A 66,275-nucleotide genomic window follows, 5' to 3' on the forward strand; every position below is an offset into this window, starting at 1 on the left:
AGGGTTAGGTTGAGGGTTAGGGTTAGGGTTTGGGTGAAGGTTAGGTTTAGTGTGAGGGTAGAGTTAGGGTTAGGGTTGGGGTTAGGGTGACGGTAAGGGTTAGGGTGAGAGTGAGGGTTAGAGTTAGAGTCAGTGTTAGGGTGAGGGTTAGTGTGAGGGTTAGGTTTAGGGTTAGGGTGAGGGTTAGCATGAAGTTGAGGGTTAGGATTAGGGTTAGTGTTAGGGTGAGGGTTAGGGTTAATGTTAGGGTTAGGGTTAGTGTGAGGGTTAATGTTAGGGTTAGGGTTAGGGTTAGGCTGAGGGTGAGGGTTAGGTCTAGGTTTGGGTGAGGCTTATTGTTAGGATGATGTTTAGGGTGAGGGTGAGTGTTAGGGTGAGGGTGAGGGTTGGAGTGAGGGTGAGAGTTAGGGTGTGGGTGAGAGTTAAGATTAGGGTGAGGGTTAGGGTGACAGTGAGGTTTAGGCTGAGGGTGAGTTTTAGGGTTAAGGTTAGTGTTAGTGTTAAGGTGAGGGTTAGGGTGAGGGTTAGGATTAGGGTTATGGTGAGGTTTAGGATTAGTGTGAGGGTTGGGGTTAGGTTTAGGGTTCGGGTTAGGGTTCTGGTAAGGGTTTTGATGAGGTTTAGGGTGAGGGTGAGGGTTAGGGTTAGCGTTAGCGTTAGGTTGACTGTTAGGGTTATGGTTAGGTTTAGTGTTAGTGTTAGGGTGAGGGTGATGTTTAGGTTTAGGATTAATGTTAGATTTAGGTTTAGGCTGAGGGTTAGGTTGAGTGTGAGGGTTACTGTTATGGTGAGGGTGATGGTTAGGGTGAGAGTTAGGGTTAGTGTTAGTGTAGGGGTGAGGGCGAGTGTGGGGTTGAGGGTAAGGGTTAGGGTTATGCATAGGGTGAGGTTTAGGGTCTGGGTTAGGTTGAGGGTGAGGGTTTGGCTGAGGGGTAGGGTTATGGTTAGTGTGAGGGATAGGTTTAGTGTGAGGGATAGGGTTAGGGTTAGGGTTAGGGTGAGGGTGAGGTTTAGTGTTAGGATTAGGGTTAGGGTTTGGTTTAGGGTGAGGGTTGAGGTGAGGGTTGGGGTTAGAGTTAGGGTTAGGGTGAGGGTTAGTGTGAGGGTAAGGTTTAGGGTGAGTTTTCGGATTAGGTTGAGGGTTAGGTTTAGGGTTAGGCTCAGAGTTAGGGTTAGGTTTATATTTATATTGAGGGTGAGGCTTAGGGTTTGGGTTAGGGTTACGGTTAGGTTTAGCGTTAGGGTGAGGTTTAGGGATAGGGTTAGGATAAGGCTTAGGTTTAGGGGTAGATTTAGGGTTAGGGTGAGTGTTAGGGTTAGTGTGAGGGTTAGGGTTAGAGTTAGTGTTAGGGTGAGGTTAAGGGTTATGGTAAGGGTTAGTGTTAGGATGAGGGTTAGGTTTAGTGTGAGGGTTATGGTGAGGTGTATGGTTAGTTTGAGGGTTAGCGTGAGGGTTAGGGTTAGGGTTAGGGTTAGGGTGAGGGATAGGGTCAGGGTATGGTTTAGGGTGAGGGTTAGGGTAACGTTGAGGGGTAGGGTGAGTTTTAGGGTTAGGATTACGGTTAGGGTGAGGGTTAGGTTGAGGGTTAGGGTTAGGGTGAGGGTTAGGGTCAGGATGAGGGTTAGGGTTAGGGTGCGGGTTAGGGTTATGATGAGGGTTAGGTTTAGTGTTAGGTATAGGGTGAGGTCTAGATTGAGGTTGAGGGTTACGGTTAGGGTTAGGGATAGGGAGAGGATTAGGGTTAGGGTTAGGGTGAGGGTGAGGGTTAGGCTGAGGTTTAGGTTTAGGTTCAGTTTGAGGGTTAGGGTTAGGGTTAGTGTTAGGGTGAGGGTTAGGGTTAGAGTTAGGATTATTGTTAGGGTTAGGGTGAAGGTGAGGGTGAGGGTGAGTTTTAGGGTTAGGGTTAGGTTTAGGGTGAGGGTGAGAGTGAGGGTTAGGGTTAGGATTTGTATTAGGGTTAGGGTTAGGGTTAGGGTGAGGGTTAGGGTTAAGGTGAGGGTTAGGGTTAAGGTGAGGGTTAGAGTTAGAATGAGGGTGAGGGTTAGGGTTAGGTTTCGGTTTAGAGGTAAGGTTAGGGTGAGGGTTAAGGTGAGGGCTAGATTGAGGGTGAGGGTTAAGTTGAGGGTAAGGGAGAGGGTGAGGTTTTGGTTTAAGGAATGGTTAGAGTTATGTTTAGTCTGAGTATTAGGGTGACAGTGATGGTTAGGGTGAGGGTTTGGTTTAGGGTGAGTGTTTGGTTTAGGGTGAGGGTTAGGATTAGCGTTAGGCTCAGAGATAGGGTTACAGTGATGTTTAGGTTGAAGGTGAGGGTTAGGTTAGGGTGAGAGTTCGGGTGAAGTTGAGGATTAGGGTGTGGGTGAGGTTTAGGGTTAGGGTGATGGGGAGGGTTAGCGACAGGGTGAGGGTTAGGGTGAGGGTTAGGTTGAGGGTCAGGGTTAGGGTTAGGATGAGGCTTAGGGTGAGGGGTAGGGTTATGGTTAGGGTGAGGGTTAGGGTTAGTTTGAGGTTTGGGTTTGGGTTAGGGTTAGGGTGAGTCTAAGGGTTTGGGTGAGGGTGAGGTTGAGGATTAGGGTTAGGGTGAGGTTTAGGGTTAATGTTAGGGTTAGGGTTAGTGTTATTGATGGGGTTAGGGTGAGGGTGAGTGTGAGGGTTAGGTTTAGGATTAGGATTAGGGTTAGGGTTAGGCTGAGGGTGAGCGTGAGGTTTAATGTTAGAGTTAGGGTGAGTTTTAGGGTGAGGGTCAGGGTTAGGGATAGGTTGAGGTTTAGGGTTAGGATTAGGTTGATTGTGAGGGTGAGGTTTAGGCTTAGGATTAGGGTTAGGATTAGGTTTAGGGTGAGCTTGAGTGTGAGGCTGATTTTGAGGGTTAGGTTTAGGGTTAGGGTTAAGGTTGGGGTTAGGGTTATTGTGAGGGCTAGGTTGACGGTGAGGGTTAGGGTTAGGACGAGGCTTAGGGTGAGGGGTAGTTTTAGGGTTAGGGTGAGGTTTAGTGTTAGTGTGAGTGTTAGGGTTAGGGTTAGGTTTAGGGTTATGGTTAGGCTTAGGGTTAGTGTGAGGGTGAGGGTTAGGGTTAGGGTGAGGGTTATGTTGAGGGAGAGGGTGAGGGTTTGCGATAGGGAAGGGTTAGTGTTATGTTTAGGGTGAGGATTAGGGTGACAGTGAAGGTTAGGATGAGGGTTTGGGTTAGTGTGAGGGTTAGGGTTAGAATTACTCTCAGAGTTAGGGTTAGGGTCATGTTTAAGTTGAGGATGAGTGTTCGGTTAGGGTGAGAGTTTGGGTGAATGTGAGGGTTAGGGTGTGGGTTAGGGTTAGGGTTAAGGTTAGGGTTAGGGTGAGGGTTAGGGTTAGGGTTAGGATGAGGCTTAGGGTGAGGGGTAGTTTTAGGGTTAGGGTGAGGTTTAGGGTTAGTGTGAGTGTTAGGGTTAGGTTAGGGTTAGGGTTAGGGTTAGTGTGAGGGTGAGGCTTAGGGTTAGGGTGAGTATAATGGTGAGGTTTAGGGTTAGGGTGAGGGTTAGCGTGAGGGTTAGGTTTAGGGTTAGGTTTAGGGTGGGGGATATGGTCAGGGAAAGGTTTAGGGTGAGGGTTAGGGTGAGGGTGAGTGTTAAGGTTAGTGTTAGGGTAATGTTGAGGCGTAGGCTGAGGGTTAGGTTTATGGTTGCAGTTAGGTTGAGGGTTAAGGTGAGGGTTAGTGTTAGGGTTAGGGTGAGAGTTAGGGTTAGGGTGACCGTTAAGGTCAGGGTGAGAGTTAGGGTGAGGTCTAGATTGAGGTTGAGGTTTAAGGTTAGCCTTAGGCATAGGGTTAAGGTGAAGGTAAGGGTTAAGGTTAGGGATAATGTGAGGATTAGGTTTTGGTTTTAGGTTAGGGTAAGGGTTAGGTTGAGGTGTAGGTTTAGGGTAATGGTGAGGGTTAGGTTTAGTGGGAGGTTTCGGGTTAGGGTGCGGGTTAGTGTCAGGGAAAGGGTTAGGTTTAGGGTAAGGGTTAAATTGAGGTCTAGGGTGAGTGTGAGGGTTAGGGTTAGAGATACGGTGAGTATTAGGGTTAGGGTTAGTGTTAGGGTGAGGGTTAGGCTGAGGGAGAGGGTGAGAGTGAGTGTGATCGTTAAGGTTAGGTTTAGGGTGAGGGTTTGGCTCAGGTTTAGGGTTAGGTTTAAGTTTGGGGTAATGGTAAGTGTCAGGGTTAGGGTATGAGTTAATATTAATGTTAGGTTTATGGTTAGGGTGAGGGTTAGGGTGAGCGTGAGTGGGAGGTTCAGGGTTAGGTTTAGGGTGAAGGTTAGGGTTAGGGTGAAATTTAGGATTAGGATTAGGTTTAGGGTGAGGTCTAGGGTGAGGGTGAGGGTTAGACTTAGGGTTAGGATTAGGGTGAGGTTTAGGGTTAGGGTTAAGTTGAGGCTTAGGTTGAGGGTTAGGATTAAGGTTAGGGTGAAATTTAGGTTTAGTGTGAAGGTTAGATTTGGGTTAGGGTGAGGGTTAGCGAGAGGTTGAGGGTTAGGATTGGGATGAGTGTTAGAGTGATTGTTAGGCTGAGGGTTAGGATTAGGGTTAGAGTTAGGTTGAGGGTTAGGTTTAGGCTGCGGGTGAGTGTGAGGGTGAGGGTTTGGGTTAGGGTGAGTGGTAGGGCTAGGGTTAGGGTTAGGGTTAGGGTGAGTGTTAGGGTTAGGGTTAGGATGAAGGTTAGTGTGAGGGATAGGTTTATGGTTAGGGTGAGGTTTAGGGTTAGAGTTAGGCTTAGGGTGGAGTTAAGGGTTAGAGTGACACTTAGTGAGAGGGTGAGGGTTAGGTTTATGGTTAGGGTGAGGGATATTGTGAGGGTAAGGATTAGGGTGAGGGTAAGCGTGAGGGTTAGGGTTAGGGTTAGGGTTAGGGTTAGTCTAAGGGTGAGGCAAAGGGTGAGGTTTATGGTTAGGGTTACGGTTAGGGTGAGGGTTAGGTTTAGGGTTAGGGTGAGGGTTAGGTTCATGGTGAGGGTTAGGTTTCAGGTGATAGTTAGGGTTAGAGTGAGTGTTAGGTTTAGGGTTTGCATTAAGGTGAGGGCTAATTTGATTTTGAGGGTTAGGTTTAGGGTTATGGATAGGGAGAGGATTAGGGATAGCTTAGGGTTAAGGTCACGTTTAGGCTAAGGGGTAGGATTGGGTTCAGTGTGAGGGTTAGCGAGAGGTTGAGGGTTAGGATTGGGATGAGTGTTAGAGTGATTGTTAGGCTGAGGGTTAGGATTAGGGTTAGGGTTAGGTTGAGGGTTAGGTTTAGGCTGCGGGTGAGTGTGAGGGTGAGGGTTTGGGTTAGGGTGAGGGGTAGGGGTAGGGTTAGGGTTAGGGTTAGGGTGAGTGTTAGGGTTAGGGTTAGGATGAAGGTTAGTGTGAGGGGTAGGTTTATGGTTAGGGTGAGGGTTAGGGTTAGAGTTAGGCTTAGGGTGGAGTTAAGGGTTAGAGTGACGCTTAGTGTGAGGGTGAGGGTTAGGTTTATGGTTAGGGTGAGGGATATTGTGAGGGTAAGGATTAGGGTGAGGGTAAGCGTGAGGGTTAGGGTTAGGGTTAGGGTTAGGGTTAGTCTAAGGGTGAGGCAAAGGGTGTGGTTTATGGTTAGGGTTACGGTTAGGGTGAGGGTTAGGTTTAGGGTTAGGGTGAGGGTTAGGTTCATGGTGAGGGTTAGGTTTCAGGTGATAGTTAGGGTTAGAGTGAGTGTTAGGTTTAGGGTTTGCATTAAGGTGAGGGCTAATTTGATTTTGAGGGTTAGGTTTAGGATTATGGATAGGGAGAGGATTAGGGATAGCTTAGGGTTAAGGTCACGTTTAGGCTAAGGGGTAGGGTTGGGTTCAGTGTAAGGGTTAGTGTTAGGGTTAAGGTTAGTGTTGGAGTGAGGGTTAGGGTTTGGGTTAGGGTTATTGTTGGGTTTGGGTGAGGTTGAGAGTGAGAGTGAGGTTTCGGGTTAGGGTTAGATTTAGGTTGAGGGTCAGAGTGAGGTTTAGGGTTAGGATTAGGGTTAGGGTTATGGTTAGGGTTAAGGTGAGCGTAAGGGTTAGGGTGATGGTTAGGGTGAGAGTGAGGGTTAGGTTTAGCTTGAGTGTTAGGGTGAGTGTTAGGGTGAGGGTTAGTTTTAGGGTTAGTGTTAGTGTTAGGTTGAGGGCTAGGGTGAGGGTGAGGGTAAGGGTTAGGGTTAGGGATAGGGTAAGGTTTAGGTTTAGTGTTAGGGTTAGGCTGAGTGGTAGGGTTAGGGTTAGCGTGAGGGTTAGGTTTAGTATGAGGGTTAGGGTTAGGGTTAGGTTGAGGATTGAGGTTAGGGTTAGGGTTAGGGTGAGGGTGACAGTTAGGGTAAGGAATAGGGTTAGGGTTAGGCTGAGGATTAGGTACAGGGTGAGGGTTATGGTTAGGTTGAGGGTTAGGATTAGTGTGAGGGTTAGGGTTAGGGTTAGTGTTAGAGTGAAGTCTAGGGTGTGGATGAAGTTTAGGATGGGGGTTAGGGTTAGGTTGATATGTAGGTTTAGGATTGTGAGGGTTAGGCTGAGGGGTAGGGTTAGGTTTAGTGTGAGAGTTAGGTTATTTTGAGTGTTAGGGTTAGAGTTAGGGTGAGGTTTAGGGTGAGGGTGAATGTTAGGGTTAGCGTTAGGGACAGGGTGAGGGTTAGCGTTAGGGTTAGGGTTAAGGTGAGGGTGAGTTTGAGGGTTTGGTTTAAGGTTCGGGTGAGCATTAGGGTTAGGGTGAGGCTTAGGGTTTCCGTTAGCGTTAGTGTGAAGATGAGGGTGAGGGTGAGTGTTAGGGTGATGGTGAGGGTTAAGGTTAGTGTTAGGTTGAGGATTAGGGTTAGTTTGAGGGTAAGGGTGAGGGTGAGGGTAAGGTTTATTGTGAGGATTACGGTGAGGGTGAGGGTTAGGCTTAGGGTTAGGGATAGTGTGAGGATTAGGGTAAGGGTGAGAGTTAGGTTTAGTGTGACGGTTAGGGTTAGGGTGAGGGTGAGGCTCAGGGTTAGGGTTAGGGTTATGGTGAGGCTTAGGGAGAGGGTTAGGGTTAGGATTAGGGTGAGGGTTAGGGTGAGGATGAGGTTTAGGGTTAGGGTGAGGGTTAGGGTTAGGATTAGGGTGAGGGTTAGGGTTAAGTTGAGGGTAAGGGTTAGGTTTAGGGATAGGTTGAGGATTAGGATATCGGTTTGGGTTAGGGTGAGGGTTAGGCTGAGGGGTAGATTTAGGGTAAGGATGAGGGTTAAGTTTAGTGGGAGGGTTAGGGTTAGGTTGAGGGTTAGGGTTCAGGTGAGGGTAAGGGTTAGGGTTAGGTTTAGGGTGAAGTTTAGGGTGACTGTTAGGGATAGGTTTAGTGTGAGAGTGAAGGTTAGGGTGAGGGTGAAGTCTAGGGTGAGTGTGAGGGTTAGGGTTAGGGTGAGTGTTAGGTTTAGGGTTAGGGTGTGGTCTAGGGTGAGGGTGAGGGTTAGGATTAGGGATAAGGATAGGGTGAGGATTAAGGTTAGGGTTAGGGTTAGGGTGAGGGTTAGGCTGAGCGGTAGTTTTAGGGATTGAGTGAGGGGTATGTTTAGTATGAGGATTAGGGTTAGTGTTAGCATGAGCATAAGGGATCGGGTGAGGGTTATGGTGGGGTGAGTGTTAGGGTTTGCATTAGGGTTAGGTTGAGGGTTAGGGTGATGGTTAGGGTTTGCGTTAGGGTTAGGGTGAGGGTGAGGGTAAAGGTAAGGTTTGGGTTGGGGGTGATGGTAAGGGTTAGGTTTAGGGTTAGTGTGACGGTTTGGGTCAGGGTTAGGGTTAGGTTTAGGTTTAGCGTAATGTTAAGGGTGAGGGTTAAGATGAGGGTTAGGGTTAATGTTAGGGTTAGGGTTAGGCTGAGGGTTAGGCTGACGGTGAGGGTGAGCGTGAGGGTTAGGGTGAAGCTTAGGGTTAGGGTGAGTGTTAGGGTTAGGTTTTGTTTTATGCTGAGGGCTAGGGTGAGGGTGAGGTTTAGGGTTAGTTTTAGGGTTAGGGTGAGGGTTAGGGTAAGGGTTGGGGTGAGTGTTAGTGTGAGGCGTAGGGTTAGGGTTAGTGTGAGGGTAAGGGTTATGATGAGGTTTAGGGTTAGAGTGAGGGTTAGGGTTAGCGTGAGTGTTAGGGTGAGAGTTAGGGTGAGGGATAATATTAGGATTATGGTGAGGATTAGGGTTGCACTTAGGGTTATTGTTAGGGTGAGGTTAAGTGGTAGGGTTAGGGTTAGTGCGTGGGTCAGGGTTGAGTTGCGTGTTAGGATTAGGGTTATGGTTAGGGTGAGGGTTTGGCTTAGGGTGAGGGTGAGGGTGAGTGTGAGTGTAATGGTTAGGGTAAGGGATAGGGTTAGGTTTAGGGGGAGAGTTCAGTTTAGGGTGATGTTTAGGGTGAGTGTGAGGGTGAGGGTTCAGGTGAGGGTGCGGGTTTGGGTTAGGGTTAGGGTTAGGGTTAGAGTGAGGTTTTGGGTTAGGGTTACGGTTAGTGTGAGTATTAGGGTTAGGTTTAGTGTGAGGGTTTTTTGTTAGGGTTAGCTTCATGGTTAGAGTGAGGATAAGGGTTAGGGTGATGTTTAGGGTGACGGTAAGTGTTAGGGTTAGCATTAGGGTTAGGGTGAAAGTTAGGGTTAGGATTAGGGTTAGGGTTAGGGTGATGGTTAGGGCAAGGTTTCAGATGAGGGTAAGGGTTAAAGGTGAGGGTGAGGATTAAGGTTGGTTTAGGGTTCGAGTTAGGGTGAGGGTTAGGGTTAGTGTTACAGTTAGGGTGCAGGTGAGGGGTATTGTTAGGGTGGGGGTTAGGGTTAGGGTTAGGGTGACGGTGAGTGTTAGGGTTAGGGTTAGGGTTAGGATAAGTGGTAGGGTGAAGGGTAGGGTTAGGGTTACGGTGAGGGTTAGGGTTATGGTGAAGCGTAGGGAGTGGGTTAGGGTTAGGGTTACTGTTAGGGTGATGGTTAGGGTGAGGGTTAGGGTTAGGTTTAGGGTTAGGGTTAGGGTGAGGAATAGGGTCAGGGTAAGGTTTAGGGTGCGGGTTAGGTTTAGGTTTAGGTTTAGTGTTAGGTTTTGGGTTAGGGTGAGGGTTAGCGTGAGGGTGAGGGTGAGGGTTAGGGTGCGGGTGAGGGTGAGGGTTAAGGTTAGGGTTAGGGTGAGAATTAGAGTCAGGGTTAGGGTTAGGGTTAGGGTTACGGTAAGGGTGAGGGTTAGTGTTAATGTTAGGGTTAGTTTTAGGGTGAGGGATAGGGTTAGGGTTAGGGTTAGGTTTAGGGTGAGGTCTATGGTGAGGGTGAGGGTTAGGGATAGGTTGAGGATTAGGGTCAGGTTTAGGGTTAGGTTGAGGGTTAGGCTGAGTTTTAGAGTTAGGTTTAGGGTGAGCTTTCGCTTTAGTGTGAGGGTTAGGGTTTGGGTTATGGTAAGGGTAAGGTTTCGGGTGAGGGTTAGTGTGAGGGTGAGTGTTTGGGTTAGCATTAGGGTTATGGTGAGGGTTAGGGTGATGTTTAGGGTAAGCGTTAGGGTTAGCGTGGGAGTGAGGGTCAGGGTTAGGGTGAGGGTGAGGGTGAGGGTTGAGATTAGGGTTAGGGTGAGAATTAGGGTCAGGGTTAGGGTTAGGTTTAGGTTTAGGGATAGGGTAAGGGTGAGGATTAGGTTTAATGTTAGGGTTAGGTTTAGGGTGAGGATTAGGGTTGGGGTGAGGTTTAGGGTTAGCGTGAGGTTTAGGTTTAGTGTTAGTGTTAGGGTGAGGATTAGGTTTAGGGTTAGGGTGAGGGATAGAGTGAGTGGTAGGATTAGGGTGAAGGTTAGGGTGAGGGGTAGGATTGGGTTACGGGTGAAGGTTAGGTTTAGTGTGAGGGTTAGAGTTAGGATTAGGGTTAGGGTTATTGTGAGGGTTAGGTTTAGGTTTAGCGTTAGGTGAGGTTTAGGTTGAGGGTTAGGGTTAGTGTTAAGCTTAGGGTTTGATTGAGTGTTAGGATTAGGGTGAGGGTTAGGGTTAGGTTTAGGTTTAGAGTAGGGTGAGGATAAGGGTTAGGTTGAAGTTTAGGGTGAGGGTGAGGGTTAGGTTTAGGGTTAGGGTTAGGGTGAGTGGTAGGGTGAGGGTTAGGGTTAAGGTTAGGGTTAGGGTTATGGTTAGGGTGAGGCTTAGGGTGAGGTTTAGGTTTAATGGTAGGTTTAGGGTTAGGGGGAGAGTTAGGGTTAGTGTGAGATTTAGGGTTAGGATTAGGTTTAGGGTGAGGATATGGGTTAAGGTGAGGGTTAGTGTGAGGGTGAGGGTTATGCTAAGGGTTTTGGTAAGGATTTGGGTCAGGTTGAGTGTGAGGGTTAGGGTTAGGTTGAGGGTTAGGCTGAGAAGTAGGGTTATGGATAAAGTTAGTGTGAGGCTGATGGTGAGGGTTTCGGTTAAGTAAGAGTTAGGTTTAGGGTTAGCCAGAGGATTAGGGTGAGGGTGAGGATTAGGTTGAGAGTTAGGTTTAGGTTGAGGGTTAGGGTTAGTGTGAGGGTTAGGGTTAGGGTTAGGGATAGGTTGAGCTTTAGCATGAGGGTTAGCGTTAGGGTGAAGGTGAGGGTTAGGTTTAGGGTTAGGTTTAGGTTTAGGTTGAGGGATAGGGTCAGGGTAAGGGTTAGGGTGAGGAGGAGTGGGAGGGGGTGGTTAAGGTTAGGGTTAAGGTTAGAGTGAGGGTTAGGGTGAGGGTTAGGTTTAGGGTGAGGTTAGGGTGAGGGTTTGGGTTAGGGTTAGGGATAGTTTCAGCATAAGCATGAGGGTAATATTAGGGTTAGGGTGTGGGTTAGGGTTAGGGTTAGGATTAGGATGAGGGATAGGGTCAGGGTAAGGGTCAGGGTGAGGGTGAGGGTAAGGTTGAGGGTTAAGGTTAGGTTTAGGGTTAGAGTGAGGTTTAGGATGAGGGTTAGGGTTAGGGTGAGGGTGAGGGTGAGGTTTAGGTTTTGGTAAGGTTGAGGGTGGCGGTGAGGGTTAAGGTTAGGCTTAGTGTTAGGGTTAGGGTGATGGGTAGTTTTAGTGTGAGGGTTTGGCTTAGGGTTAGGGTTCCGGTTAGGGTGTGGGTAAGGGTTAGGTTGTAGGTTAGGGTGAGGGTCAGAGTTAGGGTTAGGGTGAGGGTTAGGGTTAGTGTGAGGGTTAGAGTTAGGGTTAGCATTAAGGTTAGGGTGAGGATAAGGATTAGGGTTAGGGATGGTGTGAGGTTTAGGGTTAGGGTTAGGGTTAGGATTAGGGTGAGGGTGAGGGTGAGGGTTAGGTTGAGGTTTAGGGTTAGGGTGAGGGTGAGGGTCCTGGTGAGGTTTAGGGTTAGGGTTAGTGTTAGTCTGAGAGTGAGGGTGAGGGAAAGGGTTAGGATTTAGAGTAGGGTGAGGGTGAGGGTTAGGTTTAGGGTTAGGGTTAGGCATAGGGTGAGGGTTAATTTGAGGTTTAGGGTTAGGATTAGGTTTAGGGTGAGGGTGAGGTTAAGGAATAGGGTTAGGGTGAGGGTGAGGGATAGGGAGAGGGTTAGGGTTAGGGTTAGGGTGAGGAAGAGGGTGAGGGTTATTATTAGGGTTGTGGTTAAACTTCGGGTGAGGGTGAGGATGAGAGTTAGGTTTAGGGTTAGTCATAGGTTTAGGTTTAAGCTAAGGGCGAGGGTGAGGGTGACGGTGAGGGTTAGGGTTAGGGTGAGGGTTAGGGTTAGGGTGAGGGTGAGGGTTACATTTAGGATTATGTTTAGGGTGATGCTGTTGGTTAGTGTGAGGGTGAGTGTTCGGGTGAGGTTAAGGATTAGGTTGTGGGTGAGGTTTAGCATTAGGGTGAGGGTTAGGGTGAAGGTGACGGTTAGGGTGAGGTTGAGGGTTAGGGTTAGGGTTAGGGTGATGGTGAGAGTGAAGGTTAGGTTTAGTGTTAGGCTGAGGGTGAGGATGAGGGAGAGGGTTATGATTACGCTTATGGTGAGGGTGAGTGTTAAGTTTAGGGTTGGGGTTAGGCTTATGTTGAAGGTTATGGTTATGGTTAGGCTTAGGGTTAGGTTTAGGGTTAGGGTGAGGGTTAGGGTGAGAGATAGGTTTAGGGTGAAGGTGAAGATTAGGGTGATGGTAAGGGTTAGAGTTAGGTTTAGGGTGATTGTGAGGGAGAGGGTTCGGGTTAGCGTGAGGGTGAGGGTGAGAGTTAGGTTTAGGGTTAGTGTTAGGTTTAGGGTAAGGCTTAGGTTGAGGGTCAGTGTGAGGGTGAGGGTTAGGTTTAGGGTGAAGTTTAGGATTAGGGATAGGGTGACGGTTAGGTTTAGCGTGACTGAGAGTTAGGGTGAGGATGAGCGTTAGGGTTAGGTTGATTGTGAGGATTAGGGATAGGGTAAATTTGAGGATTACAGTTAGGGTTAGGGTTAGGGTGAGGGTTAGGCTTAGGATGAGGGTGAGGGTGAGGGTGAGTATTAGTTTTAGAGTGAGGGTTAGTCTTAGGGTTAGTTTGAGGGTTCTGTTTAGGGGGATGTTTAGGGTTAGGTTCGGGTGAGGGTTCTGGTGAGGGTGAGGTTTAGGGGGTGGTTGAGGGTGAGGGTGAGGGTGAGGGTTTATGGTTAGTGTTAGGCTCAAGGTGAGGGTGATGGAGAGGGTTAGGTTTAGGATTAGGGTGAGGGTGAGGGTTAGGCTTAGGGTGAAGTTTGGGTTAGGGTTAGGGTTACTGTGAGGGTGAGGGTGAGGGATCGTGTTAGGGTTAGGGTTAAGGTTCGGGTGAGGGTGAGGGTGAGAGTTAGGTTTAGGTTTAGACTTAGGTTCAGGTTTATGCTTAGGGGGAGGGGGAGGATTAGGGATAGTTTTAGGGTTAGGTTTAGGGTGTTGGTTAGAGTTAGTATGATGTATAGGGTGAGGGTGTGGGTTAGTGTGAGGGTGAGTGTTCGGGTGAGGGTAAGGGTTATGGTGTGGGTGAGGGTTAGCTTTAGGGTAAGGGTTAGGGTGACAGTGAGGGTTAGGGTGAAGTTGAGCGTTAGGCTTAGGATCAGGGTGAGGGTTAGGGTTAGGTTCAGTGTTAGGGTTAAGGTGAGGGTGAAGGTTAGTTTTAGGCTGAGGGTGAGGGTGAGGGAGAGGGTTAGGCTTAGGCTTAGGCTGAGGGTGAGTGTTAGGATTAGGGTTAGTGTTAGGCTTAGGGTGAGGGTGAAGGATAGGGTTAGGGTTAGTGTTTGGGTGAGGGTGAGTGTGAGCGAAAGTGTTAGGGTGAGGGTGAGGGTGAGGTTGAAGGTGAGGGTTAGGGTTGGGGTTAGGTTTAGGGTGATTGTGAGGGTGAGGGTGAGGGTTAGGGTTAGGGTTAGAGTTAGGGTGAGGTTTAGGCTTAGGGTGTGGGTGAGGGTGAGTGTGAGGGTTAGGGTTAGGGTTAGAGTTAGGGTGAGGTTTAGGCTTAGGGTGTGGGTGAGGGTGAGTGTGAGGGTTAGGGTTAGGGTTAGAGTTAGGGTGAGGTTTAGGCTTAGGGTGAGGGTCAGGGTGAGGGTGAGGGTTAGGGTTAGGGTGAGGTTTAGGTTTAGGTTTAGGGTTAGGGTGATGTTTAGGGTGAGGGAGTGCGTTTGTGTGAGGGCGAGTGTTCGGGTGAGGGTGAGGGTTAGCGTGTGATTGAGGGTTAGATTTAGGGTGAGTGTTAGGTTTAGGGTGAGGGTTAGAGTGACGGTGAGGGGTAAGGTGATTGTTAGGGTTAGGATTAGGTTTAGGGTGAGCATGAGGGTTTAGGTTAGGGTTAGGTTTAGGGTGAGGCTTAGGATTAGTTTGACGGTTAGTGTTAGGGTTAGGGTCAGGGTTATTGTAAGGATAAGTATTAAGATGAGGTTTAGGGTGAGGGTGAGGGTTAGGGTTAGCGTTATGCTTAGGGTGAGGGTTAGGGTGAGGGTTAGTGTTAGGGTTAGGTTTCTGGTGAGGATGAGGGTTAGGGTATGGTTCAGGGTTAGGGATAGGGTTAAGGGAGTGTTAGATTTGGGTTGGGGTTAGAGTTAGGTTGTAGGATAGATTTGGCTTTGTGTTAGTGAGGGTGAGTGTGAGGCTTAGGTTTAGGATAAGGATTAAGGTGAGGGTGAGGGTGAGGTTTAGGATTAGGGTTAATGTTAAGCTGAGGGTGAGGGTGAGGGCGAGGTTTAGGGTTAGGATTAGGGTGAGGGTGAGGGTTAGTGTTTGGGTTAGTGTTAGGGTGAGGTTGAGGGATAGGGTTAGGGTAAGGGTGAGGATTAAGGTGAAAGTTAGGGTTAGTTTTAGGGTGAGGGTTACGGTGAGGGATAGGGTGATGTTTAGGGTGAGGGTGTGGTTTAGTGTGAGGGTTAGGGTTAGGGTTAAGGTTCGGGTTACGGTGAGGGTGAGGATTAAGGTTAGGTTGAGGGTTAGGGTGATGGTGAGGGTTAGGGTGAGTTTGTGGTTTAGGGTTAGGGTAAGTGTGAGGGTTAGGGATAGGTTAGGTGTTAGGGTTAAGGTTCCATTCAGGGTTAGGGTTAGGGTTAGTGTTAGGGTGAGGGTTAGGCTTAGGTTGAGGGTGAGGGTGAGGGTGAGGGGTTAGTTTTAGAGTGAGGGTTAGGATTAGAGTTAGGGAGAGGGTTCGGTTAGGGTGATGTTTATGATTAGGGTTCTGGTGAGGGTGAGGTTTAGGTTGTGGATGAGGGTTAGGTTTAGTGTGAGGGTTAGGGTGACGGTGAGGGTGAGGGTTAGGTTTAGGGTTAGTGTAAACTGAGGGCTAGGGTGAGGTTGAGGTTTAGGTTTAGTGTTAGTTATAGGGTGAGGTGTAGGATTAGGTTTAGGGTTAGTTTGAGTGTTAGGCTCAGAGGTAGGGTTAGGGTTAGCGTGAGGGTTAGGTTTAGGGTGAGGGTGAGGGTGAGGGTCAGGGTTTTTAGACTGACCATTAGGTTTAGGGTGAGGGTTAGGGTTAGCATTAGTGTTAGGGTGAGGGTGAGGTTGAGGGTTAGGGTGAGGGTGAGGGTTAGGGTTAGGATTAGAGTGAGGGTTAGGGTTAGGCTTAGGGTGAGGTTGATTGTGAGGGTTAGGCTTAGGGTAAGGTTGAGGGTGGGGGTTAGGTTTAAGGTTAGGCTTAGGGTTAGGATTAGGGTGATGGTTAGGTTTAGTGTGAGGGTTAGGGTTAGGGTTAGGTTAGGGTGTGGGTAAGGGTTGGGGTGTGGGTTATTGTGAGGGTGAGGGTTTGGTTTAGGGTGAGGGTTAGGGTTAGTGTGAGGGTTATGGTTAGGGTTAGCATTAGGATTAGGGTGAGGATAAGGATTAAGTTAAGGGATGGTGTGAGGTTTAGGGTTAGGGATAGGTTGAGGGTGAGGGTTAGGGTGAGGTTTAGGGTTAGGGTGAAAGTGAGGGTGTGGGTGAGGCTTAGGGTTAGGGTTGGGGTTAATCTTCGGGTGAGGTTGAGGGTGAGTGTTAGGTTTAGGGTTAGTCGTAGGTTTCGGTTTAGGCTTAGGTTTAGGCTTAGGGTGAGGGTGAGGGTTAGGGTTAGGGTGAGGGTTCAGGTTAGAGTTAGGGTTATGTTTAGGGTGAGGGTGTGGGTTAGTGTGAAGGTGAGGGTTCGGATGAAGTTATGGGTTAGGGTGTGGTTGAGGGTTATCGTTAGTGTGAGGGTTAGGGTGACGGTGAGGGTTAGGGTGAGGTTGAGGGTTAGAGTTAGGGTGAGGTTGAGGGTTAGGGTTTGGGTTAGTGTTAGGCTGAGGGTGAGGGTGAGTGAGAGGGTTAGGATTAGGGTTAGGTGAGAGTGATTGTTAAGGTTAGGGTTAGGTTTAGGCTTAGGGTGAGGGTTATGGTTATGGTTAGGGTTAGGGTTAGGTTTAAGGTTAGGGTGAGGGTGAGGGTGAGGGTGAGGGTTTGGGAGAGGGTGAAAGTTAGGGTTAGGGTTAGGTTTAGGGTGATTATGATTGTGAGGGTTAGGGTTAGGGTTAGGGTTATCATAAGGGTGAGGATGAGTGTGAGTTTTAGGTTTAGGGTTAGTGTTAGGTTTAGGGTTAGGCTTAGGGGGAGTGTGAGGGTGAGGGTGAGGGTTAGGGTTAGGGTGAGGTTTAGGATTATGGTTAGGGTGAGCGTTAGGGTTAGTGTGAGGCTTAGAGTGACAGTGAGGTGTAGGGTGATTGTCAGGGTTTAGGTTTAGGGTGAGGATGAGCTTTTGGGTTAGGGTTAGGGTTAGGGTGAGGGTTAGGATTAGTGTGAGGGTTAGTGTTAGGTTTAGGGTCAGGGTTATTGTAAGGATAAGGGTTAGGATGAGGTTTAGGGTGAGGGTGAGGTTTAGAGTTAGCGTCATGGTTAGGGTGAGGGTTAGGGTGACGGTTATTGTTAGGGTCAGGTTTCTAGTGAGCGTGAGGGTTAGGGTATGTTTTAGGGTTAGGGTTAGGGTAAAGGGAGGATTAGATTTGGGTTAGGGTTAGAGTAAGTTTTAGGGTTAGAGTTGGGTTTGGTTTAGATTTAGGGTGAGTGTGAGGGTGAGGCTTGGGTTTAGGATTAAGACTAGGGTGAGGGTGAGGGTTAGGATTAGGATTATTGTTAGGCTGAGGGTGATGGTGAGGGAGAGGATGAGGGTGAGGGTTAGGGATAGGGTTAGGGTGAGGTTGAGGGATAGGTTTAGGGTAAGGGTGAGGATTAAGGTGAAAGTTAGTGTTAGGTTTAGGGTGAGGGTGAGGATGAGGGTTAGGGTTTTTAGGGTGAGCGTTATGATTAGGGTGAGGGTTAGGGTTAATGTTAGGGTGAGGGTTAGAGTGAGGCATAGGCTTAGGCTTAGAGTGAGGGTTAGGGTTAGGGTTAGGGTGAGGGTGAGGGTCAGGGATAGTGTTAGCGTGAGGGTGAGGGTTAGGGTGAGGTTTAGTGTTAGGGTGAGGGTGAGGAAGATGATGAGGGTTATGTTTAGGGTGAGGGTTAGGGTTAGAGTTAGGGTGAGGGTTCGGTTTAGGGTGATGTTTATGATTGGGGTGAGGGTGAGTGTTCTGGTGAGGTTGATGTTTAGGTTGTGGTTGAGGGTTAGGGTTAGGGTGAGGGTTAGAGTGACAGTGAAGGTGAGGGTTAGGGTTAGGATTAGTGTTAGCTGAGGGCTAGGGTGAGGTTGAGGTTTAGGGATAAGGTTAGGGTGAGGGTGAGGGTTAGGGTGAGGGTTAGGTTAAGGTTTTGGTTAAGGTTTAGGGTGAGTTTGAGGATGAGGAGTAGAGTTAGGGTGAGGGTTAGGCTGAGCATTAGAGTTAGGGTGAGGGTTAGGGTTAGGGTTAGGGTAAGGGTTAGGTTGAAGTTGAGGCCTAGGGTTAGGGTTAGCGTGAGGGTAAGGGTTAGGGTGAGTGTTAAGATGAGGGTAAGTGATAGTGTTAGGTTGAAGGTAAGGGTGATGTTTAAGGTTAGGCTTAGGGTTAGGGTTAGTGTGAGGATTAGGGTGAGGGTAAGGGTTAGGGTGAGGATGGGGGTTAGCTTCTGGGTTCGGGTGAGGGTTAGGGTTAGCGTTAGGGTTTGGGTGAGGGATAGGGTGAAGGGTAGAGTTAGTGTTAGGGTAAGGGTTAGGGTTAGATTGAGGATTAGGGTGAGGGTAAGGGTTAGGGTGAGGTTTAAGTTGAGGGTGACGTTTAGGGTTAGTGTTAGGGTTAGGGTTAGGGTTAGGGTGAGGTTTAGTGTGAGTGCTCGGTTTACGGTGCTTGTTAGCGTTAGGGTAGGGTTAGGGTGAGGGTTAGGGTGAGGGTGAAGTTGAGGGTTAGGGTTAGGGTTAGGGTTAGGGTTTGTCTAGCGTTACGGGGAAGGTGAGGGTGAGGGTGAGGGTGAAGGTTAGGTTTAGTGTTAGGGTTAAGGTTAGGGTTAGAGTTAGGGTGAGGGCTAGGGTTAGGGTGAGGGTGAGGTTTTGGGTGAGGGTTAGGGTGTGGGTGAGTCTTAGGGATAGGGTGAGGGTTAGGGTGATAGTGAGGGGTTGAGTGAGGGTGTGCGTTAGGGTTCGTGTTAGGGTGAGGGTTGAGGTGAAGGGTATGTTTAGGGTTATGGTTAGGGTAAGGGTGGGGTTTAGAATGAGGGTTATTGTGAGGATTTTGGTTAGATAAATATTATGGTTAGGTTTAGGGTGAGGATTAGGGTGACGGTGAGGGTTAGGGTGAGGGTTTGTGTCATGGTGAGGGTTAGGGTTAGGTTATGGTTAGGGTTAGTTTTAGGTTGAGCATTAGGGTGAGCGTGAATGTTAGGATGAGGGTTTGGTTTACGGTGAGGTTTAGGTTTAGGGTTAGGGTGAGTGTTAGGTTTAGGGTGTGGGTTTGGGTAAGTGTTAGGGTGTGGGTGATGGTTAGGGTTAAAGTGTCGGTTAGGGTGATGGTGAGGGTTAGGGTGAGGGTGTGGGTTAGGGTTACTTTTAGGGTGAGGGTTAGGGTTAGTGTTCATGTTAAGTTGAGGGTTAGAGTGAGGGGTATGTTTAGAGTTAGGGTGACTGTTAGGATTAGTGGGACTGTTAGGGTTAGGGTTAGGGTGAGGGTAAGGTTTAGTGTGAGGTATAAGGTGAGGGTGAGGGTTTGGGTTAGCATTATGGGTAGTTTGAGGGTTAGGGTTAGGGTTATGTTTAGGGTAAGGGTGAGGGTTAGGGTTAGGGTTAGGCTGAGGGTTAGGTTCAGGTTGGGGTTTAGGGTTAGGGTGAGTGTTAGGGTTAGGTTGAATGTGAGGGTTAGGATTAGGGTTAGTGTTAGCTGAGGGCTAGGGTGAGGTTGAGGGTTAGGGTTAGGGTTAGGGATTGGGTGAGGTGTAGCATTAGGGTTAGGGTTAGTGTGAGGGTTAGGCTCAGGGGTAGGGTTAGGGTTAGCGTGAGTGTTAGCTTTAGTGTGCTGGTTAGGGTTAGGGTTAGGGTTAGTGTTAGGGTGAGTGTTAGGTTTAGTGTGAGGGTTAGGGTTAGGGTTAGGTTTCGGGTGAGTGTTAGGGTGAGGGTGAGTATTAGCGTTAGTATTAGGGTTAGGGTGAGGGTTAGGTTTAGGGTTAGGTTTAGGGTGAGGGTGAGGGTGAGGGTTAGAGTTAAGTTTAGGGTGAGTGTTAGGGTTAGGGTGAGGGTTAGGTTTAGAGTTAGTGTTAGGGTGAGGGTGAGGTTGAGGTTGAGGGTTAGGGTGAGGGTGAGGGTTACGGTTAGTGTTAGGATTAGGGTTAGGGTTAGGGTTAGGCTGATGTTGAGGGTTAGGTTTAGGTTTTGGTTGAGGGTTAGGCTTAGTGTGAGGGTAAGGGTGAGGGTGAGGGTAAGGTTTAGGATGAGGCTTAGGGTAAGGGTGAGGGATAGGTTTACTGTGAGTGTTAGGGTTAGGGTTCGAGTTAGCTTGAGGGTGAGGATTAGGGTTAGGATTAGGATGAGGGATAGGGTTAGGTTGAGGTTTAGGGTGAGTGTTAGTTTTAGGGTTAGGGTGAGGTTTAGTGTTAGTGTTAGGGTTAGGGTTATTGTTAGCTTTAGAATTATGTGAGCGTTAGGGTTAGGGTTAAGGTTCAGATGAGGGTGAGAGTGACAGTTAGGTTTACGGTTAGTCTTAGGATTAGGTTTAGGCTTAGGGTGAGGGTGAGGGTTAGGGTTAGGGTGAGGGTTAGAATTAGGCTTAGGGTGAGGGTTAGAGTTAGGATGATGTTTAGGGTGAGGGTGGGGGTTAATGTGAAGGTGAGTGTTAGGGTGATGGTAAGGGTTAGGATGTGGATGTGGGAAAGCGTTAGGGTTAGGGTTAGGTTGAGGGTTAGGGTTAGGGTGAGGGTGAGGGTGAGGGAGAGGGTTAGGGTTAGTGTTAGGCTGATGGTGAGGGTGAGGGAGAGGGTTAGGGTTAGGGTTAGGCTTACGGTGAGTGTTAGGGTTAAGGTTGGGATTAGGGAGAGTTTGAGGGTGCGGGATAGGTTTAGGGTGAGGTTGAGGGTTGAGGTGAGGGTAGAGTGAGGTTAGTTTTAGGGTGATTGTGAGGGTGAGGTTAGGGTTAGGGTAAGGGTTAGTGTAATGGTGAGGGTGAGGGTGAGAGTTAGGTTTAGGATTAGTGTGAGGGTAAGGGTGAGGGTAAGGGTTAGGGTGAGGGTTACGGTGTGGTTTAGGTTGAGAATGAGTGTTAGGGTGAGGTTTTGGGTTAGAGTGAGTGTTAGGGTTCGTGTTAGGCTGAGAGTTAGGGTTAGGGTGATGTTTAGGGTGAGGGTGAGCGTTAGGGTGAGAGTGAGATTTCGGGTGAAGATGAGGGTTAAGGTGTGGGTGAGGGTTAGGGTTAGTGTGAGGGTTAGGTTGAGAATGAGGGTTAGTGTGAGGGTGAGGGTTAGCGTTAGGGTTAGGGTTAGGGTGAGGGGTAGGGTTAGGGTTATGGTGAGGGTTAGGTTTAGGGTGAAGGTTAGGGTTAGTGTGAGGGTTAGGGTTAGGATGAGGGTGAGGGTAATTGTTACACTGAGGGTTAGATTGAGGGTGAGGTTTAGGATTAGGGTTAACGTTAGGGTGAGATCTAGGGTGAGGGTTAGGTTTAGGTTTCAGGTTAGGGTTAGGATGAGTGTTAGGGTGAGGGTTAGGATTTGGGTTAGTTTGAGGGTTAGGGTTTGGGTTAGGGTAAGGGTTAGGGTGAGGGTGAATGTGAGGGTTAGGGTAACTGTTAGGGTTAGGGTTAGGGTGAGGGTGAGGGTTAGGGTAAGAATTTGGGTTAGGTTTAGGTTTAGGCTTAGGGTGAGTGTGAGGATGAGAGTTAGGATTAGAGTTAGTGTTAGGGTGAGGATTAGGGTGAGGGTGAAGTTTAGGGTGAGGGTTAGGGTTAGTGTAAGGTTTAGGTTTAGGATTAGGGTGAGGGTTAGAGTTAGGGTGATGTGTAGGGTGAGGGTGAGGGTTAGGGATAGGGTTAGGGTGAGTTTGAGGGTTAGGGTTAGAGTTAGGGTTAGGTTGAGGTTTAGGGTGAGGTTTAGAGTTAGGGTGAGGTTGAGGGTTGGCGTTATGTTTAGGGTGAGGTTTAGGTTGAGGGTTAGGGTTAGAGTTAGTGTTAGAGTGAGGGTGAGGGTGAGGTTGAGAGTTAGGGTGAGCGTGAGTTTGAGAGATAAGGTTAGGATTAGTGTTAGGTATAGGGTTAGGCTGAGGGTGTGGGTGATGGTAAGGGTTAGGTTTAGGATTAGGTTGAGGGTTAGGGTTCGTGTGAGGGTTAAGGTTAGGGTTAGAGTTATGTTTAAGATGTTGCTAAGGGTCAGGGTGTGGGTTAGGGGGAGTGTGAGGGTTAGGGTTTGTGTGAGTGTTAGGGTTAGTGTGTGGGTTAGGGTTAGAATTGTGGTTTGGGTGTGGGTAAGGGTTAGGGTGTGGGTTAGGGTGAGGGTTAGAATTAGGGTTAGGGTGAGGGTTAGGGTCCGTGTGAGGGTTAGGCTTTGGGTTAGCGTTAGGGTAAGGGAGAGGATAAGGATTAGGGTTATGGATAGTGTGAAAGTTAGGGTTAGGGTTAGGGTGAGGATGAGGATTAGGGTGACGTTTAGGGTTAGGTTGAAGGTGCGGCTGAGGGTGAGGTTTAGCGTTACAATTAGTGTAAGGGTGAGGGTAAGGGTGAGGGAGAGGGTTAGGCTTAGGATAGGGTGACAGTGAGGGTTAGGCTTAGTGTAACGGTTAGGGTTAGGGTTAGGGTAAGGTTTAGGGTGAGTTTGAGGGTGAGGAATAGGGTTAGGGTGAAGGTTAGGCTGAGCAGAAGGGGTAGGATGTGGGTTAGGGTGAGGATTAGAGTTAGGGTGAGGGTTAGGGTGATAGCTAGGGTGAAGGTGAGGTTAGGGTGAGGGTGAGGGTTAGGGTTAGGGTGAGGGTTAGGGTTAGCGTGACGGTGAGTTTGAGCGTTATGGTTATGGTTAGGGTTAGGGTGAGTATTAGTGTTAAGGTTAGGGTTAGGCTGAGGGTTAGGGTGAGTTGTAGGGTTAGTTTAGGGTAAGGGTTAGGGTTAGTGTGAGGGTTAGGTTTAGGGTTACTGTTAGGGTGAGGGTAAGGTTTGGGTTGAGAGTAAGGTTTAGGGGGAAGATTAGGGTTAGGGTTAGGGTGAGGGGTAGGGTGAGTGTTAATTTTAGGGTTAAGGTTAGGGTTAGGCTTAGTGTGAGTGTTACGGTTAGGGTTAGGATTAGGGTGAGAGTGAGTGTGAGGGATAGTGTTAGGGTGAGGGTGAGGGTGAGGGTGAGGGTTAGAGTTGGGGTTAGGTTTAGGGTGATTGTGAGGGTGAGGGTTAGGGTTAGGGTTAGGATAAGGGTGAGAGTGAGGGTGAGAGTCAGGTTTAGGGTTAGTGTGAGGGTTAGGGTGAGGGTAAGGGTTAAGGTGAGGGTTCGGGTGAGGGTTAGGGTGAGAATGACGGTTAGGGTGAGGTTTTGGGTTAGACTGAGTGTTAGGGTTTGGGTGAGGCTGAGAGTTACGGTTAGGGTGATGTTTAGGGTGAGGGTGAGTGTTAGGGTGAGAGTGAGAGTTCAGGTGAAGATGAGGGTTAGGGTCTGGGTGAGGGTTATCGTTAGGGTGAGGGTTAGGTTGAAAATGAGGGTTAGCGTAAGGGTGATGGTTAGGGTGACGGTTAGCGTTAGGGTTAGGTTAGGGTTAGGGTGAGGGGTAGAGGTAGGGTTATGGTGAGGATTGGGGTTAGGGTGAGGGTAAGGGTTAGTCTGAGGGTTAGGGTTAGGGTGAGGTTTAGGTTTAGGATTAGGGTGAGGGTTAGAGTTAGGGTGATGTGTAGGGTGAGGGTGAAGGTGAGGGTTAAGGTGTGGGTGAGGTTTAGCTTTAGGGTTATGGTGAGGGTTAGGGACAGGGTTAGGGTGAGGTTGAGGGTTAGGGTTAGAGTTAGGGTTAGGTTGAGGGTTAGGGTGAGGTTTAGAGTTAGGGTGAGTGTGAGGGTTAGGTTTAGGTTTAGGGTGAAGGTTAGGTTTAGGGTGAGAGTTAGAGTTAAGGTTAGGGTGAATATGAGGGTTAGGGTTAGCTTCTGGGTTCGAATTAATGTGAGGGTGAGGTTGAGGAATAGTGTTAGGATTATAGTTAGGGTTCGGGTGAGGGTTAGAGATATGTTTAATGTTAGGGTTAGGATTAGGGTGATGGTGAGGTTTAGGGTGAGTGTTAGGGTTAGGGTTAGTGTTAGGGTGAGGGTTAGGTTAATGGTAAGGGTGGGGGTGAAGTTGAGGGTGGGAGTTAGTGTTAGGGTTAGGGTTTGATTGAGGTGTAGTGTGAAGTTTAGGTTTAGGGTTAGTGTGAGTGTAAAGGTTAGGGTGAGGATAAGTTTTAGGGTAAGGGTTAGAGTAAGGTTTAGGGTGAGTTTGAGGGTGAGCAATAGGGTTAGGGTGAGGGTTAGGCTGAGCAGTAAGTGTAGGATGAGAGTTAGGGTGAGGGTTAGGGTTAGGGTTAGGGTGAGGATAAAGGTTAGGGTGAGGGTGAGGGTTAGGGTTAGGGTTAGGGTTAGCGTGAGGTTAAGGGTTAGGGTCAGGTTTTGGACGAGGGTAAGGGTTAGGGTTAGGGTGAGGGTTAGGGTGATGTTTAAGATTAGGTTTAGGGTTAGGATTAGGTTTAGGTTGAGGTTTAGGGTGAGGGTAAGTGTTAGTTTAAGGGTGAGGGTTAGGGTGAGTTTTAGAGTTAGGGTTAGGGTTAGGTTTAGGGTGAGGGCTAGTGTGAGGGTGAGGGTTAGGGTGAGTGTGAGGGTTAGGGTTAGGGTGAGGTTTACCCTGAGGGCGAGGGTTAAGGTGAGGGTGAGGGTTATGGTTAGCGTTAGGGTTAGGGTGAGTATTAGGGTTAATGTTAGGTTCAGGATGAGCGTCAGGGTGAGGGTTAGGGTTAGGGTTAGTTTGAGGGTTAAGGTTAGGGCTAGGGTAAGTGTTAGGGTGAGGGTGAGGGTGAGGGTTAGGGTAACAGTTAGGGTTAGGGTTAGGGTGAGGGTGAGGGTTAGGGTTAGGTTTAGGGTTAGAGTTAGGGTTAGGCTGAGGGTGAGGGTTAGGATGAGAGTTAGGGTTAGGGTCAGGGTGAGGATTAGGGTGAGGCTGAAGTTTAGTGTGAGGTTTAGGGTTAGGGTGAGGTTTAGGTTTAGGATTAGGGTGAGGGTTAGAGTTAGGGTGATCTGTAGGGTTATGGTGAGGGTGAGGGTTAGGTTGTGGGTGAGGGTTAGCTTTAGGTTTATGTTGAGGGTTAAGGTTAGGGTTCGGTGAGGTTGAAGGTTAGGGTTAGATTTAGGGTTAGGTTGAGGTTTAGGGTGAGGTTTAGAGTTACGGTGAGGGTGAGGGTCAAGGTTATGTTTAGGGTGAGGGTTAGGATTAGGTTGAGAGTTACAGTTAGGGTGAGGGTGAGCATCAGGGTTAGTGTTAGATTCTGGGTTCGAATTAAGATGAGGGTGAGGTTGAGGGTAAGGGTGTGGGTGAAGGTTAGGGTGCAGGTTAGGTTTAGGGTTAGGGTTTGAGTGAGGTGTAGGGTGAGGTTTAGGTTTAGGATTAGTGTGAGGGTAAGGGTTAAGGTGAGGATAAGTTTTAGGGTGAGGGTTAGGGTAAGGTTTAGGGTAAGGTTTAGGGTTAGTTTGAGGGTAAAGAATAGGGTTAGGGTGAGTGTTAGGCTGAGCAGTAGGGATAGGATGAGTGTTAAGGTGAAGGGTAGGGTTAGGGTTAGGGTGACGGTAAGGGTTAGGGTGAGGGTGAGGGTTAGGGTTAGGGTTAGGGTTAGCTAGAGGGTAAGGGTTAGGTGGAGGGTTAGGATGAAGTTAAGGGTTAGGGTTAGGGTGATTGTTAGGGTGATGTTAAAAGTTAGGGTTAGGGTTAGGGTTAGGGTGAGGGTAAGGTTTAGGTTGAGAGTAGGGTGAGGGTGAGATTTAGGGTTAGAGTAATGGTTAGGATAAGGGTGAGGGCTAGGGTGAGGGTGATGGTTAGGCTGAGGGTGAGGGTTAAGGTTAGGGTGAGGGTTACCATGAGGGTGAGGGTTACGTTGAGGATGAGGGTTATGGTTAGGTTGAGGGTTAGGGTGAGTATTAGGGTTAAGGTTAGGTTTAATATGAGGGGTAGGGTTAGTGGTAAGGTTAGGTTTAGGGTGAGGCTTAGGGTTAGTGTGAGGCTTAGGTTTAGGGTGGATGAGGGTAAGGGTCGGGGTGAGGTTAATTTTAGGGTGAAGATTAGGGTTAGGCTTAAGGTTAGGTTGAGGGTTAGGGTGAGGGTTAGGTTTAGGGTTAGGGTTAGGATTAGGTTTAGGGTGCTGGTTAGGGTTAGGGTGAGGGTTAGGGTTATGGTTAGGGTTAGGGTGAAGGTGAGGGTGAGGGTGAAGTTTAGGTTTAGGTTTAAGTTTAGGGTTAGGTGTAGGCTGAGAGTGAGGTTGAGTATGAGGGTCAGGGTTAGGGTTAGGGTTAGGGTGAGGGTGAGGGCTATGTTGAGTGGGAGGGTTAGGGTGAGGGTGAGGGTTTGGGATAGATAAGGGTTAGGGTTATGGTTATGGGGAGGATTAGGTTGAGTTTGAGGGTTAGAGGGAGGGTTAGTGTTATTGTGAGGGTTAGGGTTAGGGTTAGGGTGAGGGTTAGCTTTAGCGAGATGTTTTGGGTGAGAGTGAGGATTAGCGTAAGGGTGAGGGTAAGGGTTAGAGTGAGGATGAGGGTTAGGGTTAGGGTTAGGTGAGGGTTAGGGTTAGTGTTAGGCTTTGGGTGAGGGGTAGGTTTAGTTTTAGGGTAAGGTTTAGTGTTAGGGTAAGGGTTAGGGTGAGGGTAAGGTTTAGGGTGAGGTTTAGGGTAAGGATGAGTTTTAGGCTAAGGTTTAGGGTCAGGTTGAGGTTGAGGGTTATGGTGAGGGTGAGGGTAAGGCTGAGGGGTAGGGTTCGGGTCAGGGTTAGGGTCAGGGTGAGGGTGAGTGTGAGGGTTTCGGTTAAGTAAGGGTTAGGTTTAGGGTTAGCCAGAGGATTAGCTTGAGGGTGAGGATTAGGGTGAGGGTGAGGGTTAAGTTTAGGGTTAGGGTTAGGGTTAGGGCCAGGGTTAGGGTTAGGTTTAGGGTTAGGGTGAGGGTTAGGGTTAGGGTTAGGTTTTGGTTTAGGAATAGGTTGAGGGTTAGCGTGAGGGGTAGCGTTAGGTGGAGGGTGTGAGTTAGGGTTAGGGTGAGGGTTAGGGTGAGGGATAGGGTCAGGTAAGAGTTAGGGTCAGGGTTAGAGTCAGGGTTAGAGTTAGGGATAGGGTGAGGATTAGAGTTAGGGTTAGTGTGAGGGTGTGGGTTAGGCTGACTGGTAGAATTATGGTGAGGGTGAGGGTTAGGTTCAGTGTGAGGTTTAGGGTTAGGGTTAGGGTAAGGGTAAGTGTTCGGTTGAGGTTAGGGTGAGGGTGAGTTTTTGGGTTAGCATTAGGGATAGGGTGAGGTGTAGGATTAGGGTTAGGGTTAGTGTGAGTGTTAGGCTCAGGGGTAGGGTTAGGGTTAGCCTGAGGTTTAGGTTTAGTGTGAGGGTTAGGGGTAGGGTTCGATTTTGTGTTAGGGTGAGGGGTAGGTTTAGTGTAAGGGTTAGGGTTAGGCTTAGGGTTAGGGTGAGGTTAAGGGTTCGGGTGAGGGTTAGGGTGAGGGTGAGTGTTAGCGTTATTATTAGGGTTATGGTGAGGGTTAGGGTGAGGGTTATGGTTAAGATTAGTTTTAGGTTGAGTGTGAGGGTGAGGGTTAGGGTTTTTAGGGTGAGCATTAGGGTTAGGGTGAGGGGTAAGGGGTAGGGTTAGTGTTATGGTGAGGGTAAGGGTTTGGTTGAGGGTTAGGGTGAGGGTGAGGGTGAGGGTTAGGGTTAGGATTAAAGTGAGGGTTAGGCTTAGGCTGAGGGTGAGATTGATGTTGAGGGTTGGGTTTAGGGTTAGGTTGAGGGTTAGGGTTAGTGTGAAGGTAAGGGTAAGGGTGAGGATAAGTTTTAGGGTGAGGATTAGGGTTAGGGTGAGGGATAGGTTTATTGTGAGGGTTAGGGTTAGGGTTAGGGTGAGGGTGAGGATTAGGGTTGGATTAGGGAGAGGGTTAGTGTTAGGGTTAAGGTTCGTGTGAGGGTTATGGTTAGGGTTAGAGTGAGGTTTAAGATTAGGGTTAGGGGTAGGGTTACTGTTATCTTTAGAGTTATGTGAGGGATAGTGTTAGGGTTAGGTTTAGGGTGAGCATGAGGGTGAGGTTTAGGGTTAGGATTAGGATTAGGGTTAGGGTTAGGCTGAGGGTAAGGTTGAGGGTGGGGGTTAGTGTTAAGCTTAGGCTTAGGGTTAAGGTTAGGGTGATGATTAGCTTCAGTGTGAGGGTTAGGGTTAGGGTTAGAGTAACGGTTAGGGTGTGGGTGAGTGTTAGGGTTAGGGATGGTGTGAGTTTTAGGTTTAGGTTTAGGGATAGGGATAGGGAGAGGGTGAGGGTTAGGGTTAGGGTGAGGTTTAGGGTTAGTGTGATGGTTAGGTTTCGGGTTAACTTTAGGGTTAGGGTGAGGACTAGGTTTAGGGTTAGGCATGGTGTGAGTTTTAGGTCTAGGGTTAGGGTTAGGGTGAGTGTGAGGGTGAGGGTTAGGGTGATTTTTTAGGATTACAGTGAGGGTGATGGTGGGGGTGAGGTCTAGGGTTGTTGTTGGTGTTAGGCTGAGATTGAGGGTGAGGGAGAGCGTTAGGTTAAGTATTGGGGTGAGGGTGAGTGTTAGGTTTAGGGTTAGGGTGAGGGTTAGGGTGACGGTGAGGGTTAGGGATAGGGTTAGAGTTAGGGTGAGGGTTTGGGTTAGGTTTAGGGTTAGGGTAAGGGTTAGGGTGAAATTTAGGGTTAGGGTTAGGGTTAGGGTTAGCATTAGTGTAAAGGTTAGGGTTAGGGTTACGGTCAGGGTTAGGGGAGGATAAGGTCTAGGGTGAGGTTTAGGGTGAGGGTGAGCTATAGGGTTAGCGTTAGTGGTAGGGTGAGGGTTAGGGTGAGGGTTAGGTTTAGGGTTAGGTTTCAGGTGAGAATGAGGATTAGGGTAAAATGTAGGGTTAGGGATAGGAATAAGGTGAGGGTTAGGTTTGGGTTAGGTTTAGAGTTACGGTGAAGTTGAGGGTGAGGGTTAGGGTTAGGATTATGGTTAGGGTTAGGGTTAGACTGAGGGTGAGGGTGAGGGTTAGACTAAGCATTAGTGTTAGGGTTAGGGTGAGGATTATGGTGAGGGTGAAGTTTAGGGTGAAGGTTAGGGTTAGGGTGAGGTTTAGGTTTAGGATTAAGGTTAGAATTTGGGTGAGGGTGAGGTTTAGGTTTAGGATTAGGGTTAGGGTTTGGGTTAGGTTGAGGGTGAGTTTGAGGGTGAGGTTTAGGGTTTGGGTTAGTGTTAGGGTGAGTGTTAGGGTTAGGGTTAGGGTTAGGATTAGGTTTAGGGTGAGGGGTATGTTTAGGGTTAGTGTGAGGATGAGGGTGAGATTGAGGGTTAGTGCTAGGTTTCTGGTGGGGGTGGGGGTTAGGGTTAGGTTTAGGTTGAGGGTTAGGTTGAGGGATAGGGTGGGGTTTAGGGTTAGGGTGAGGGTGAGGGTTAGGATTAGTGTGAGGGTTAGGGTTAGGGTTAAGTTTAGGGTTTCGGTGAGGTTAAGTTTTAGGCTGAGGGTTAGGATGAGGGTGAGGTTTAGGGTGATGTTTACATTGAGGGTGAGTGTTAGGGTGAGTGTGAGGTTTAGTGTAATTGTTAGGGTGAGGGTTACGGTTAGGGTTAGGGTGAGGTTGAGGGTTAGGGTTAGGCTAAGTGTTAGGGTGAGTGTTAGGGTGAGGGTGAGGTTTAGAGTTATGGTTAGGATTGGTGAATGTAGGGTGAGGGTTAGGGTTAGGTTTAGGGTTAGTGTAAGGGTGAGAGTTAAGGTTAGGGTGAGGGTTATGGTAGGGTGATAGTAAGGGTTAGGGTGAGGGTAAGGGTTAGGCTGAGGGGTGAGGGTGAGCGTGAGTGTCAGGGTCAGGGATAGTGTTAGAATTAGTGTTAGTCTTAGGGTTAGGGTTAGGATGATACTTAGGGTTAGTGGTAGGGTTAATATTAGTGTGAAGGTGAGGGTTAGTGTTAGGGTGAGGCTGAGATTTAGAGTTAGGGTTAGAGAGAGGGTTAGGGTGAGGGTGAGGGTTAGTTTTAGGGTTAGCGTTATGATGAGATTTCAGGTGAGGGTTAGGTTTAGGGTTAGGTTTTGGGTGAGGCTGAGGGTGAGGTTTAGTGTTAGGGTTTGTGTTAAGCTGAGGGTAAGGGTGAGAGAGATTCAGGGTTATGCTTAGGGTGAGGGTGAGGTTTAGGGTTAGACAGGGTTAGGCTTAGGGTGAGGTTAAAGGTTAAGTTTTTGGTTAGGGTGAGGGTGAGGGTGAGGGATAGGGTTAGGTTGAGGATGAGAGTTAAGGTGAGTGTTAGGTTCAGGGTGATTCTGATGGTGAGGTTGAGGGTTAGGGTTAGGGTTAGGGTGAAGTTTAGGTTTAGGGTGAGGGTTAGGGTTATGTTCAGGGTTAGGGTGATGGTGAGTGTTAGGGTGAGGGTGAGAGTTAGGGTTAGTGTTAGGGTGAGGGTGAGGGTGAGGTTGAGTGTTAGGTTTAGGGTTAGGTTGAGGGTTAGTGTGAGGTTGAGTATTAGGGTTATGGTTAGGATGAGGGTGAGGGTTAGGTTTAGGGTTAGGGTTACGGTGAGCGTTAGGCTTAGGAAGAGGGTGAGGGTGAGGTGAGGGTTAGTTGTACGGTGAGGGTTAGGGTTAGGGTTACGGTGAGGGTTTTGTTTAGGTTGATGTTTCGGGTCAGGGTGAGGGTTTGGTTGAGGGTGAGTTTTATGGTGAGGTTGAGGGTTATGTTTAGGGTGATGTTTAGGGTGATGGTGAGGGTTAGGGTGAGCGTGAGGTTTAGGATTATGGTTAGAATTCGGGTGAGTGTTTGGGTTAGGTTTAGGGATAGGGTGAGTGTTAGGTGGAACATTTTGGGTTAGTGTTATTGTTAGGGTTAGGATTAGTGTGAAGGTTAGGATTAGGGTTAGCGTCAGGGTTATTGTGAGGATAAGGGTTAGGGTGAGGTTTAGGGTGAGGGTGAGGGTTAGGGTTAGCGTTAGTGTTCGGGTGAGGATTAAGGTGAGCGTTAGGGTTAGGGTTAGGTTTCAGGTGAGAATGAGGGTTAGGGTAAAGTTTAGGGTTAGGGATAGGATTAGGGTGAGGGTTAGGGTTGGTTAAGGTTAGAGTTAGGGTGAAGGTGAGGGTGAGGGTTAGGGTTAGGATTAGGGTTAGGTTTAGGGTGAGGGTTAGGTGAGGGTAAGTGTTAGAGGGAGGGTTAGCGTGAGTGGGAGTGTGAGGTTAGGGTTAGAGTGAGGGTTAGGCTGAGGGTAAGGTTTAGGGTGAGGATTAGTGTGAGAGCGAGGGTTAGGTTTTCAATTAGGGTGAAGGGTTGGATGAGGGTTAGTGTTAGGGTTATGGTGAGGGTGAGGATTCTGGTGAGGGTGAGGGTTAGTGTGTGGGTGAGGGTTAGGGTGAGGGTGGGGGTTAGGGTTAGGGTGAGGGTTAGGGTTAGGGTGAGGTTTAGGGTTTGTGTCAGGGTTAGTGTTAGGGTTAATGTTAGTGTTAGGGTGCGGGTAAGGTTTAGGGTTCGGGTTCGTTTGAGGTTGAGGTTAAGGGTAAGGGGTAGGGTTAGAGTTAGTTATTGGGTGAGGTTGAGGTTTAGGGTTAGGTTGAGAGTTAGGCTGAGTGTTAGGGTTAGGATTAGGGTTAATGTGAAGGTGAGGATGAGGGTTTTGGTAAGCTAAGTTTTAGGGTTAGGGTTAGGGTTACGATTATGGTGAGGGTGAGATTTAGGGTTAGGGTTAGGGTGAGGGTTAGATTTAGGTTGATATATACAGTGAGGGTGAGGGTTTGGGTGAGAGTTAGGGTTAGGGTGAGTGTTATGGTGATGGTGAGGTTTAGGGTGAGTGTGCGTGTTAGGGTTACAGTTAGGTTAGTGTGAGGGTTAGGGTTAGGGTTAGGGAAAGGGTGAGGTTTAGGGTGAGGGTTTGGGTTTAGGTTAAGGTGAGGATTAGGGTTAGTGTGAGGGTTAGGGTTAGAGTAAGTATTAGGGTGAGGTTTAGGGTGAGGGTTAGGTTTAGGGCTAGTTTAAGGGTTAGGGAGAGGTTGAGGGTTAGGGTTAGGGTTATGTTGAGGTTTAGGGTGAGGGTTAGGGTTAGGGTTAGGTTTAGGGTGTGGGTTAGGTTGAGGTTTAGGGTTAATGTCAGTGTTAGGGTTAGGGTGTGGGTTAGGGTGACGGTGAGGGTTAGGGTTAGGGTTAGGGTTAGGTTTAGGCTTAGGTTTAGGTTGAGGGTTAGGTGAGGGTAAGGGTTAGAGTGAGGGTTAGTGTGAGTGTGAGTGTGAGGGTTAGGGTTAGGGTGAAATTAGGGTTAGGGTTAAGGTTAGGGTGAGGGTGAGGGTAATGGTTATGGTGAGGGTTATGGTGAGGGTGTGGGTGAGTGTTAGGGCAAGTGTGAGGGTGAGGTTGAGGTGAGGGTAATGGTTATGGTGAGGGTTAGGGTGAGGTTGTGGGTGAGTGTTAGGGTTAGGGTGAGGGTTATGTTAAGCGTTAGGGTTAGGCTTAGGTTTAGGGTGAGGGTTAGGGTTAGGGTTAGTTTCACGGTCAGGGTGAGTTTAAGTTTTAGTGTGAGGGTTAGGGTGAGTGTGAGGGTTAGGGTTAGAGTTCGGTTGAGGGGTTTGGTGAGGGTTTAGGATTAGGGTTAAGGTTAGGGTGAGGGTTAGGGTTTGTGTGAGGGTTAGGGTTTGGGTTAATGTTAGGGTTATGGTGCGGGTAAGGGTTAGGGTTCGGGTTCGTGTGAAGTTGAGGTTTAGGGAAAGAGGTAGGTTTTTTGTTGGTTATTGGGTTAGGTTGAGGTTGAGGGTTAGGTTGAGGGTTAGGCTGAGGGATGGGGTAAGGTTTAGGGTTAATGTGAAGATGAGTATGAGGGTTAGGTTTAGGGTGAGTGTTAGGCTTAGGTTGATGTATAGCGTGAGGGTGAGGGTTTGTGTGAGAGTTAGGGTTAGGGTGAGTGTTAGGGTGATGGTGAGGGTTAGGGTGAGTGTGCGTGTTACGGTTACGGTTAGGGTAAGGGTGAGGTTTAGGGTTAGTTTTAGGGAGAGTGTGATGGTTAGGGTGAGGTTTTGGGTTTAGGTTAAGTTGAGGGTTAGGGTTAGTGTGAGGGTTAGGGTTAGGGTTAGGTTGAGGTCAAGGTTTAGGATGAGGGTTAGTGTAAGGGTGAGGGTTAGGGTTAGAGTAAGTATTAGGGTGAGGTTTAGGGTGAGGGTTATGTTTAGGGTTATGTTAAGGGGGTTAGGGTGAGTGTGAGGGTTAGGGTTAGGGTTATGGTGAGGATTAGGGTGAGGCTTAGGGTTAGGGTTAGTTTTAGGGTGAGGGTTAGGTTGAGGTTTAGGGTTAATGTCAGTTTTGGGGTTAGGGTGAGGTTTAGGGTGACGGTGACGGTTAGGGTTAGGGTTAGGCTTACTTTAGGGTGAGGGTTAGGTGAGTGTAAGGGTTAGAGTGAGGGTTAGGGTGAGTGTGAGTGTGAGGATTAGGGTTAGGGTTAGGGTGAGAGTTAGGGTTAGGGTTAGGGTTAGGGTTAGGGTGAGGGTGAGGCTGATGTTTATGGTGAGGGTTAGGGTGAGGGTGTGTGTGAGTGTTAGGGTTTGGCTGAGGGTTAGGGTAAGGGTTAGGGTTAGGCTTAGGTTTAGGGTGAGTGTTAAGTGAGGATAAATGTTAGACTGATGATTAGGGTTAGGGTTGGGTTTAGGCTGAGTGGGAGGGTGAAGTTTAGGGTTAGGGTTAGGTTTAGGGGGAGATTTAGGGTGAGGGTTAGGGATAGGGTGAGGATTAGGGTTAGGGTTAGGGTTAGGGTGAGGGTTAGGCTGAGGGTTTGGATTAGGTTTAGGGTGAGGGATAGGTTTATTGTGAGTGGTAGGGTGAGGGTTAGGGTTAATGTTAGGGTGAGGGTTAGGGTTAGGATGAGGGTTAGAGTTAACATTAGGGTTAGGATGAGGGATAAGGTGAGGGTAAGGGTTAGGGTTAGGGTTAGGGTGAGGGTGAGCGTGTGGGTTAGGGTTAGGATTAGGGTTAGTGTTAGGGTGAGGGTGAGGGTAATGATTAGGGTGAGGGTTAGGTTGAGGGTGAGGGTTAGTGTTAGGGTGAAGGTGATGGTTAGGTTGAGGGTTAGGTTTAGGATTAGGTTTAGCCTGAGGGTTAGGTTGAGGGTTAGGGTTAATGTTAGGGTTAGAGTTAGGTTGAGGGTTAGGGTGATGGTCAGGGCTACACTTAGTGTTAGGGTTAGGGTTAGGGTGTGGGTTAGGGTTAGGGTTAGGTTTAGGGTGAGGGTTAGGTTGAGGGTTAGGATTAATGTCAGTGTTAGGGTTAGGGTGAGGGTTAGGGTGATGTTTAGGGTGAGGGTTAGGATTAGGTTGAGGGTTAGGGTTAGGATTAGGTTTAGGGTGAGGGTTAGGGTTAATGTCAGTGTTAGGGTTAGGGTTAGGGTTAGGGTGACGATTAGGGTGAGGGTGAGGTTTAGGTTGAGGGTTGGGGTTAGGATTAGGTTTAGGGTGAGGGTTAAGTTGAGGGTTAGGGTTAATGTTAGGGTTAGAGTTAGGTTGAGGGTTAGGGTGATGGTCAGGGTTACACTTAGTGTTAGGGTTAGGGTTAGGGTGAGGGTTAGGGTTAGGATTAGGTTTACGTTGAGGGTTAGGTGAGGGTAAGGGTTAGAGTGAGGGTTAGGGTGAGTGTGAGTGTGAGGGTTAGGGTTAGGGTTAGGGTGAGAGTTAGGGTTAGGGTTAGGGTTAGCGTGACGGTGAGGCTAATGGTTATGGATAGGGTGAGGGTGTGGGTGAGTGTTAGGGTTAGGGTGGGGGTGAGGGTGAGGGTGAGGGTAATGGTTATGGTGAGGGTGTGGGTGAGTGTTAGGGTTAGGGTGAGGTTTAGGGTAAGTGTTAGCGTTAGGCTTAGGTTTAGGGTGAGTGTTACGTGAGGGTAAGGTTTACTCTGAGGGTTAGTTTGAGGTGAGTGTGAGGGTGACGGTTAGGGTTAGCATTAGGGTTAAGATGAGGGTTAGGCTGAGGGTAAGGGTTAGGGTTAGGGTTAGGATTAGGTTTAGGGTGAGGGTTAGGTTGAGGGTTAGGGTTAATGTAAGGGTTAGAGTTAGGTTGAGGGTTAGGGTGACGGTCAGGTTTACACTTAGTGTTAGTGTTAGGGTTAGGGTTAAGGGTTGGGTGAGGGTTAGGGTTAGGGCTAGGGTGAGGCTTATGGTTAGGGTGAGGCTTAGGGTGAGTGTTAGGGTAACGTTTATTTTGAGGGTTAGGGTGAGGGTTAGAGTTAGGGTTATTGTGAGGGTTAGGCTTATTGTTAGGGTTAGGGTTATGGTGATTGTTAGGTTTAGTGTGAGTGTTAGGGTTAGAGTTAATTTTAGGGTTAGGGTGAGGGTTAGGGTTAGTGTGAGGGTTAGGGTAAGGGTTAGGGTGAGGGTTAGGGTGAGGGTAAGATTTAGGGTGAGGTTTAGGGTGAGGGTGAAGGTTAGCGTTAGGTTTAGGGTGAGGTGTACAGTGAGGGTTAGTGTTAGGTTTAATGTTAGGGTGATGGTTAGGATTTGTGTTAGGGTTAGGGTTAGGTTAAGGGTTAGGGTTAGTGTGAGTGTTACGGTTAGGGTTAATGTTAGGGTTAGGGTGAGTGTAACGTTTAGGGTGAGGGTTCGGGTGAAGATGGGGTTTAGTGTAAGGGTTAGGGTTAGGGTTAGGAATAAGGTTGAGGGTGAGGTTTAGGGTTAGGTTGAGGTTAGGCTGAGGGGTAGGGTTAGGTTTATGGTGAGAATTACTGTGAGGGTTTTGGTTCGGTAAATGTTAAGATTTGGGTTAGCGTGAGGATTAAGGTGAGGGTGTTGTTTAGGGTGAGGGATTAGGTTTAGGGTTAGGGTTAATGATATGGTGAGGGTTAGGGTGATGGTGAGGATTAGGCTCAGGCTTAGGGTTAGGATTCTGGTGAAGGGTTTGGTGAGGGTTAGGGTTAGGGTTAAATTTAGGGTGAGGCTTAGGGTTAGGGTAAGTTTTAGAATGAGGGTCAGGGTGAGGTTTTGGGTTATTGTTAGGGTGAGTATTAGGGTTAGGGTTAAAGTTAGGGCGAGGGTTAACGTGAGGGTCAGGTTTAGGGTGAGGATTAGGGTGAGGGTGAGGGTTAGGGTGAGGTTTAGGGTTAAGGTGAGGGTTAGGTTTAGGGTTAAGGTGAGGGTTAGGGTTAGGTTGATGTATAGGGTGAGGATGAGGGTTTGCATGAGATTGAGGATTCTGGTGAGGGTGAGGGTTAGTGTGTGGGTGAGGGTTAGGGTTAGGGTGAGTGTTAGGGTGACGGTGAGGGTTTGGGTGAGGGTGAGTGTTAGGGTTACGGTTAGGGTTAGGTTGAGGGTTAGGTTTAGCGTTAGGGATCGGGTGAGGGTTATGGTGTGGGGTTGGGTTAGGGTTAGGGTGAGGGTTAGGGTTAGGGTTACGTTTAGGGTGAGGTTATGGGTTAGCGTGAGAGTTAGGGTGAGTGTGATGGTTAGGGTTAGCGTTTGGGTTAGGGTGAAGGTTAGGGTGTGGGGTTGGGTTAGGGTTAGTGAGAGGGTTAGGTTTAGGGTGGGTTTAAGGGGTAGGGTGAGGGTTAGTGTTAGCGTTAGGGTTAGGTTGAGGGTTAGGTTTAGGGTTAGGTTAAGGGTTAGGGTGAGGTTGGGGGTTAGAGTTAGGGTTAGGGTGAGGGTTAGGGTTAGGGTTAGGGTTAGGGTGAGTTTGTGTGTAATGGAGAGTGTGAGGTTTAGGGTGAGGATGAAGGTTAGGGTTAGGTTTAGGGTGAGGTTGATTGTTAGTGTGAGGTTTAGAATGAGCGTGAGGTTTAGGGTTAGGGTTAGGGTTAGGTTGAGGGTGAGGCTTAGGTTTAGAGTTTGGGTTAAAGTTAGGCTGAGGGTTAGTGTGAGGGTAAGGTTTAGGGTGAGGGTTAGGGTGAGGGTGTGGGTTAGGTTTAGGTTTAAGGTGAGGGGTTGGTTGAGGTTTAGTGTTAGGGTTATGGTGAGGGTTAGGGTTAGTTTTAGGGTTAGGGTTAGGGTGAGGGTTAGGATTAGTGCGAGGTTTAGGGTTAGGTTTATTGTTAGGGTTATGGTGAGAGTAAGGGTTAGCGTTGGGGTGAGTCTTAGGGTTATTGTTGGGGTTAGGGTTAGGGTTCGATTTAGGGTTAGGTTGAGGGTAAGGGTTAGGTTGAGGTTTAGAATGAGGGTGAGGGTTAGGGTTATGGTTAGGGTTAAGGTGAGGTTAGGCTGAGGGGTAGGGTTAGGGTGAATATGAGGATTGCTTTTAGTGTGAGGTTTAGGGTTAGGGTTAATGTTAGGGTTACGGTGAGGGTACGGGTTAGGGTTAGGGTGAGGGTTAGGGTTAGTGTAAGGGTTAGGGTTAGGGTGGGGTTTGTGTGAGGGTGAGGTTTCGGTGAGGGTGAGGGTTAGGATGTGGGTGAGGGTTAGGGTTAGGGTGAGTGTTAGGGTGACGGTGAGGTTTAGTGTGAGGTTGAGTGTTAGGTTTACGGTTAGCGATAGCGTGAGGGTTAGTGTTAGGTTTAGGCATAGGGTGAAGGTTAGGGTGAGCGATTGGGTTAGGTTTAGGGTTAGGTTTAAGGTATGGGTGAGGGTTATGGTTAGGGTTAGTGTTAGGATGAGGGTAAGGGTTAGGGTTAGGTGATGATTTGGTTGAGGGTTAGGGTTAAGTTAAGTTTAGGTTGAGGTTTAGGGTTAATGTTATGATTAGGGTCAGGGTGAAGGTTAGGGTGACGGTCAGGGTTAGGCTTAGTGTTAGGGTTAGCGTTAGGGGGATGTTTGGGTGAGAGTTAGATTTAGCGTGAGGGTGAGACTTAGAGTTAGGCTTAGGGTTTGGGTTAGGGTGAGGGTTAGGGTGATGGTAAGTTTTGGTGTGAGATTTAGCGTGAGTGTGAGGGTGAGGGTAAGGAATAGGATGAGGTTTAGGGTGAGGGTTAGCATGAGAGTTAGGGTTAGGTTTAGGGTTAGGGTTAGAGTTAGGGTGAGGTTGAGGGTTATTGTTTGGATTAGGATTAATGTTAGGGTTAGGATTAGGCTTAGGGTGAAGTTGAGGGTGAGGGTGAGGTTTAGGTTTATGGTTAATGTTAGTATGAGGGTTAGGGTTAAGGTTATGTTTAGGGCGAAGGTGAGGATTAGTATGAAGGTCAGTGTGACTGTAAGTGTGAGGGTAGGGTGAGGGTTCGGGTTCGGGTTCGGGTTAGCATGTAGGTGAGGGTTATGGTTAGGGTGAGTGTTAGGCTGACTGTGAGGGTTAGGGTGAGTGTGAATGTTAGGGTTACGTTTAGGCTTAGGGTTAGGGTGAGGGTTAGGGTGTTGGGTTGGGTTAGGGTTAGTGTGAGGGTTAGGGTTATTTTGAGGGTTAGGTTTAGGGTTAGGGTTAGGGTGAGGTTAAGGGTTAGGTTGAGTGTTAGGGTTAGGGTAAGGGTTAGGGTTACGGTTAGGATGAGGGTTAGGGTGAGGGTTAGCTTTAGCGTTCGGTTAAGGGTTAGGGTGAGGGTGAGGTTTAGGTTTAGGGTTAGTGTGAGGGTTAGGTTTAGGGTTAGGATTAGGGTTAGGGTGAAGTTGAGGGTAATGTTTAGTGTTAGTGTTAGGGTGAGGGCGAGTGTGAGAGTTAGGATTAGTGTTAGGTTTAGGTTGAGCTTGTGCTAGAGTTTTAGGGAGAGGGTGAAGAGTGGGGTTTGGATTAGGGTCAGTGTGAGGCTTAGGTTGACAGTGAGGGTCAGGTTTAGGGTTCAGATTAGGTTTAGGTTGAGGTTTAGGTGAGTTTAAGGTTTAGGGTGAGGGTTAGTGTGAGTGCGAGGTTGAGGGTTAGGGTTAGGATTAGGGTTAGTGTTACGGTTAGGCTGAGGGTGAGTGTGAGTGTTAGGGTTAGTGTTAGGTTTAGGGTGACTGTGTGCAAGAGGTTTAAGGATAGGGTCAGGATTAGGGTTAGTGTTGGGATCAGTGTGAGCTTTAGGCTGAGGGGTTGGGCTAGGGTAAGGGTGAGGGATAGTTTTATTGTGAGGGTGACGGTTAGGGTTAAGGCTAGGTTGAGATTTAGGGTTAGGTTGACGCTATGGGTTAGGGTTAGGGTTAGGGTGAGGGTTAGGGTGAATGTGACTGTGAGGGTTAGGTTTAGAATTAGTGTTAGGTTTAGTGGTAGGCTTAGGGTGATGGTAAGGGTGAGGGTGAGGGTTAGGTTTAGGGTGAGGGTTAGGTTTAGGGTGAGGGATAGGTTTAGGATTAGGGTGAGGGTTATGGTTAGGGTCAGGGTGAGGGTGAGGGTTAGGTTTAGGATTAGTGTGAGGGTTAGGTTTAGGCATAGGGTGAGGGTGTGTGTGAGGGTGAGGGTGAGGGTTATGGTGAGGGTTAGGTTGTGGGTGAGGGCTAGGTTGACGGTTAGGTTGACAGTGAGAGTTAGGGTGAGTGTGAGGATTAGGGTTAGGTTTAGGGTGAAGGTTAGGGTTAGGGTTTGGGTTAGGGTTACTTTGAGTGTGAGGGTTAGGTTTAGAGTTAGGTGAGGGTTAGGGTTGGGGTGAGGTTTAGGATTAGTGTTAGGGTTAGGTTGAGGGTGTGTGTTAGGGTTAGGTTTAGGCTTAGGGTGAGTGTGAGTGTGAGGGTGAGGGTTACGTTTAGGGTGAGGGTTAGGTTTCAGGTTAGGGTGAGGGTTAGGGTTAATGTTAGGGTTAAGGTTAGGGTGAGGTTTAGGTTGATGGGTAGGCTTAGGGTCAGGTTGAGGGATAGGTTTAGTTTGAGGGTTAGGGTTAGCATTAGGTTTAGGATGAGGGTTAGCGTGAGGGTTAGGGTTAGGGCTAGAGTTATTGTGAGGGTGAGGGTGCGGGTTAGATTTAAGGAAACGGAGAGGGTTAGGGTAAGGGTGAGGCTAAGGTTTAGGTTTGGGGGTAGGGTGAGGGTGAGGGTGAGAGTGAAGTTGAGTTTTAGGGTGAGTCTGAGGGTGAGGGTTAGGGTTAGTATAAGGGTTAGGGTAAGGGTTAGGGTTAGGCTGAGGGTGAGGGTGAGGGTTAGGGTTAAGGTTACATTTAGGGTGAGCGTGAGGGTGAGGGTTAGGTATAGCATGAGGGTTAGGGTTAGGGTTAGACTTAGGGTGAGTGTTAGGGTTAGGGTTAGAATGAGTGTTAGGGTTACGTTGATGTTTAGGGTGAGGGTGAGGGGTTGGGTGAAGGTGAGTTTTTGGTGAGGGTGATGATTAGCGTGTGGGTGAGGTTTAGGATTAGGGTGTTAGGGTGAGGCTGAGGGTTAGGGTGAGGGTGAGTGTTAGGGTTCCGTTTAGGATTAGTGTGAGGTTTAGGGTTAGGTTTAGGGATATAGTGAGGGTTAGGGTGCTGGGTTGGGTTAGGGTTATGGTTAGTGTGAGGGTTAGGGTCAGTTTTAGGGTTAGTGTTAGGGCTAGGGTGAGGTTAAGGATTAGGGTGAGGGTTAGGGTGAAGGTGAGGGTTAGGTTTAGCATTAGGGTTAGTGTGAGGATTAATGTGAGGGTTAGGTTTAGAGTTAGATTAAGAGTTATGGTGAGGGTGAGGGTTAGGGTTAGAGTAAGGGTTAGGATTAATGTGAGGATTAGGTTTAGGGTTAGGGTGAGGGTGAGGTTAAGTGTTAGGATGAGGGTTAGTGTGAAGGTTAGTGTGAGGGTTAGGGTTAGGGTTAGGGTTAGGGTTAGTGTAAGGGCTAGGGTCAGGGTGAGGGTGAGGCTTATGGTTAGGTTTAAGGTGAGCTTGAGGGTGAGGGTTAGGAATAGGATTAGGGTTAGTTTTAGGTTTAGGCTGAGGGTGAGGGTGAGGGTGAAGATGAGGGTTAGTTTTAGGGTTTGGGTTAGGGTTAGGCTTATGATTAGTGTTAGGGTTAGAGTTATGGTGAGGGTTAGGGTTTGTGTGAGGGTTAGGGTTAGTTTTAATGTTATGCTTAGGGCAAGGGTAAGGGTTAGGGTTCGGGTTCGGGTGAGGTTGAGGTTTAGGGTAAGGGTTAGGGTTAGGGTTAGTTATAGGGCGAGAGTGAGGTTAAAGGTTAGGTTGTGGGTTAGGCTGAGGGATAGAGTTAGGGTTAGTGTGAGGGTGGGGGTGAGGGTTTCGGTTAGGTAAGGGTTAGGGATAGGGTTAGGGTAAGGATTAGGGTGAGGGTGAGATTTCAGGTTAGGTTGATGTATAGGGTGAGGGTGAGGGTTTGGGTGAGGTTTAGGGTTAGGGTGAGGGTTAGGGTGAAAGTGAGGGTTAGGGTGAATGTGAGTGTTAGGGTTACGGTTAGGATTAAGGTGAGGGTTAGGGTAAGGGATAGGGTAAGGGTTAGGGTGAGGGGTTGGGTTAGGGTTAAGGTGAGGGTTAGAATTAGTGTGAGGGTTAGGGTTAGGGTTAAGGTTAGGGTGAGGTTAAGTTTTAGGGTGAGGTTTAGGTTGAGGGTGAGGTTATGGTTAGCGTAAGGGTTAGGGTGAGGTTTAAGGTGATGGTTAGGTTTAGCGTTAGGTTAAGGTTTACGATGAGGGTGAGGGTTTGGGTTAATGTTAAGGTTAGGGTGAGGTTGAGGGTTAGGTTTAGAATTAGTGTTAGCTTTAGGGGTAGGCTTAGTGTGATGATAAGGGTGAGGGTGAGGGTTAGGGTTAGGGTGAGGTTTAGCGTTAGGGTGAGGGATAGGGTTAGGATTAGGGTGAGGGTTAGGGTTAGTTTTATGGTGAGGGTGTGGTTTAGGTTTAGGATTAGTGTGAGCATTAGGTTTAGGCTTAGGGTGAGGGTTAGGGTTAGGGTGATTTTTCGGGTTAGGGTTAGGTTGAGATTTAGGTTTAGGGTGATGTTTAGGTTGAGGGTGAGGTTTAGGGTGAGGATGAGGGTTCGGGTCAGGGTGGGGGTTAGGTTGTGGGTGAGGATTAGGGTTAGGGAGAGGATTGGGTTGACAGTGAGAGTTAGGGTGAGGGTGAGGTTTAGGGTTAGGTTTAGGGTGAGGGTTATGGTTAGGGTTTGGGTTAGGTTTATTTGAGGGTTAGGATTAGGTTTAGGGTTAGGTGGGGGTTAGTGTTAGGGTTAGGGTGAGGGTGATGGTGAGGGTTTGGTTTAGGATTAGTATTAGGGTTAGGGTAAGGCTTATGGTGACTGTGAGGGTGAGGGTGAGGGTAAGGTTTATAGTAAGGGTTCGGTTTCGTGTTAGGGTGAGTGCTAGGGTGAGTGTTAGGGTTAGTGTTAGGGTGAGGGTTAGGGTGAGGATTAGGGTTAATGTTAGGGTTAGGGTTAGGGTGAGGGTTAGGTTGAGGGTGAGGATTAGGAATAGAGTGAGGGTTAGCGTGAGGATTAGGGTTAAGGTTAGGGTTGGGGTTAGGGTGATGGTTAGGTTTGAGGATAAGTGCTTCGGTTAGGCTAAATGGTGAGGGTGAGTGTTAGGGTTAGGGTTATGGTTAGGGTTATGGGGAGGGTCAGGGTTAGGTTTAGGGTTAGTGTGAGGTCTAGGGTGAAGGTGATGGTGAGGGTTAGTGTTAGGGATAGGGTGAGGATAAGGGTTAGCATTAGGGTTAGTGTGAGGGTTAAGTTGACTGGTAGACTTAGGGTTAGGGTGAGAGATAGGTTTACTGTGACGCTTAGGTTTAGCATTAGGTTTAGGATGAGGGTTAGGTTTAGGGTTAGGGTTAGGGTTAGAGTTAGGGTGAGGGTGAAGGTAAGGGTTAGGGTTAAGGTAATGGTGAGGGTTAGGGTTAAGGTGAGGCTAAGTGTTAGGGTTGGGGGTAGGGTGATGGTGACAGTGAGGGTGAGTTTTAGGGTCAGTCTGAGGGTGAGGGTTAGGGTTAGTATTAGGGTTAGGGTAAGGCTTACGGTTAGGCTGAGTGTGAGGTGAGGGTTAGGGTTAGGGTTAGATTTAGGGTGAGCCTGAGGGTGAGGGTTAGGGTTAGGATTAGGGTTAGGATTAGGGTTCAGCTTAGGTTGAGGGTGAGGGTTAGGGTTAGAGTGAGGTTTAGGGTTACGTTGATATTAAGGGTGAGGGTGAGGGTTTGGGTGAGGGTGAGTTTTCCGTGAGGTTTAGGGTTAGGGTGTGGGTGAAGTTTAGGATTAGGGTGAGTGTTATGGTGACGGTGAGTGTTAGGGTGGGGGTGAGTATTAGGGTTAAGGTTAGGGTTAGTATGAGGTTTACGGTTAGGGTTAGGGATAGAGTGAGGGTTAGGGTGCTGGGTTGGGTTAGGGTTAGGGTGAGGGTTAGGGTTAGTGTGAGGGTTAGGGTTAGTTGTAGGGTTAGGGTTAGGGCTAGGGTGAGGTTAACAGTTAGGGTGAGGGTTAGGGTGAGGGTGAGGGTTAGGGTTAGCGTTAGAGTTAAAGTGAGGGTTAGAGTGAGGGTTAGGTTTAGGGATAGATTAAGGGTTAGGTTAAGGGTGAGGTTTAGGGTTAGGGTTAGTGTGAGAGTTATTTTGAGAGTTAGGGTGAGGGTTAGGTTTAGGGTTAGGTTTACGGTGAGGGTTAGGTTGAGGGTTAGGGTTAGTGTTAGGGTGAGAGTTAGAGTGAAGGTGAGGGTTAGGCTTAGGGTTAAGGTTAGGTTACGTGTGAGGGTTTGTGTGAGGGTGAGGATTAGGTTTAGGGTGAGGGGTTGGGTCAGGGTTAGGGTTAGGTTTATGGTGAGGGTTAGGGTTAGTGTAATTGTAGGGGTTAGGGTGAGGGTTAGGATTAGTGTGTGGGTTAGTGTTAGGGTTAATGTTAGGGTTAGGGTGAGTGTAAGTGTTAGTGTTAGGTTGAGGGTTAGGTTTAGTGTGAGCGTTAGGTTTAAGGTTAGGGTTAGGGTTTGGGTGAGGTTAATGGTTAGGGTGAGGGTTATGATGAGGGTGAGGGTTAGGTATAGGGTTAGGGTTAGGTTTAGGGTGAGGATTACGGTTAGATTGAGGCTTAGGCTGAGGGGTAGGTTTAGGGTGAGAGTGTGGGTTTGGGTGAGGGTGACGGTTCGGGTGCGGGTAAGGGGTAGGTTTTGGTTGAGGGATAGGTTTAGGTTGAGTGTTAGAGTGACGCTGAGGTTTAGGGTGAACGTTAGGTTTAGGGTTAGGGATAGGGTGAAGGTTAGGGTGAGGGGCTGAGTTAGGGTTAGGGTGAGGGTTAGGTTTAGTGTGAGGGTGAGGGTTAGGGTTAGTGTTAGGGTGACATTTAGCGTTAGGGTTAGGTTTAGGGTGAGGGTGAGGGTAATGATTAGGGTGAGGGTGAGGGTGAGGTTGAAGGTTAGGGTTAGGTTGAGGGTTAGGGTGAATGTTAGGGTTAGGGTTAGGTTTAGGGTGAGGGTTAAGTTGAGGTTTACGTTTGGTATTAGGGTGAGGGTTAGAGTGACGGTGAGGGTTAGGCTTAGGGTTAAGGTTAGGATACGTTTGAGAGGTTGTGTGAGGGTTAGGATTAGGTTTAGGGTGAGTTGTTGGGAGAGGGTTAGGGTTAGGGTTATCGTGAGGGTTAGGGTTAGTTTTAGTGTTACGGTTAGGTTTAATGTTAGGGTTGGGGTGAGGGTAAGGTTTAGTGTGAGCATTATGGTTCGGGTTCGGGTTAGGGTTAGGGTGAGGTTAATGGTTAGGGTGAGGTTAGAATGATGGTGAGTGTTAGGTTTAGGGTTAGGGTTAGGTTTAGGGTGAGGGTTAGTTGTAGGTTGTGGTTTAGGCTAAGGGGTAGCTTTAGGGTGAGGGTGAGGGTTTGGGTCAGGGTGAGGGTTCGGGTGAGGGTAAGGGTTAGGGTTTGGTTGAGGGTTAGGTTAGGGTGAGTGTTAGGGTGTTGGTGAAAGTTAGGGTGAGGGTTAGGTTTAGGGTTAGGGTTAGGGTGAAGGTTAGTGTGAGGTTTTGGGTTACGGTTAGGGTGAGGGTTAGGTTTTGTGTGAGGTTAAGGTTTAGGGTGAGGGTTAAGGTGAAGGTGAGGGTTAGGGTTAGCATTAGGATTAGGATATGGGTAAGGGTTATATTTAGGGTGAGGGTTAAGGTGATCGTGAGGGTTAGGGTTAGGGTTAAGGTTAGGGTGCGGGTAAGCGTTAGGGTGATGTTTAGGGTTAGGGTGAGGTTTAGGGTAAGCATTAGGTTTAGGATGACGGTTAGGGTGAAGTTAGGTTTAGGGGTAGGTTAAGGGTTAGGGTGAGGGTAAGTGTTAGCGTTAGGCTGAGGGTGAGGTTTAGGGTTTGGTTTAGGATATGGGTGAGGGTTATGTTTAGGGTGAGGGTTAAGATGATGGTGAGGGTTAGGGTTAGGGTTAGGGTGAGGGTAAGAGTTAGGGTGATGGTTAGAGTTAGGGTGAGGTTTAGGGTTAGCATTAGGGTTAGGATAAGGGTTACGGTGAAAGTTAGGTTTAGGTTTAGGATGAGGGTTAGGGTGATTGTGAGGGTGAGGGCTAGGTTTAGGATTACGGTTAGGGTGAGGTTTAGGCTGAGGGTGAGGGTGAGGTTTAGGGTTAGGGTTAGGGTTAGCATGAGGGTGAGGGTTAGGTTTAGGATTAGTGTTAGCTTTAGGGGTATGCTCAGGGTGAGGGTAAGTGTGAGGGTGAGGTTTAGGGTTAGAGTGAGGTGTAGGGTTAGGGTGAGTGATAGGGTTAGGGTTAGGGTTAGGGTGAGGGTTAGGTTGAGGGTTAAGGTTAGGGTGAGGGATAGGTTTAGGATTAGTGCTGGGTTACGGTTAGGCTTAGGGTGAGGGTGAGTGTGAGTGTGAGGGTTAGGGTTAGGTTGAGTTTTTGGGTTAGGGTTAGGGTGAAGGTTAGGGTTAGGGTGCTTTTGAGGGTGAGGGTGAGGTTTAGCGTTTGGTTGAGGGTGAGGTTTAGGGTGTGTGTGAGGGTTAGGGCTAGGATGAGGGTTAGGTTGACAGTGAGGGTTAGGGTGAGGTGAGGCTTATAGTTAGGGTTAGGGTGAGGGTTAGGGTGAGGTTTAGGTTTAGGGTTAGGGTGAGTGTTAGGGTGAGGGTTAGGTTTAGGATGAGAGTTAGGTTGAGGATTAGTGTTATGGTTAGGGTGAGGGTTAGGTGGGGCAGTGTTAGGTTTAGGGTGAGGGATAAGGTTAGTGTGAGGGTTAGGGTTAAGTTAGGGTTAGGGTGAAGGCCTGGGTGAGGGTGCGGTTGGGGGTTAGGGTTAGGTGTAGGGTGAGGATTAGGGTTAGGTTTAGGGTTATGGTGAGTTTTAGGCTGATGAGTAGGGTTAGGGATAGGCTGTTGGATAGGTTTAATGTGAGGTGAAGGGTTAGGGTGAGGGTTAGGGTTAATATTAGGGTTAGGGTAGGGTTTAGGTTGAAGATTAGTTTTATGGTGAAGTTTAGGGCTAGCATTCGGTTTAAGATGAGGGTTAGTGTGAGGCTAAGTGTTAGTATTAGGGTTAGGGTGAGGGTTAGGGTGAGGGTAAGTGTTAGGGTGAGGGTTCGTGTGAGGGTGAGAGTTAGGTTTAGGATTAGGGTTATGGGTAGGGTTAGGGTAAATTTAGGGTTAGGGTGAGGGTTAGGGTGAGGGTGAGGGTTAGGGTTAGGGTTAGGGTTATTGTTAGGGTGAGGGTTAGGGTTAAGTTTAGGGTTAGGGTGAGGGTTAGGTTGAGGGTGAATGTGAGAGTTAGGGTTAGGGATAGGGTGAGGATTAGGGTTAGGTTTCGGGTTAGGGTTAGGGTTAGGCTGAAGGATTTGTTTAGTGTCAGGGCTAGGGTTAGATTTAGGGTTAATATTAGGGTGAGAGTAAGTGTTAGGGTGAGGGTTAGGGTTAGGGTGAACCTTAGGGTTAGCAGTCGGATTAGGATGAGGGTTAGGGTGAGGGTTAGGGTTAGTGTTAGAGTGAGGGTGAGGGTTAGGGTTAATGTTAGTGTAAGGGTTACGGTTAGGTTGAGGCTAAGGTTTGGGGTTAAGGTTAGAGTGAGGGTGAGGGTGAGGATGAGGTTTAGGGTGAGTCTGAGGGTGAGGGTTAGGGTTAGGTTTAGGGTTAGGATTAGGGTGAGGCTTAAGGTGAGGCTGAGAGTTCGGGTTCGGGTTAGGTTTCGGGTTAGGTTTAGGGTGAGTGTGAGGGTGAGGGTTAGGGTTAGGATTAGGGTTAGGATTAGGGTTAGGCTGAGAGTGAGGGTGAGGGTGAGGATGAAGGTTAAGTTAACGGTTAGTTATAGGGTTAGGTTTAGTTTGAGGGTGAGGGTTAGGTTTTGGATTAGTGTTAGGGTTAGTGTTAGGCTTAAGTTTAGGGTGAGGGTGAGGGTAAGGGTGAGCATTAAGGATAGGTTTAGGGTTAGGGAGACGGTGAGGCTGAGGGTAAGGGTTATGTTTAGGGTGAGGGTTAGGTTTGGGTGAGGGATCGGGTAAGGGTTAGGGTTACGGTTCGCTGAGGGTGAGGGTGAGGTTTAGTTTTAGGGTTAGGGTTAGGTTTTTAGTGAGGGTGAGGTTTAGCTTTAGGATTAGTATTAGCGTTAGTTTTATGCTTCTGGTGAGGGTGAGGGTGAGGGTTAGGGTTAGGGTGAAGTTTAGAGTTAGGGTGAGGGTTAGGTTTTGGATTAGTGTTAGGGTTAGGTTTAGCCTTAAGTTTAGGGTGAGGGTGAGGCTGAGCATTAAGGATAGGTTTTGGGTTAGGGAGACGGTGAGGCTGAGGGTTAGGGTTATGTTTAGCGTGAGGGTTAGGTTTGGGTGAGGGATCGGGTAAGGGTTAGGGTTACGGTTCGCTGAGGGTGAGGGTGAGGTTTAGTTTTAGGGTTAGGGTTAGGTTTTTAGTGAGGGTGAGGTTTAGCTTTAGGATTAGTATTAGCGTTAGTTTTATGCTTCTGGTGAGGGTGAGGGTGAGGGTTAGGGTTAGGGTGAAGTTTAGAGTTAGGGTGAGGGTTAGGTTGAGGGTGAGGGTGAGGGTGACGGTGTGGGTGAGGGTTAGGTTTAGGGTTAGGGTGAGGGTTAGTGTGACGGTGAGGGTTATGGTGAGGGTGAAGTTTAGGGATAGGGTTAGGGTGAGGGTTAGATTTAGGGTTAGGGTTAGGTTTAGGGTGAGGGTGAGGTTGAGGATATATGTTAGTGTTTGTTTTATTGTGAGGGTGAGGGTTAGGTTTAGGATTAGTGTTAGGGTTAGGGTTAGGCTTAGAGTGAGATAGAGGGTGAGGGTGAGGTTTAGGTTTAGTGTGAGGGTTAGGGTGAGGGTTAGGATGGGGGTTAGCTTTAGGGTGATGGTGAGGGTTCCAGTGAGGCTGAGGGTTAGGGTGTGTGTGAGGGTTAGGTTTAGTGTGAGGTTTATGGTGTCAGTGATGTTTAGGTTGAGGGTGAGGGTTAGGGTTAGGGTTAGGGTTACGGTGAGGTTTAAGATTAGGGTTAGGTTTAGGGTGAGGGTTATGGTGAGGATTAGGTTTAGGGTTAGGGTTAGGGTTAGTGTGAGGTTTAGGATTAGGGTAAGGGTTAGGGTAAAGGTAAGGTTGAGGGTGAGGTTTAGGTTTACTTTGAGGGTTAGGGCTAGTGTTAGTGTTAGGGTGAGGGTTATGGTGATGGTTAGGATTAGGGATAGGTTGAGGTTGAGGGTTAGGGTTAAGTTTAGTTTGATAGGGTTAGGGTGAGGGTTAGGCTTAGGTTTAGGGATAGGGTTAGGTTTAGGGTGAGGGTGAGATTGAGGATTAGGTATAGGATTAGCATTAGGGTTAGGGTTAGGCTGAGGATGAGAGTGAGGGGTAGGGGGAGAGTAGGGTTACAGTTAGGGTTAGGGTAAGGGTTAGGGTGAGGGTTAGGGTTAGGGTTAGGGTTAGGGATATTGTTAGGGTTAGGGTAAACCTGATGGGGAGGGGGAAGAGGAGGTTGAGGGTTAGGTTTTGGTTTAGGGTGAGGGTGAGAGTGAGGGTTAGGGTTAGGCTTAGGATTACGGTTAGGATTAGGATGAGGTTGAGGGTGAGGGTGAGGGAGAAGGTTAGGGTTAGGGTTAGGGTTAGGGTGAGGGTTTGAGTGATGGTGAGGTTTAGAGTTCGGGTTAGGGTTAGGGTGAGAGTGAGGGTTAGGGTTAGGATTAGTGTTAGGGTTAGGTTTAGGTTGAGGGTGAGGGTGAGTCAGAGGGTTAGAATTAGGATTGGGTTAAGGTTAGGGTGAGGGCTCTTGTGAGATTGAGGGTTAGGGTGAGGGTGAGGGTGAGTTTGGGGGTTTTGTTGAGGTAAGGGTTAGGGTTAGTGTGAGGGTGAGGGTGAAGGTTAGGGATAGGGTGAGGGTGAGGGTTAGGGTTAGGGTTAGAGTAAGAGTTAGGGTGAGGATTAGTATGACGGTGAGGGTTATGGTTAGTGTGAGGGCTAGGGTGAGGGTGTGGCTTAGGCTGAGGGTGAAGTTGAGGGTGAGGGTGAGGGTTAGGTTTAGTGTAACGTTTTAGTTTAGGGTTAGGGTGAGGATTAGTGTGACTTGAGGATTAGGGTGATGGTAAGTGTTAGGGTGAGGGTTAGCGCTAGGGTTAGGGTAAGGGTTAGGGTGAGTGTGAGGGTGACCCTTCGGGTTAGGGTTAGGGTTAGGCTGAGGGTGAGTGTTAGGGTTAGATTAGGGTAAGGGTTAGGGTCAGGGTCAGGGTGAGGGTTATTGTTAGTGTGTTGGTTAGGGTTAGGTTTAGCATTAGGATAAGGATGAAAGGGAGAATTAGGTTTAGGATTAGTGTTAGGTTTAAGGTTAGGCTTAGGATGCCAGTGAGGTTGAGGTTTAGGGTTAGGGATAGGGTGAGCGTAAGTGTGAAGATTAGGGTTAGGGTGATGTTTAGGGTTAGTGCTAGGGTTAGGGTGAGGGTTATGGTTAGGGTGAGGGTTAGGATTATGGTTAGGGTTAGGGTGAGGGTTAGGGTTAGGGTTAGGCTTAGGCTGTGAATGAGGGTGAGGGAGAGGGTGAGGGTTAGGTTTAGGGTGAGGCTTAGGGTTAGGGTTAGGGTGAGGTTTATGTTTAGGGTGATGTTTAGGGTGAGGGTGAGGTTCATGGTGAGAGTGAGGGTTAGGTTGTGGGTGAGGGTTAGGGTTAGGTTTAAGGTTAGGGTGAGGTTTAGTGTGAGGGTTAGTGTTAGGGTTAGCATTATGTTTAATGTGAGGGTTAGGGTTAGGGTTCGGGTTAGGGTTAGGGTGAGGGTAAGTGTTAGGGTGAGGCTAGGGTTATGGTGAGAGTTAGGGTTAAGGTTAGGGTTAGGTTGAGGTTGAGGGTGAGGGTTAGGGTTGTGTGAGGGTTAGAGTTAGAGTGAGGGTTATGGTTGGATTAGGGTTAGAGTTAGAGTGAGGGTGAGGGTGAGGGTTAGGGTTAGGATTAGGGTTAGGGTTAGGGTTAGACTGAGGGTGAGGGTGAGGGTGAGGGTGAGGGTGACGTTTTTTTTTAAAGTGAGGTTTAGGGTTAGGGTGAGGGTGAGGGTAAGCGAAAGGGTTAGGGATAGGGGTAGGATGAGGGTTAGATTGAGGGGTAGGCTTATGGTTAGGGTGAGGGTTACGGTTGCTGTGAGGGTTAGGTTTAGGGTTAAGGTTAGGGTTAGGGAGAGGGTAAGGCTTAGTTTAGTGTGAGGGTTAGGGTTAGGGTTAGGTTTAGGGTGAGGGTAAATGTTAGGATGTGTTTGAGGGTGAGGGTGAGAGTTAGGCTTAGGGTTAGTGTTAGTATTAGTGTGGGGGTGAGGGTGAGGGCGAGAGTTAGTGTGAGGTTTAGGTTTAGGGTTAGGGTGCAGCTTTGAATGAGAGTGAGGGTTAGGGTTAGGGTTAGGGTTAGGTTTAGGGTTAGGCTGAGGGTGAGGGTGAGTTTGAGGGTTAGGGTTAGGGTTGGGTTAAGGTTAGGGTGAGGGCTATTGTGAGTGTGAGGTTTAAGGTGATTGTGAGGGTGAGAGTGAGGTTTTCGGTTAGGTAAGTGAGTGTTAGGGTTTGTAGAGAGCTGCGAGAGGCCACACCTGGAAGATGGCGCCGGCTTCCGCCCTCCGCCTTTCCGATGGCGAGTGCTCTCGTGGTAAACAACTCCTTATATGGCTAAGGCAAAGAATATGGCTTGCTTCCGCGCACCTGAACTTATTGGTGATTCCCACGTGGCGCATGAGGGTTGGCTACCCAGCGGGTACTTAAGGCTGTGGGGAATTCTCCCCGGGGTTGGGGTCAGAAGATTACTCAAATGTCCTGAATAAACTGCAGAGAGAAGAGTTCGGTGTCGCGTCTTCCTTGCTGGTCGAGGCGGTAGCGACAAGGGTTAGGGTTAGGGTGAGGATTTGGTTGAGGGAGAGTGTTAGTGTGAGGGTTAGGGTTAGGGTGAGGGTTAGGGTTAGGGTTAGGGTTAGGGTGAGGGATAGGGTTAGGGTGATATTAAGGATGAGGGTGAGATTTAGGGTGAGGGTGAGGGTTCGGGTGCGGGTTAGGGTTACGGTTAGCGTTTGGTTGAGGGCAAGGGAGAGGGTGAGGGTTAGGGTTAGCGTTAGGGATAGGGTGAGAATTAGGGTTAGGGTTAGGTTTAGGGTGAGGGTTAGGCTGAGGGAAATGTTTAGGGTTAGGGTGAGGGTTAGGTTTAGTCTGAGGGTGAGGGTTAGAGTTAGGTTTAGGGTTAGTGTGAGGTTAAGGTTTAGGGTGAGTCTCAGGGTGAGAGTGAGGGTTAGGGTGTGGGTGAGAGTTAGGGTTATGGTGAGTGTTAGGGTGATGGTGAGGGTTAGGATGAGTGTGAGGATTAGGGTTAGGTTTAGTGTGAGGGTTATGTGTAGGGTGATGTTTAGCATGAGGGTGAGGGTCAGGGTGAGAGTGAAGGTTAGGGTGTGGGTGAGGGTTAGGCTTATGGAGAGGGTTAGGATGATGGTGAGGGTTAGGGTGAGGGTGAGGAATAAGGTTAGGTTTAGGGTGAGGTTTAGGGTGATGGTTAGGGTTAGGGTGAGGGTTAGGTTTAGGTTTAGGATGAGGGTTATGTTTAAGGTGCGGTTTAGCATGTGGGTGAATGTCAGGGTGAGAGTAAGGGTTAGGTTGTGGGTGAGGGTTAGGGTTATGATGAGGGTTAGGGTGATAGTGAGGGTTTGGGTGAGGGTGAGGGTTAGGGTAAGGTTTATGGTGAGGGTTAGTTTTAGGGTGAGGGTTAAGGTGAGGGTTAGGGTTAGGGTGAGAGTTAGAGTGAAGGTTAGAGTTAGATTGAGGTTGAGGGTGAGGGTTAGGGTTGCGTGAGGATTAGAGTTAGAAGGAGGGTTATGGTTGTATTAGGGTTAGAGTTATGGTGAGGGTGAGGGTGAGGGTTAGGGTTAGGTTTATTGTTAGGGTTAGGGTTAGACTGAGGTCAGGGTGAGGGTGAGGGTGATGGTTTTTTTTAAGGTGAGGGTTAGGGTTAGAGTGAGTGTCAGGGTAAACGAAAGTGTTATGGTTAGGGGTAGGATGAGGGTTAGATTGAGGGGTAGGGTTATGGTTAGGGTGAGGGTTAGGGTTACTGTGAGGGTTAGGGTTAAGTTTAGGGTTAGGGAGAGGGTAAGGATTAGGTTGGTGTGATGGTTAGGATTAGGGTTAGGTTTAGTTTGAGGGTAACAGTGAGGGTGAGGGTGAGATTTAGGCTTAGGGTTAGTGTTAGGATTAATGTGTGGATGAGGGTGAGGGTGAGAGTTAGTGTGAGGTTTAGGGTTAGGGTTAGGGTTAGGGTTAGGGTGAGGGTTTGAGTGAGGGTGAGGGTTAGGGTTAGGGTTAGGTTTAGTGTGAGTATGTAGGTTAGGGTTGGGATTAGGGTTACGGTTAGTGTTAGGCTGAGGGTGAGGGTGAGTTTGAGGGTTAGGTTTAGGGTTGGGTTAAGGTTAGGGTGAGGACTATTGTGAGGGTGAGGGTTAGTGTGGGGGTGAGGTTGAGGGTGAGTTTTTCCGTTAGGTAAGTGTTAGTGTCAGGGTTAGCGTGAGGATTTGGTTGAGGGAGAGGGTTAGTGTGAGGGTTAGGGTTATAGTGAGAGTTAGAGTTAGGGTAAGGGTGAGGGATAGAGTTAGGGTGATGTTAAGGATGAGGGCGAGGGTTAGGTTGAGGGTGAGGGTGAGGGTGCGGGTTAGGGTTTCGTTTAGAGTTAGGTTGAGGGATAGGGTGAGTGTGAGTGTTAGGGTTAGTGTTTGGGATAGGGTGAGAATTAGGGTTAGGGTCAGGGTTAGGGTGAGGGTTAGGTTGAGGGGAATGGTTAAGGTTAGGGTGAGGGTTAGGTTTAGTCTGAGGGTTAGGCTTAGGGTTAGGGTTATGGTTATTTTGAGGTTAAGCGTTAGCGTGAGGGTGAGGGTCAGGGTGAGGGCTAGGTTTAGGGTGAGGGTTAACTTTAGGGTGAGGCTTAGGGTGAGGGTTCGGGTTAGGGTGAGGTTTAGGTTTAGGGTTAGGGTTAGGGTGAGGGTTATGTTTAGGATGATGTTTAGAGTGAGGGTGAGGTTCAGGGTGAGAGTGAGGGTTAGTGTGTGGGTGATGGTTATGTTTAGGGTTAAGGTGACGGTGAAGGTTAGGGTGAGGGTGAAAATTAGGGTTAGGGTTAGGGTGAGGGTTAGCGTTAGTTTTAGGGTTAGGTTGAGGGTCAGTTTGAGGGTTAGGGTTAGGGTTAGCATTAGGATTATTGTGAGGGTTAGGGTTAGGGTTAGGGTGAGGGTGAGGGTAAGGGTTAGAGTGGGGGTTAGGGTGAGAGTTGGGGTTAAGGTTAGGGTTAGATTGAAGTTGAGGGTGAGGGTTAGGGTTGGGTGAGGGTTAGAGTTAGAGTGAGGTTTATGGTTGGATTAGGGTTAGGGTTAAGGTTTGGGTTAGGGAGAGGGAAAGGCTTAGGTTAGTGTGAGGGATAGAGTTAGGGTTAGGTTTAGTGTGAGGTTAAGGGTTAGGGTGAGGTTTAGGGTGAAGGTGAGAGTTAAGCTTAGGGTTAGTGTTAGGATTTGTGTGTGGGTGAGGGTGAGGGTGAGAGTTAGTGTGAGGTTTAGGGTTAGCGTTAGTGTTAGGTTGAGGGCTAGGTTGAGGGTGACGGTTAGGGTTAGGTTTTGGGATAGGGTGAGAATTAGGGTTAGCGTCAGGTTTAGGGTTAGGGTAAGTTTTAGGGTGAGGGTTAGGTTTAGGGTGAGGGTGAGGGTGAGGGATAGGGTGAGGGTTAGTTTTAGTGTTAGGTTTAGGGTGAAAGTTAGAGTTAGGGCTGCGCTTAGGATGTGAGTGAGTTTGAGGGTGAGAGTGAGGGTTAGGTTTAGGGTGAGGCTGAGGATTAGGGTTACACTGAGGGTTATGTTTAGGGTGATGTTTAGGGTGAGGGTGAGGGTCAGGGTGAGAGTGAGGGTTAGGGTGTGGGTGAGGGTTAGGTTTAGGTGAGGGTCAGGATGACGGTGAAGGTTAGGGTGAGGGTGAGGATTAGGGTTAGGTTTAGTGTGAGGGTTACCATTAGTTTTAGGGTTAGGGCGAGGGTTAGGGTTAGGGTTAGGGTTAGGGTGAGGTAAGTGATAGGGTGAGGGTTAGGTTTAGGGAGAGAGTGAGGGTTAAGGTTAGGGTTAGATTGATGTTGATGGTAAGGGTTAGCGTTGGGTAAGGTTTAGAGTTAGAGTGAGGGTTATGGTTGGATTAGGGTTAGAGTTAGGGTGAGGATGAGGGTGAAGGTTAGGGTGAAGGTAAGGGTAAGGGTGAGGGTTAGGGTGAGGGTGAGTGTTAGGTTTAGGGTTTGGATTAGAGTGAGGGTGAGGGTGGGTTTAGGGTTAAGTTTAGGGTGAGGATTAGTTTTAGGGTGAGGGTGATGGATATTGCTAAGGATAGGCTGGGGGTGTGGTGTAAGCTGAGGTTTAGCATGAGGGTGAGGGTTAGGGTTAGGGAAAGGGTGTGGGTGAAGGTTAGGGTTAGAGTTAGGGTTAGGGTTAGGGTTAGAGTTAGGATGAGGGTGACAATGAGTGTGAGGGTAAGGTTTAGGCTTATGGTTAGGGTGAGGGTTAGGGTAAATGTGAGGGTTAGGGTGAGGGTTAGGATAAGGGTTAGGTTGAGGTTTAGGTTGAGTGGGAGGTTTAGGGTTTTGGTTAAGTTTAGGGTGAGAGTTAGGGTGAAGGTTAGATTTAAGGTTACGTTAGGGTTAGGGTGAGAGTGACAGTTAGTTTTAGGATTAGTGTTAGTTTGAGGGTAAGGCTTAGGGTGAGGTTTAGGGTTAGGGATAGCGTGAGGGTTAGAATGAGGGTTAGGGATAAGGTGATGTTTAGGTTTAGGGTTAGGGTTAGGGTTAGGGTTAGGTTTAGGATGTGAATGAGGTTGAGGGTGAGGGTGAGGGTAAGGTTTAGGGTGAGTCTTAGGGTTACAGTTCGGGTGATGGTTACATTTATGGTGATGTTTAGCGTGCGGGTTAAGGTCAGGGTGAGAGTGAGGGTTATGGTGTCGGTTAGGGTTAAGGTTAGGGTGAGGGTTAGGGTGACGGTGAGGGTTAGGGTGAGTGTGAGGATTAGGGTTAGGGTTAGGGTGAGGGTTAGGGTTAGTTTTAGGGTTAGGGTGAGGGTTAGTTTTAGGGTTAGCATTAGGATTAGTGTGAGGGTTAGAGTTAGGTTTAGGTTTAGGTTTAAGGTTTAGGGTTAGGGTGAGAATTAGGGTTAAGATTAGGGTTAGATTGAGGTTGAGGGTGAGGGTTAGGTTTGGGTGAGGGTTAGAGTTAGAGTGAGAGTTAGGGTTGGATTAGGGTTATAGTTAGGGTGGGGTGAGGGTTAGGGTTAGGATTAGGGTTAGTGTTAGGGTTAGACTGAGGGTAAGGGTGAGGGTGAGGGTGGCGATTTGGGTTATGGTGAGGTTTAGGGTTAGGGTGAGGGTGAGGGTAAGCGTGAGGGTTTGGGTTAGGGGTAGGATGACGGTAGGTTGAGGGGTAGGGTTATGGTTAGGGTGAGGGTTAGGGTTATTATGAGGTTTGGGGTTAGGGTTAAGGTTAGGGTTAGGGAGAGGGTAAGGGTTAGCATGAGGGTTAGGTTGCGGGTGAGGGTTATTTTTAGGGTTAGGATGATTGTTACTGTGAAGTTTAACATTAGTTTTAGGATTAGGGTTAGGGTGAGGATTAGGGTGATAGTAAGGTTTAGGGTGAGCATTAGGGAGAGTGAGCGTTAGGGTTAGGGTTAGGATTAGGGTGAGGCATAGGGTGAGGGTTAGGGTTAGGGTTAGGGTTGGGGTGAGGGTTAGGGTCACAGTGAGGGTTAGGTTTAGGGTGAGGGTTTGGGTTAGGGTGAAGGTTAGGATTAGGTTTAGGCTAAGTGTTGGGGTGAGAGTTAGGGTTAAGTTTAGGGTAAGATTGAGGTTGAGAGTGAGGGTTAGGGTTGGGTGAGGATTAGAGTTAGAGTGAGTGTTAGGGTTGGATTAGGGTTAGAGTTAGGGTGAGGGTGAGGGTGAGGGTTGGGGTTAGGATTAGGGTTAGGGTTAGGGTTAGAGTGAGGGTGAGGGTGATGGTGAGGTTTAGTGTTAGACTTAGGCTTAGGGTGAGGGTGAGAGTGAGTTTTAGGTTTAGGATTAGGATTAGGGTTAGGCTTAGGCTAAGCTTGAGTGTGAGAGTAAGAGGGAGGGTTAGGGTTAGGGTCAGGTTTAGGGTTAGGGTGATGGTTAGGGTTAGGTTTAGAGTTAGGGTGAGGGTGTGGGTGAGGGTGAGGGTTAGGGTGAGGGTTAGGGTTAGGGTTAGGGTGAAGGTGAGGTTTAGGTTTAGGATTAGTGTTAGGGTTAGTGTTAGGCTGAGGGTGAGGGTGAGGTTGAGGGTTTGGAATTAGTGTGAATGTTAGGGTGAGAGCTAGGGTGAGGGTCAGGGTTAGAGTGAGGGTGAGGGTGTGGCTGAGGCTTTCGGTTAGGTAAGGTTTATTTTTAGGGTTAGGTTGAGGATTAGGGTGAGGGTAAGTGTTAGGGTGAGGGTTAGTGTTAGGGTGAGGGTTGGGGTTAGGGTTAGGGTGAGGGTTAGGGTTAGGTTTAGGGTGAAGTTTAGGATGAGGGTGAGTGTTAGTGTGAGGGTGATGGTTCGGGTGAGGTTTAGGGATAGGGTTAGAATTAGGGTGAGGGCTAGGGTGGGGTTGAGGGTTAGGGTTAGGGTTAGTGATAGGGTGAGAATTAGAGTTAGGGTTAGGGTTAGGGTGATGGTTAGGCTGAGAGGTAGGGTTAGGGTTAGGGTGAGGGTTACGTTTAATCTGTGGGTTAGGGTTAGGGTAGGGTTAGGGTTAGGGTTAGGGTAAGGGTTAGGGTGAGGTTTAGGGTCAAGATGAGGGTTAGTTTTAGCATTAGGGTTAGGGTGAGGGATAAGGTTAGGGTTAGGGTTAGGGTTAGGGTTAATATGAGGGTGAGCATTAGTGTTAGGTGAGGTTGAGTGTTAGGATTAGAGTTAGCGTTAGGGAGAGGGTGAAGGTGAGGCTGAGGGTTAGGATGAGGGTGAGGCTGAGGGTGAGGTTGTGGTTTAGGGTTAGGGTTAGGGTGAGGATGAAGGTTAGTGTTCAGATTAGGGTGAGGGTTAGGTTAGGCTGAGGGTGAGGTTGAGAGTGAGGGTGAGGGTTAATGTTAGGGTTAGGGTTAAGGTTAGGGTCAGTGTGAGTCTTAGTGTGAAGGTGAGGGTAAGGGTTATGTTGAGGTTTAGGGTGAGTGTGGAGGTTAGTGGTAGGTTGAAGGTTAGGGTTAATGCTACGGTTAGGGTTAGGGTAAAGGTTAGGTTGAGGGTTAGGGTTAGGGTGAAGTTTAGGGTTGGGGTGAGGCTTAGGGTTTGAATTAGGTTAAGGTGAGGGCTAGGGTGAGGGTGAGGGATAGGGTTAGGCTTAGGGTTAGGGTAAGGTTTAGGTTTAGCGTTAGGTTTAGGGTTAGGCTGAGGGATAGGTTAAGGGTTAGTGTGAGGTTTAGGTTTAGTGTGAGTGGTAGGTTTAGGTTTAGGGTTAGTATAAGGATGAGGTTAAGGATTAGGGTGAGGGTTAGTGTTAGGGTTAGGTTTAGGGTGAGTGTTAGGGTGAGTGTTAACTTTAGGATTAGTGTTAGGATTAGGGTTAGGCCTAGGGTAAGCGTGAGGGTGAGGGTGAGGTTTAGGTTTTGGGTGAGGGTTAGGGTTAGGGTGAGGTTGAGTCTTAGGTTTAGGATTAGGGTTAGGCTGAGGGTTAGGGTTAGGGTTAGGGTGAAGTTTAGGGTGAGGTTTATGGTTAGGGTTAGTCTTAGGATTAGTTTGAGGGTTAGGGGGAGGGTAAGGGTTAGGGTCCTGGTTAGGAATCAGGTTAGGGTTATGGTTAGGGTTAGGGTACAGGTTAGAGTCAGGGTTAGGGTGAGGATTAGGCTGAGGGGTAGGGTAATGGTTAGGGTCAGTGTTAGATTTCGTGTAAGGTTAGGGTTAGGGTTAGTGTTAGGGTGAAGTTTAGGGTTAGGGATAGGGTGAGGGAGAGTGTTAGGCTGAGGGGTAGGGTAAGTGTTTGGTTGAGGGTTAGGGTTAGGGTTATGTTTATTGTTAGGGTTAGGGTGAGGGTGAGGGTGAGGTTGAGGGTGAGGGTGAGGTTTAGGGTTAGGGTTAGGGTGAGGGTGAGAATTAGGGTTAGGATTAGGGTTAGGGTCAGGTTTAGGGTGAGGGTTAGGCTGAGGGTTAGTTTAAGGGTCAGGGTGATGGTTAGATTTAGTGTGAGGCTTAGGGTTTGGGTTAGGGTTAGTGTTAGGGTGAAGGATAGGGTTAGGGTGAGGGTGAGTGTTAGGCTGAGGGATAGGGAAAGGGTTGGATTGAGGGTTTGGGTTAGGGTTAGGGTGATTGTTAGGGTTAGGTTTAGGGTGATCATGAGATTTCGGATTAGGTTTAGGATTAGGATTAGGGTTAGGGTTAGGCTGAGGAGGAGGGTGAGGGGTAGGGGGAGGGATAGGTTAGGGTTAGGATCAGGGTTATTGTTATGGTTAAGGTTAAGGTGAGGGGGAGGGGGAGGGGGAGGTTTAGGGTTAGGGTTTGGTTTAGGGTGAGGGTGAGAGTGAGGGTTAGGGTTAGGATTAGGATTAGAGTTAGCATTAGGATGAGGTTCAGGATGAGGGTGAGGGAGAAGGTTAATGTTAGGGTTAGGGTTAGGGTGAGGGTGAGGCTGAGAGTTAGGTTAGTGTGAGGGTTAGGTTTAGGCTTAGGGTTAGGGTGAGAGCTAGGTTTAGGATTAGGGTTAGTGTTAGGTTTAGGCTGACGGTGAGGGTGAGTTTGAGGGTTAGGGTTAGGGTTGGGTTAAGGTTAAGGTGAGGGCTATTGTGAGAGTGAGGGTTAGGGTTTGGGTGAGTGTGAGTGTGAGTGTTTCAGTGAGGTAAGGGTTAGGGTTAGGGTTAGGGTTAGGGTGAGGGTGAAGGTTAGAAATAGGGTGAGGGTGAGGGTTAGGGTTAGGGTTAGAGTAAGAGTTAGGGTGAGGATTAGTATGACGGTGAGGGTTAGGGTCAGGGTGAGGTTTAGGTTTAGGGTTAGGGTTAGGGTGAGGGCTAGGGTGAGGGTGAGGGTTAGGCTGAGGGTGAAGGTGAGGGTGAGGGTGAGGGTTAGGGTTAGCGTAACGTTTTAGTTTAAGGTTAGGGTAAGGATTAGGGTGACTTGAGGATTAGGGTGTCGGTAAGTGTTAGGGTGAGGGTTAGCGCTAGGGTTAGGGTAAGGGTTCGGGTGAGGGTGAGGTTTAGTGTGAGCATGAGGGTTAGGGTGTGGTGATCGTTCGGGTTAGGGTTAGGGTTAGGGTGAGGGTGAGTGTTAGGGTTAGGTTAGGGTAAAGGTTAGGGTGAGGGTGTGGGTGAGGGTGAGTGTTAGTGTGTGGTGAGGGTTAGGGTTAGCATTAGGGTAATGATGAGAGGGAGGGTTAGGTTTAGGATTAGTGTTAGGTTTAGGGTTAGGCTTAGGGTGAGGGTGAGGTTGAAGTTTAGGGTTAGGGATAGAGTTAGTGTTAGGGTGAGGATTAGGCTTAAGGTGATGTTTATGTTTAGTGTTAGGATTAGGGTGAGGGTTAGGGTTAGGGTGAAGGTTAGGGTTAGGGTGAAGGTTAGGGTTTGGGTTAGGCTTAGGCTGTGAATGAGGGTGAGGGTGAGGGTGAGGGTGAGGGTGAGGGTTAGGGTAAGGCTTAGAGTTATGGTTAGGGTGAGGGTTATGTTTAGGATGATATTTAGGGTGAGGGTGAGGGTCATGGTGAGAGTGAGTGTTAGGGTGTGGGTGAGGGTTAGGTTTAGGTTGAGGGTTAGTTTGATGGTGAGGGTGAGGATTAGGGTTAGGTTTAGCGTGAGGGGTAGGGCAAGTTTTAGGGTTAGGGTGAGGGTTAGTGTGAGGGTTAGGGTTAGGGTTAGGGTTAGTGTGAGGGTATGTGTTAGGGTGAGGTTTAGGGATTAGGGTTAGGGTGAGGTTTATGTTTAGGATTATGTTTAGGGTGACGGTGAGGGTCATGGTGAGAGTGAGGGTTAGGTTGTGGGTGAGGGTTAGGGTTAGGTTGAGGGTTAGTGTGAGGGTTAGGGTTAGGGTTAGCATTAGAATTAGTGTGAGGGTTAAGGTTAGGGTTAGGGTTAGGGTGAGGGTAAGTGTTAGGGTGAGGCTAGGGTTAGGGTGAGAGTTAGGGTTAAGGTTAGGGTTAGATTGAGGTTGAAGGTGAGGGTTAGGGTTGGGTGAGGTTTAGATTTAGAGTGAGGGTTAAGGTTGGATTAGGGTTAGAGTTAGAGTGAGGGTGAGGGTGAGGGTTAGGGTTAGGATTAGAGTTAGGGTTAGGGTTAGACTGAGGGTGAGGGTGAGGGTGAGGGTGACGGTTTTTTTAAGGTGAGGGTTAGGGTTAGGGTGAGGGTGAGGGTAAGCGAAAGGGTTAAGGATAGGGGTAGGATGAGGGTTAGATTGAGGGGTAGGGTTATAGTTAGGGTGAGGGTTAGGGTTAGGTTTAAGTTTAGGGTTAGGGAGAGGGTAAGGCTTAGGTTAGTATGAGGGATAGGGTTAGGGTTAGGTTTAGGGTGAGGGTAAATATTAGGATGAGGTTTAGGGTGAGGGTGAGAGTTAGGCTTAGGGTTAGTGTTAGGATTAGTGTGGGGGTGAGGGTGAGGGTTTGAGTTAGTGTGAGGTTTAGGGTTAGGGTTAGGTTTAGGGTTAGGGTGAAGGTTTGAGTGAGAGTGATGGTTAGGTTTAGTGTTAGTGTTAGGTTTAGGGTTAGGCTGAGGGTGAGGGTGAGTTTGAGGGTTAGGGTTAGGGTTGGGTTAAGGTTACGGTGAGGGCTATTGTGAGGGTGAGGTTTAGGGTGAGGATGAGGGTCATGGTGAGGGTTTCGGCTAGGTAAGTGTTAGGGTTAGGGTTAGGGTGAGGATTTGGTTGAGGGTGATGGTTAGGGTGAGGGTTAGGCTTAGGGTTAGGGTGAGGGTTAGGGTTAGGGTTAGGGTGAGGGATAGGGTTATGGTGATATTAAGGAAGAGGGTGATGGTTACGGTGAGGGTGAGGGTTTGAGTGCGTGTTAGGGTTACGGTTAGAATTAGGTTGAGAGCTAGGGTGAGGGTGCTGATTAGGGTTAGGGTTAGGGATAGGGTGAGATTTATGGTTAGGGTTAGGGTAAGGGTGAGGGTAAGGCTGAGGGGAATGGTTAGGGTGAGGGTGAGGGTTAGGTTTAGTCTGAGGGTTAGGGTTAGGGTAAGGGTTAGGGTTTGTGTGAGGTTAAGGGTTAGGGTCAGGGTCAGGGTGAGATTGAGGGTTAGGGTGTGGGTGAGAGGTAGAGTTATGGTGAGGGTTAGGGTGATTGTGAGGATTAGGGTGAGTGTGAGGATTAGGGTTAGGTTTAGTGTGAGGGTTATGTTTAGGCTGATTTTTAGCGTGAGGGTGAGGGTCAGGGTGAGAGTGAGTTTTCGGGTGTGGGTGAAGGTTAGGGTTATGGTGAGGGTTAGGTGATGGTGAGGGTTAGGGTGAGAGTGAGGGTTAGGGTTAGGTTTAGGGTGAGGGTTAGGTTTAGGGTGAGGGTTAAGGTGAGGGTTAGGGTTAGGGTGAGGGTTAGGTTTAGTTTTAAGGTTAGGGATAGGTTTAGGGTTAGGGTTAGGGTGAGGGTTAGGGTTAGGGTGATGGTTAGGTTTAGGGTTATGGTTAGGGTGAAGTTTAGTGTTAGGGTTAGGCTTAGGCTGTGAGTGAGGATGAGGGTGATGGTTAGGTTTAGGGTGAGCCTTAGGGTTAGGGTTAGAGTCAGGGTTATGTTTAGGGTGATGTTTAGGGTGAGGGTGAGGGTCAGTGTGCGAGTGACGGTTAGGGTGTGGTTGAGGGTTAGGGTTAGGGTGAGGGTGGTTAGAAATAGGGCGAGGGTGAAGTTTAGGGTTAGGTTTAGAGTACGAGTTAGGGTGAGGATTAGTATGACGGTGAGGGTTAGGGTCAGCGTGAGGGTTAGGGTTAGGGTTAGGGTTAGGGTGAGGGCTAGGGTGAGGGTGAGGGTTAGGCTGAGGGTGAAGGTGTGGGTGAGGGTGAGGGTTAGGGTTAGCGTAACGTTTTAGATTAGGGTTAGTATGAGGATTAGGGTGACATGAGGATTAGGGTGTCGGTAAGTGTTAGGGTGAGGGTTAGCGCTAGGGTTAGGGTAAGGGTTCGGGTGAGGGTGAGGTTTAGTGTGAGCGTGAGGGTGACCGTTCAGGTTTGGGTTAGGTTAGGGGAAGGGTTCGGGTGAGGGTGAGGGTGAGGTTGAGTGTTAGGATTAGGTTTAGGGTGAGGGTTAGGGTGAGAGTTAGGGCTATTGTTAAGGATAGGCTGAGGGTGAGGTTTAGGTTGAGTTTTAGGGTTAGGGTGAGGGTGATGGCTAGGGTTAGGGTAAGAGTGAGGGTGAGGGTTAGGGTTAGAATTAGGGTTAGGTTTAATGTTAGGGTTAGGCTGAGGTTGAGAATGAGGGTGAGGGTGAGGGTTAGGCTTAGGATTAGTGTCAGGGTTAGGGTTAATGTGAGCGTTAGGGTGAGGGTGAGGATAAGTTTTAGGTTGAGGGATAGGGTGATTGGGAGTTTTAGGTTTAGGGTTAAGGTTAGGTGAGGGTTAGGGTAAGTGTTAGGGTTAAGGTTAGGTTAGGGTTAGGGTGAGGGTTAGGGTGAGAGTGACAGGTTTAGGATTAGTGTTAGGTTTAGGGTTAGGCTTAGGGTGCTGCTGAGGGTGAGGTGTAGGGTTAGGGATAGCAATAGGGTTAGGGTGAGGTTTAGGGTTAGGGTGATGTATAGGATTAGGGTTAGGGTTAGGGTGAAGTTTAGGGTTAGGGTGAGGGTTAGTTTTATGGTTAGGGTTAGGGTGAGTGTTAGGTTTAGTGTTAGGTATAGGCTGTGAATGAGGGTGAGGGTGAGGGTGAGAGTTAGGTTAGGGTGAGGCTCAGAGTTAGGGTTAGGGTTAGGGTTATGTTTATGGTGATGTATAGCGTGAGGGTGAGGGTCAGGGTAAGAGTGAGGGTGAGGGTTTGGGTTAGGGTGAGGGTTAGTGTGACGGTGAGGGTTAGGGTGAGTGTGAGGATTTGGGTTATGATTAGGATGAGGGTTAGGCTTAGTTTTAGGGTTAGGGTGACGGTTAGGTTTATGGTTAGCATTAGGTTTAGTGTGAATGTTAGGGTTAGTGTTAGGGTTAGGTGTAGGTAAGGGTTAGTGTGAGGGTATGGGTTAGGATGATAGGGTTAAGGTCAGTGTTAGATTGAGGTTGAGGGTGAGGGTTAGGGATGGGTGAGGGTTACATTTAGAGTGAAGATTTGGGTTGGATTTGGGTTAGAGTTAGGGTGAGGGTGAGGGTTAGGGTTAGGATTAGGATTAGGGTTAGGGGATAGACTGAGGTTGAAGGTGAGGGTGAGGGTGGCGGTTTGGGTTAGGGTGAAGGTTCGGGTTAGGGTTAGGGTGAGGGTAAGCGTGAGGGTTAGGGTTAGGGGTAGGATGAGGGTAGGTTGAGGGGTAGGGTTATGGTTAGGGTGTGGGTTAGGGTTACTATGAAGTTTAGGGTTAGGGTTAAGGTTAGGGTTAGGGAGAGGGTAAGGGTTATCATGAGGGTTAGGTTCAGGGTGAGGGTTAGGGTTAGGGTTAGAGTGAGGGTTACTCTGAGGTTTAAGATTAGTGTTAGGATCAGGGTTAGGGTGATAGTAAGGGTTAGGGTGAGGGTTAGGGAAATGGAGGATTAGGGTTAGGGTTAGGGTTAGGGTGAGGCGTAGGGTGAGGGTTAGGGTTACGGTTAGGTTTAGGATGAGGGTTAGGGTGAGGGTTAGGGTTAGGGTTAGGGTTAGGGTGAGGGTTAGTGTCGCAGTGAGGGATAGGTTTAGGGTGAGGGTTAGGGTTATGGTGAGGGATAGGATTAGGGTGAGTGTAAGGGTTAGGGTGAGAGTTAGGGTTAATATTAGGGTTAGACTGAGTTTGAGTTTGACGGTTAGGGTTGGGTGAGGGTTAGGGTTGGATTAGTGTTAGAATTAGGGTGAGGGTGAGGGTGAGGGTTAGGATTAAGATTAGGGTTAGGGTTAGGGTTAGATTGAGGGTGATGGTGAGGGTGAGGATTAGGTTTAGAGTTAGGTTTAGGTTTAGGGTGAGGGTGAGAGTGAGTTTTAGGGTTAGGATTAGAGTTAGGGTTAAGCTTAGGCTCAGGTTGAGGCTGAGAGTAAGAGGGAGGGTTAGTGTTTGGGGTAGGGTTCTGGTTACGGTTAGGGTGAGGGTGAGGTTTAGGGTTAAGGTGAGTTTTAGGCTTAGGGTGAGGGTTAGGTTTAGGTGTAGGGTTAGGGTAAGGGTGTGGGTGTGGGTGAGGGTGAGGTTTAGGGTGAGGGTTAGGTTTAGGGTTAGGGTGAAGGTGAGGTTTAGGTTTAGGATTAGGGTTAGGGTTAGGGTTAGGCTGAAGATGAGGTTGAGTTTGAGGGTTTCGGATTAGTGTGAAGGTTAGGGTGAGGGCTAGGTTGAGGCAAAGGGTTAGGGTGAGGGTGAGGGTGCGGGTGAGGCTTTCAGATAGGTAAGGGTTAGTTTTAGGGTTAGGTTGAGGATTAGGGTGAGGGTGAGGGTTAAGGTAAGGGTTAGGGTTAGGGTGAGGGTTGGGGTTAGGGTTAGGGTGAGGGTTAGGGTTAGGTTTATGGTGATGTTTAGGATGAGGGTGAGTGTTAGGGTGAGGGTGATGGTTCGGGTGAGGGTTAGGGATAGGGTTAGAATTAGGGTGAGGGCTAGGGTGAGGTTAACGGTTGGGGTTAGGGTTAAGGATAGGGTGAGAATTAGGGTTAGGGTTAGGGTGAGGGTTAGGATTAGGGTTAGGGTGAGTGTTACGTTTAATCTGAGGGTTAGGCTTAGGGTAGGGTTAGGGTTAGGGTTAAGGTACTGGTTAGGGTGAAGGTTAGGGTGAGGATGAGGGTTAGTTTTAGCGTAAGGGTTAGGGTGAGGGATAAGGTTAGGGTTAGGGTTAGGGTTATGGTTAATGTGAGGGTGAGCGTTAGGGTTAGGGTGAGGTTGAGGGTTAGGGTGAGGGTTAGGATTATGTTTAGCGGTAGGGTGAGGGTGAAGGTGAGGCAGAAGGTTAGGGTGAGGGTGAGGGTGAGGGTGAGGGTGAGGGTGAGGTTTAGGGTTTAGGTTAGGGTGAGGGTGAGGGTGAGGGTTAGTTTTAGGATTAACATTAGGGTTAGTGTTAGGCTGATGGTGAGCGTGAGGGGGAGGGGGAGGGTTAGTGTTAGATTTAGGGTGAAGTTTAGGGTCAGTGTGAGTCTTAGGGTGAGGTTGAGGATAAGGGTTAGGTTGAGGGCTAGGCTGAGGGTGAGGATAAGGGTTAGGGAAAGGATGAGGCTTAGGGTGAAGATTAGGGTTAATGCTAGGATTATGGTTATGGTAAGGGTTAGGGTGAGGATTAGGGTTAGGGTGAAGTTTAGGGATAGGTTGAGGCTTAGGGTTTGGATTAGGTTAAGTTGAGGGCTACAGTGAGGGTGAGGGTTAGGGTTTGGCTTAGGGAGAGGGTAAGGTATAGGTTTAGGGTTAGGTTTAGGGTTAGGGTGAGGGGTAGGTTTAGCGTTATTGTGAGGTTTAGGTTTAGTGTGAGTGTTAGGTTTAGGGTTAGGGTTAGTGTTAGGATGAGGGTAAGGATTAGGGTGATGGTTAGGTTTAGGGTTAGGTTTAAGGTGAGTGTTAGGGTGAGTGTTAACTTTAGGGTTAGTGTTAGGATTTGGGTTATGCCTAGGGTGAGGGTGAGCATGAGGGTGAGAGTTAGGTTGTGGGTGATGGTTAGGGTTAGGGTGAGAGTTAGGGTGAGGGTGAGGCTTAGGGTTAGGATTAGGGTTAGGCTGAGAGTTAGGGTTAGGCTTAGGCTTAGGTTGAGGGTTAGGGTGAGGTTTAGGGTTAGCGTTAAGCTTTGGATGAGTTTGAGGTTTAGAGTGAGGTTAAGGGTTAGGGTAAGTGTTAGGGTTTGGTTTAAGATTATGGTTAGGTTTAGGGTGCAGGTTAGAGTCAGGGTTAGGGTGAGGATTAGGCTGAGGGGTAGGGTAAGGGTTAGTGTGAGGGTTAGACTTTGTGTAAGTTTTAGGGTTAGGGTTAGCGTTAGTGTTAGGGTGAAGGTTAGGGTTAGGGTAGGCTTAGGGTGAGGGTGAGGGTGAGAGTTAGGTTAGTGTGAGGGTTAGGGTTAGGGTTAGGGTTAGGGATAGTGTGAGGATTTGAGTGAGGGTGAGGGTTAAAGTTAGGGTTAGTTTTAGGGTGAGGGTGAGGGTTAGTGTTAGGATTAGGGTTAGGGTTAGGTTTAGGCTGAGGTTGAGGGTGAGGTTGAGGGTTAGGGTTAGTGTTTGGTTAAGGTTAGGGTGAAGGCTATTGTGAGAGTGAGGGTTAGGGTGAGGTTGAGGGTGAGTGTGAGGGTTTCGGTGAGGTAAGGCTTAGGCTTAGGGTTAGGGTGAGGATTAGGTTGAGGGTGAGGTTTAGGGTGAGAATTAGGGTTACAGTGAGAGTTAGGGTTAGGGTTAGGGTGAGGGATAGGGTTATGGTGATGTTTAGCATGAGGGTGAGGGTTAGGGTGAAGGTGAGGTTTCGGGTGCGGCTTAGGTTTACGGTTAGATTTAGGGTGAGCGCTAGGGTGAGCGTGAGGGTTAGGGTTAGGTTTAGTGATAGGGTGAGAATTAGGGGTAGAGTTAGGATTTGGGTGAGGGTTAGGCTGACGGGAATGGTTAGGGTTAGCACGAGGTTTAAGTTTAGTCTGAGGGTTAGGGTTAGGGTTAGGGTTAGTGTGAGCTTATGGGTTAGGTTGAGGGTTAGTGTGATAGTGAGGGTTAGGTATAGGGTTAGGGTTAGGGTGAGGGTGAGTGTTAGGGTTAGGTTTAGGGTGAGGGTTAGAGTTAGCGTGAGGGTTAGGGTGAGGATTAGGGATAGGGTTAAAGATAGGGTGAGGCTGAAGTTGAGGCTGAGGTTTAGGGTGAGGGTGAGGGTGAGGGTTAGGGTTATGGTAAGAGTGAGGGTGATGTTTAGGGTTAGGATTAGGGTTAGGGTTAGGGTTCGCCTGAGGGTGAGAATGAGGGTGATGATGAGGGTTAGGCTTAGGGTTAGGGTGAGGGTTAGGGTTAATATGAGGGTTAGGGTGCGGGTGAGGATAAGGGTTAGCTTGAGGGTTAGGGTGAGTGGGAAGTTTAGGGTGAGGGTTAGGTTCAGAGTTAGAGTTAAGGTTAGGTTAGTGTTAGGGTGAGAATTAGGCTTAGGCTTAGGGTAGGTGTTACGGTGAGGGTCAGCGTTAGGGTTAGAATGAGGTTTAGGGTTAGGGTAAGGTTTAGGGTTAGGATTATCTTTAGGATTAGGGCTAGGGTGAGGGTGAGGTTTAGGATTAGGCTTAGGGTTAAGGTGAGGGTTATGGTTAGGTTTATGTTTA

This window comes from Dipodomys merriami, unplaced genomic scaffold, assembly GCF_024711535.1.
Source record: "Dipodomys merriami isolate MVZ:Mamm:240054 unplaced genomic scaffold, mDipMer1.0.p SCAF_105, whole genome shotgun sequence".
NCBI lineage: Eukaryota > Metazoa > Chordata > Mammalia > Rodentia > Heteromyidae > Dipodomys > Dipodomys merriami.